At 43.4% G+C, this 55,748-nt stretch overlaps 2 protein-coding genes across 2 annotated transcripts; one reads left to right on the forward strand and one right to left on the reverse strand.

Moving 5' to 3' along the window:
• Positions 1-13,955: 13,955 nt before the first annotated feature.
• LOC131250689 (uncharacterized) lies at positions 13,956-34,723 on the reverse strand. The gene is made up of 3 exons (XM_058250972.1): positions 34,409-34,723; positions 14,280-14,504; positions 13,956-14,141 (listed from the first exon to the last, which is right to left on the reverse strand). Exons 1-3 carry the CDS (start codon positions 34,721-34,723, stop codon positions 13,956-13,958), a joined length of 726 nt encoding a protein of 241 aa, XP_058106955.1.
• Positions 34,724-45,409: 10,686 nt separating this feature from the next.
• Positions 45,410-54,102, forward strand: LOC131250690 (cyclin-SDS-like). The gene is made up of 7 exons (XM_058250973.1): positions 45,410-46,535; positions 46,618-46,785; positions 48,522-48,688; positions 49,404-49,532; positions 51,356-51,536; positions 52,946-52,990; positions 54,070-54,102. The coding sequence occupies exons 1-7, from the start codon at positions 45,459-45,461 to the stop codon at positions 54,100-54,102; spliced, it is 1,800 nt and encodes a 599-aa protein (XP_058106956.1). The 5' UTR covers positions 45,410-45,458.
• The last annotated feature ends 1,646 nt before the right edge of the window (positions 54,103-55,748 follow it).

A 55,748-nucleotide genomic window follows, 5' to 3' on the forward strand; every position in this document is an offset into this window, starting at 1 on the left:
GGCGTATATCCATGATAGATAATCATGTTAGGCACAAATCCAAATTCCATACGTATTCAGACATCACAACATATACATAGAATACACTATATGCCACATAGTTCATATATACTTATAAAACGAAACAGACGACGCATTTTGCATGTAAAATAGCACCCACGTCAGTTATAAATCATTAACCGACATTGAAAGCTTTGAAAACCATAACCTATACGTTTATAGTCCGCACCTTTCGCCAGTAGACTTGTAACGAACTCAGTTTTAAAGCTAAGTCTTTGTCTACGGCAGATTGGCAACCTATAGCATAAATTAGGTTAGCTATTTCATAACTTACACTATCTGAAACTCTAAAACAGATTAGGGTTAGGTTTTCTTATCTAAGAAAGGGATTGGTATCGCCCGTATAGTGACACAGGAGTGGTGGCTAAGCACATGGAGCGTCAGGGAAAGATGCCAACATCTATCTCTCACTCTCTCTCTCTCTCTCTTCCTCACTTTCTTCTTCTCTTTTCTCTCTTCTTTCTCTTAGGGTTTGCAAAATTCGTATGGCATATGAGAGGGAGTGTTTAAGGTTCTTATATAGGCCCAGGTTTGATAGAAATGGCCACAGGGCCAAGGTATACTTAGGTTATATCCAAATACGGACTGTTCCGGTCCAACGGAGCACTTCTGGTGGCCCCTTTTCCACGTGCGGTTGGACTTAAGCTCCCTAACCATGGATCTAGGTCAGGCTGAGTTTTCATTCCGATCGAATTTACAGATCAGCCGTGTCAGACCGGTTTCAATTCAATGGTCACGGTTACTCGATCAGGGCCACAAGTACGTCAACATGTGTGGGACATTTCTCCTAATCCGAGGGTGTATTTGGGTCAGATTCTGACGGTCTGAATCCTTATATTTGGCCCGCAAGCGAAACGACTCAGATTGCTTAAATTCAGATTTTTATTTCTAAATATTTTCACTTTTCTTACACACTTTATTTCGGGCTTAAGTTGTGCATTTCTAGACACAATCAAGACTTGATTTTCGAGGGGGTTGTCAAGTGCAGTAATGCGATCATATCCGTATAGTTTCGGGGTAATCGGACTTTCGACGTGCAGTCAAGGTCCTATACGGAGTTTCGATGTGCTCCCGAGAGCAACCGAGTTTAAAGATGGATTCTAGATTTTAGGGTAATGTAGCGTCAATGATTCTAAATGTTTTAGGTCTTGCAGATCATATTTAAAGTGATTAGTGCTAATTTCACAAACACTATAGTTTATCACTTGCTAATATTAACCTAATTTTCTAAAGGTTTTGGTCCTGAGTAATTTCTGCCAGAGGGGGTACTCGGTCTTTGTACGGATTTTTCCGAGATGTTACAATCTACCCCCCTTAAAAAAATTTCATTCTCGAAATTAGTACCTTTTCGTACTCCTCGAGAATCTGAGGGTAGTTTTTTCGAACTTCGGCTTCTGTCTCCCAAGTAGCCTCTTCTTCCGTGTGATACGTCCACAGCACTTTCACAAGTGGAATGACCTTGTTATGCAATACCTGCTCCTTCCTGTCTAGGATACGCGTTGGTCGCAGTACATACGTAGCGTCCTCGCTCAACTGTACCTGCTCCCATTTGATAATGTGGGAAGGATTGGGAACGTATTTCTTCAGCATAGATACATGAAATACATTATGCACGCCTGCAAGTGGTGTGGGCAAAGCAAGGCGGTACGCTACCGCCCCCACTCGATCAAGTATCTAGAATGGGCCAATGAATCAAGGCGTAAGCTTCCCCTTCTTGTCAAACCGAAGGACTCCCTTCATAGGAAAAACTCTGAGGAACACATGGTCTCCGACCTCGAACTCTAGCCGTCACCGCCTCATATCGGCGTAGCTCTTCTATCTGCTCTGCACTGTCAGAAGTTGGCGCCTGATGATGTCGACTTTCTCTGAAGTCGCCTGAACTAACTCCGGGTCAATCAAGCGTTTCTCGCCAACCTCTGCCAAGCAATGCGGCGCTCTACAAGGGCGCCCATATAGTGCCTCGTAAGGAGCCATGCCAATACTCGCCTGGAAGCTATTGTTATAAGCGAACTCTGCATATGAAAGACAATCATCCCAACTGTCTTTGAAATCCAGTACACAGGCCCGTAACATATCTTCCAGAATCTGATTCACCCATTCTGTCTGCCCATCAGTCTGTGAGTGGAACGCGGTACTGAACTTCAACTTCACACCCATCGCTTCCTGGACACGAGTCCAAAAGATAGATGTGAATCGCGTGTCTCGGTCTGACATGATCTCCAAGGGAACTCCATGCAGACGTACAATCTCCTTGATGTATAACCTAGCCAACTCGTCTGCAGAGTTCGAAACTCTGATAGAGAGGAAATGAGCTGATTTTGTCAACCAGTCCACGATCACCCAAATGGAATCATAACCCTTCCTCGTCTTCGGTAATCCAGAGATAAAGTCCATAGAGATGAAATCCCACTTCCATTCAGCTATGGACATGGGCTGAAGCAAAACAGGAGGTCGGCGATGCTCTGCCTTAACCTGCTGGCACGTGAGACAACGGGACACGTAATCTGCTATGTAAGCCTTCATATTGTCACACCAGTACGACCTCTTCATGTCACGATACATCTTCGTACTGCCTGGATGCATAGCCATCCGAGAATCATGAGCGGCCTCAAGAACTTCTTTCTCAAGTCAGGGAGGTTCGGGACACATAGGCGGCCATGGTAATGTAAGCCCCCATCCATACCAATGCTCCACTCTGAATCCTCATCTACATTAACCTGCCCTCTCATCTTCGCCAACAGCTCATCGTCTGCCTGAGCCGCGATAATCCTATTATCAATGAGGGATTGTACTCCAATATGTGCGATGCCCTCATACGGCTCCTCCACCGTGAGTTTCTGCTTAAAGTCTCGCACGAACTCTACCATGTCACACTCTGCTACCATCAACGGAGTCGTAAATGTCAATGCCTTCTTACGGCTTAGTGCGTCTGCCACAAGGTTGGCCTTACCGGAATGGTAAGAGACCTCAAACTTAAAGTCCTTCAAGGTCTCCATCCATCGCCGCTGCCTCATATTCAGGTCCCGCTGAGTGAATATGTATCTGAGGCTCTTGTGGTTGCAAAAGAGCTCGAACTCCTCTCTGTAGAAGTAATGTCTCCAAAGCTTCAGTGCGAAGATGACGGCTGCTAACTCCAAGTCATACGTCGGGTAATTCTCCTCGTGTTTCCTCAACTGTCTCAAGGCATATGCAATCACCCTATCCTTCTGCATAAGGACACAACCCAAACTGACACAAGATGCGTCTGTATATATAACATACTTGACCCCTTACCCTGGCAATACTAGCACAGGGGCAGATGTCAACCTGTCCTTCAGCTCCTGAAAAGCTGCTTCTGCCTTTTCATTCCAGGCGAACTTTAGATCTTTCCGTGTCAACTGAGACAAAGGTCTAGCTATCTTCGAGAAATCCCGAATGAATCGTCGATAGTAACTTGCCAGACCAAGAAAACTCCTCACCTCGGTAACCGAACCGGGCTACTCCCAGTCCTAAACTGCGGCTACCTTAGTAAGGTCTACAGCTATCCCTTCCTTGGACACCACATGTCCCAGGAACTTGACTGCTTCTTTTCAAAAGTCGCACTTCTTGTACTGTGCAAACAACTGATTCTTCCTCAGAGTATCCAAGACTACTCACAAGTGTTCCTCGTGCTCTTCCCGACTCTTGGAGTATATCAGAATGTCGTTAATAAACACAATGACGAATCGGTAAAGGAACGGCCGAAATACTCTGTTCATCAAGTCCATGAACACAGCCGGAACATTCGTAAGACTGAACAACATCACGAGAAACTCATAGTGCCCAAAACAAATCCTGAAAACCATCTTCTGCACGTCTTAATCCCTAACGCGCAACTGATGATACCCTAACTGCAAGTCGATCTTCGTGAAATACTACGCTCCTCTCAACTGATCAAACAAATCGTCTATCCTGGGCAGAGGATACTTGTTCTTCACCGTCACTTGGCTCAACCTACGATAATCAATACACAATCGCAGTGAACCGTCCTTCTTCTTTACAAATAACACGGGTGCTTTCCAAGGAGACACTCGGCTGTATAAAGCTAGCATTTAACAGATCATCGATCGATTTTCTCAGCTCCTCCATCTCACACGTAGCCATGCGATAAGTCGGTAATGAAATAGGTGTCGCACCAGGCACAAGGTTGATCGTGAAATCGATCTCGCGCCGAGGAGGTAGTCTAGGTATCTTACTGAACACGTCCTCAAACGCTTGAACCACTAGTGTGTCTTCAAGTGCCAGGCCATCAACATTCTTCAGTAAGGAAGCATAATAAAGGACTCAAAAAGGGCAACTGACCTGCACGGGAAATGTAAAGGGCGTGCCCTCAGGCCCGTGAGCCGTCACTAGTCGGGTCTCGCAGTCAATCTCGGCCCTCACTTCAGTCAATCAATCCATACTAAGGATGATGTCCAAATGGTATATCATGGTGACAATCAGGTCAATGCATATTGTCCTGCTCCCTAGATCTATCAAGCAACCCTCACACATTTTGGTGACATCTGTAAAAGTCCCTGGTGCTGTGATAACTCTCACCCCAACCATCGGAGTCGTCTTCAGCCCTAAGCGCTGGACTGCAGAACATGATATCACGGATATAGTAGATCCCGTATCCACCAACAGAAATATAGGAGTACCTTCAATGTGGATGGTGAGCTCGAATGCGAAAGGTATGGTAGCTGTAGTGTCAGGCGCTTCCATTGTAAGTGCGTGAACGTGTGCCTGCTGAGATCTGTTGGGCTGAGGCACCATAGGTCGCTGAGGTGGCCTAAATCGAGGTGCAGGAGACCTGAAGGAAGGATGTGTAGGTGTTGTCCGTAGGGGTGGAGCCGATAGAGCCTGAGGGTGAGGGCAGTCGATTCTCTGTGGCGGCGAAAACCCATTATCTCTCATGCATGCAAAACAACTCTCTACAGCATGACCTGGTCTCCCACAATACTTACATGTCACACCAGGTCACCTCATCGGAACTAGTGGCGCCTCGATCCTGGGAGGAGAGTCGGTACCGGATCTCTTGCCAAGGAATGGCCTGCTCGGCATATCTGGTCGTGGCCTAGGGATCATAGGCCCACGAGAACATGACATTCGATCCCCATCTTGCTCCGCCCGCATAGACATGTGTACTAGCTCAGCATAGGAGGGTATGTTAGCACAGCACATCTTCGAGCGAATATTAAGTCGCAGGCCCTCGAAAAAAATGCCGCATCCGCATCTGCGCGTCAGCAAGTACTGTAGGGACGTACCTGCCCAACTCCGTAAACCGGTGCTCGTACTTTGTCACTGACATGCCCCCTGTCTGAGGTACAAGAACTCATTCTCCTTCTCGTGCCAGTACGTCTAGGGATAGTACTTCTCATGAAAGCGGAACTTAAAAGCTGCCCGTGTCCATACATAGTCAACTGCAACGGTCCGCAGGACACTATCCCACCACAAGCTGGCCTCCTTTTCAAACATAAAGGTGGCCAACTCGACCTGCTCCAACTCTGTACAGTGTAGCATCCTTAGCATCTTAGAGATGCAGTCTAGCCAATATTCGGCCTCCTCGGGTCTATGAGAACCCGCAAAGGTAGGAGGCTACAAGCGCTGGAATCGCTCGAGGAGGCCACCATACCCAAGTTTCCTGTAGGGTATATAGCAGGTGCAAGTGAAGGCACACCCTCATCCTGAGCGGAAGGCCCTACAATCCCAGCAGGGCATTTAGATGGTGAAGGTGGAGTTGCACTCCCACCCTGAGCTAGGGCCCCTGCAATAGTGGCCAAGAGCTACTGGTGCTGCTGGTGCATCATCATCATCAACTGCTCCAACCTATCAGTAGGTGGGGCCAACTGAGGCTCATGCTGCGTCGAAGAAGACGCACGGTTTTGCTCACGAATCGGTGGTGTGTAAGGTGGCGGCCTAACTGTAGGACCAGTAGAAGGCTGAGGCTCAGGCATAGTCTCACGAATCGGGCCCAAACCAGGGTCTGTACGACCTTCACTCTGGGGAGGTGCCCAGTCCATCGAATTAATAAGTGTGAGGCGTGCCATACTCCGTGTGACCTTAGGTGGCATTCCCTATATAAAATAGGGTGCAACTTACGTAAGATGTAGCATAGCAATACACAATCCTTTAAGCATTCCACACAGCTTTATAGCAAAAGAGACCGCATGCATTTTATTTACCAAAATTTGTCACAGCACATGGAATACAGTGTTACACGAATCATGATAGAAAATGCATACAAACGCAAATATCCTAACACAACAACAAAATGAGTTACGGGGTGACAACTTGGATGTCTAGGCATCCGAGTCTAGTGACGGAGGAAGGGCACCCTTATCCAGTAGGCAGCACAAGATGGACCTCAAAGTGCGAGTCACTTTCTTAAACTTGTATTTCATGAGGCCCCAAAGATCCATTATATCCTGTCGTAGGACAGCCTGACCTTCCTCAAGTCGAGCTAAGCAAGCTCGAACAGTGTCATGCTCCAGTGCCGTAGGAGGGGAACTCTCATCTGTATCCTGGGCCTCCTCTTCTTCCTCACTCTGCTCTTCTTCTATTTCAGCTCCCCCTTCTTCCTCACTCTCTTCCTCTTCGCTCTCTGTCTCATCCTCACTCTCATCAAGTCGGGCTTGTCATTGCCATGGCCCGATTCTCATCTGATTGAGAATCGCTTCATTGATGTAATGGATCGGCACTGGCTTTTCCGCCCCAAGTCTATAGCCAAACTCATGAACAATCTTGCATATGAGTCGGCCGAATGGGAGCGAATCCGACCTCCTGTTAGAGCGTGCGGTGAGAACTATCTGTCACAGAACATACGTAAGCACACACAACTTCTCTCCTTGCCCCACTTAATACAGGAAATCTACCATCAGGCGCGTGCACTTGCTGCAGTTGCTCCACTTGGGGTAGACATTGAACATGAAGATGTGGTGAAGTAGATGGAAGTCACCAGTCATATTGGTCGCTAGAAGGCTATCGTTGGGTTGCCACTGAACCAGTTGGCCACAAAGGGTCCGTGTGCGGCGATCTCTTTCACGTGCACTCCTCAGATTTTTCTCACTTGCATGTACCTCTCTAAGAGGCACATTCATAAGCCGAGATACTAAACCAACGACAATTGTGGCTTCCCGATCTCTTCCGCAGGGGATCTTGAACTGCAAGGGCTCCAGCGTAGGCTCTCGAATGTGGGCAAAGAAAGCTTGGACAGTGCCCACATTTGCGCGGTACTCGCCCTCAAATAGGGGACCCCACCTGGCCTCTTCTAGGCGCTCGAGCAAGAGGTATTCCCCAAATAGCCTTGCATCCACATGAGCTTCAAAAAGGACTCTACGGCCCTCATAAACTCCATACGACAGCTCCGCCAACAGAGTCCTTTCGACGGGAGCCTGGGGATCAAGAACCCGTTTAGTCTGAAACTCCCGATTGACACTCGTACTCGCGGCTACACCTCTCGGTCTCCTCGAACGAGTAGGGCGACTAGGCCCAGCTTCTTCCACAAGAGCTCTTTTCTTTCCCATGAGAGAAAGAAGGGCGGAAAGAGAGAAAATAGTCGTCACAAGCTCAAAAAGAGCAATTGAAATGGAAGAAAAAGTGGGAATAAGATGGGTTATGTGCTCACAAGATCGTTGCAGCACACAATGGTATTTGTGTGTTCCAAAAAGAGAAGGAATGAAGAAAGTTGAAGGAATGGGGAAGATTGGAAGAGGGATTGTTGGGTTTTTGGAATCTTAAGCTACAAAAAGGGGATGTGTAGGCTCAAATGAAAGGGGATAAAGAGGAAAAATGATGGAATAGAGTAGGTTAGTGAGTTTACACGAATTTGAGACTCAAATGGAGGGTTTAAGAGCTCAAATGAGATAATGGAAAAGAGTTGGCAGCTGCGGTAGAGGTTTTTGAGGGGGTGGTGCAAGGGTTGCACGAAAATGAGAAAAGGAGTGTTTAAAGGAGAGGTTTGAGTGAAAAATCTAAGATTTTTTTGAGAAAAGAAGAGCTTGAAGTGGTGGTTTGTGAAGGATAGGTAGCATAGGAGGGGTTCTAATCGACCCCACATGCGTCCGTGGGCCACACAGCACCCAGGACCCATCAGCCTGAGTCGTCCTGCCCGGCCAAGCCTATTTGGTGGCCGGGCCTCGCCGGTCTCTGGACTATCCGGTGAGGGTTCGCCCTTTGGGCGAGGTCCTCCTGCCCACTGGGTCCCAAAAAGGTGTGGGTCCCACCCTGGGTCCCCCTGGAGATATACTATTAGGCCCCCAACTCCGTTTTGACTCGTTTCGGGTCATTTCGAATAGATTCTGATGTATATTCATGTTTTCCAATTTTAAACGGCTGGGACGAAATAAAGCATGGTCTAAACCCGTCAATTGACGGTCTAAGGGTGATTTGGGATCGACTCATGCGATCACGGATGGGTACAGACCCAAGCAAGGTGATCGATTTCGATGAACTTTGCCAATTGACGAAATCAAGGAAACCTAAGCTTGTTTCTACATTTCTCTCACACCCAACTATGTTGAAAAGCATCAGCGTACATCGTGTGACCCTAAGCCAGGTCCGGTTTAATCCAAATCATGCTCTGATACCAACTTGTAACGCCCTAAAAATCGGGTGTCAAGTAAAAGTCCAACTCCCGAGGTCCAACGCATCACTTATGCAACATATTTAATGATGATTAAATGTTGTCTGTATTAGTGCATAAAATATAAATTAGATAAGCCAAAGTAGCAAAACATAATCCAGGGACAGTTGTAATACGCAAGTGGAAGACTTACTCAAACACGTATAACGTTATAACACAGCATAGTTCCCCAAAGTATGTATGCATTGTCAGGTCAATAATTACATGTATTGTTTCCAAATATAAAATGTCAAAAATGTGATAGTCCACTATAAGTATAACCCTGAAGCCCCGTCGATGCGGATGGCCTAAGCGAAACCACCGGAGAATTGCATATATAAGAACTCATCCTGATCGTCATAATAATCGGGCTCCGCCTCCTGAGTCGCATCATCATCTACAACTAAGACAGAGTCTGGTTGGTGTTTAATACACCGTCCCAGAACGTGGGAGTGAGTGATCAAATCAATGGGATCATAGAGCAAAGGTTAACATGTTATCAATTCAGTCAAGCAGTAATGATAAAACAGACATATCAGACATTCCTAGATACTCTTATTAATGCAAGCATGAAATGTAAGCATGATGCATGCCCTCGCCTACACTCCCTCGTGCGACATCATCTTACGGTCGCGACATGCTTTCTTCCCTCTGTGCTCTTTAACCTGGGGCACATGCAGTACGATAGAATGAGCGTGATTACCGAGTTATTATTAGTCCCTTTCATACAGAAGGATTGAAAATCTAAGGTACCTCCCTTATATCAATTCCCAAACAATGATCCATTCTAAGGTCGTCAGTCCTAGCAATTCTCATAGGATATTGCAGTTTCTAGGTCACTGTAAAGGGCTCGTCACCTTATCAGTGCAGGCCTAGTGTACTCTTGTTGCTACATAAGGGCTCGTCGCCTCTACGCAGTCTTAGCGTACACTCGAGGTCACTACAAAGGGCTTGTTACCTTATCAGTGTAGGCCGACAGCTCGAATACAGTGTCTCATACCACCGTATTCTGCTCACGAGTCTGGGTTGCTCACTGGTCACTACGGGGAGGCTCGTCACCCCAGCATAGGCCGATAGCTCAACCACGGTGTCTCATACCACCATGCCCGGCTCATGAGTCTTAGCAGATCGAGGTACCAAGGTTAACAGGATTTTCACTGGTGAGTTTGGTACCTTAGGTTCAAGCAGTAGTGTTCATACATGGTGAATATACATCAGGTCAATCGGGTTTCTTGACGAGCTCAACTAGTACGAGCGCACGTTGAGTTAATCGACATGAAGTATGTAAGCACTCCGTGTGGCCTAACCACTGCCAACATCCCAAGTACGGCTCGGATTCATCGATCACGTCCTATGTGGCGAGACAACCTCAACCACCTATTCAATGCCTGTTACTGATTGCCTGGACTATCCTGTAGTCCCAAACAAAATCAACTATAACAGATAATCATACAAGCTTATCAGAATAGTAATGGATCAACAATTCCAATCATACCAGCATGTGAGCATTTGATGGCTTTCAACTTAAACTTGAATTCACACATAGGCAGTGTCTAAGTAATACAGACAAAGAATATAAGTTACATGGAGGAAATCATATACATCGTTAAGGTAGTTGAGAATTTCTTCTCAATACCCATATAAAGTACAATTTATTATACACTTGTTCAATCAGATATTTCTACAAACACTTAGACTACATATTCCAACATACATGATGTATGTTAGTGATGACATGTATTAGGGCAAATCCTTACACCAGGGAGTTGCCCCGTATGCCACATGCATATACCCACGGCAGATAATCATGGCATGCATAAATCCAAGTTCCATATCCATTTAATCATTTGCACAAACACTTGGGCTACACACTTTAACATATATAACTAATATTGGTCGTGGCGTGATTTAGGGCAAGTCCTTTCGCTAAAGAGTTGTCGCATATATAATAGGTGTATATCCATGAAAGATAATCATGTTAGGCACAAATCCAAATTTCATACGTATTCAGACATCACAACATATATATAGAATACACTATATGCCACATATTTCATATATACTTATAAAACGAAACAGACGACGCATTTTGCATGTAAAATAGCACCCACGTGAGTTATAAATTATTAACCGACATTGAAAGCTTTGAAAACCATAACCTATACGTTTATAGTCCGCACCTTTCGCCAGTAGACTCGTAACAAACTCAGTTTTAAAGCTAAGTCTTTGTCTACGGCAGATTGCCAACCTATAGCATAAATTAGGTTAGCTATTTCATAACTTACACTATCTAAAACCCTAAAACAGATTAGGGTTAGGTTTTCTTACCTAAGAACAGGATTGGTATCATCCGAATAGCAACACAGGAGTGGTGGCTAAGCATGTGGAGCGTCGGGGAAAGATCCCAACATCTATCTCTCACTCTCTCTCTCTTTCTTCCTCACTTTCTTCTTCTCTTTTCTCTCTTCTTTCCCTTAGGTTTTGCAAAATTCGTATGGCATATGAGAGGGAGTGTTTAAGGTCCTTATATAGGCCCAGGTTTGATGGAAATGGCCCCATGGCCAAGGTATACTTAGATTATATCCAAATACGAACTATTCCGGTCCAACGGAACACTTCTGATGGCCCCTTTTCTACGTGCGGTCAGACTTAAGCTCCCTGACCATGGATCTAGGTCAGGCTAAGTTTTCATTCCGATCGAATTTACAGATTAGCCGTGGAGGACCGGTTTCAGTTCAACGGTCACGGTCACTTGATCAGGGCCACAAGTACATTGACATGTGTGGGACATTTCTCCTGATTCGAGGGTGTATTTGGGTCAGATTCTGATGGCCTGAATCCTTATATTTGGCCCGCAAGCGACACGACTCAGATTACTTAAATTCAAATTTTTATTTCTAAGTATTTTCACGTTTCTCACACACTTTGTTCCGGGCTCAAGTTGTGCATTTCTAGACAGAATCAAGACTTGATTTCTGAGAGGGTTGTCAAGTCTAGTAATGCAGTCATATCCATATAGTTTCAGGATAATCGGACTTTCGACGTGTGGTCAAGGTCCTATACGGAGTTTCGGTGTGCTCCCAAGAGCAACCGGGTTTAAGGATGGATTCTAGATTTCAGGGTAATGTAGCGTCAATGATTCTGCATGTTTTGGGTCTTGCAGATCATATTTAAAGTGATTAGTGCTAATTTCACAAGCACTCTAGTTTAGCACTTGCTAATATTAACCTAATTTTCTAAGGGTTTTCGTCCTGGGTAATAACTGTCAGAGGGGGTACTCGGTCTTTGTACAGATTTTTCCGAGACGTTACAAAATACCACCACAAACTGATCGAGGAACGGCCGAAAAACCTCGTTCATCAGCTGTATGAATGCGGCGGGTGCATTGGTCAGTCCGAATGACGTGACTAGAAACTAAAAATGACCATAGCGTGTCCGGAAAGCCATCTTTGGAATGTCCTCCTCTCGGACCCGAATCTGATGGCAACCAGAACGTAAGTCTATCTTGGAAAAATACTTTACACCATGCAACTGATCGAACAGATCATCAATACGGGGAAGTGGGTATCGGTTCTTGATGGTGACTCTGTTGAGCTCACGATAGTCCACACATAGTCGCAACGAACCATCCTTCTTCTTCAGGGGCTCTCCAAGGCGAACTACTAGGACGAATAAAACCTAACTCCCAGAGCTCATCCAACTGCTCCTGCAGTTCCCTCAACTCCAACGGTGTCATCCGATAGGGGGCCTTCGAGATGGGCGCAGTACCGGACACCAACTCAATCTAGGACTCCACTTGTTGACGTGGCGGCAAACCCTGGATCTTCTGAAACATATCCAGGTACTCACAAACAACTGGCAACTGCTTGATACTCTCTGCCACAGAATCTTCAACGACCAAAGCCAAGAGACTAGATAACGGCTCCACTCTAGGCTCGGCGACGAACTGGAATACTGGCAAGCCTGGAATATGAAATGTAACTGTCCTCGCCGCACAGTCTAAGACGGCACCATACTCTGCAAGCCAGTTCATACCGAGAATAACATCGAATCCTGTTATCAGCATCACGAACAGATCGGAAAGAAGGAACATCTCGACCACTAACACCAGGCAAGAAGGGCAGTAATGGGTCAATACCACAGACTTCCCCATGGAAGTCGAAACAGCAAAGGCCTCAGACACGGACTCTGATGGAATACCGGTCGATCGGTAAAATTGCTCAGCCACAAAAGAATGGGAAGCGCCAGAATCAAACAAAACATGAGCAATGCAAGCAGAAACGACATGAATACTCTCAACGACTCCACCGGTCGATGACTGCGGGTCCTGGCCTAGCGCCTGCTACGCAGAATAAAAATGGCCCTGAGCTGGTAGGGAAAGAAAACCGGAAGACTGAGGGTCCTAAGTTTGTGCCTACTGGGCTACGATACATACTGGACCTAGGGACCGGACATACGAATATTCCCTCTATAGGTGTTGTGGCTGCTGTTGTCTCTACTGCTATTGTTTCTGCTGAGGAGGTCTGCCTGGCTGCCTCTGCTGCTGAGGAGGAGCCCTAGAAGCGGCAGGTGGAAGCTGCGCTCTCTGCTGTTGCTGAGAAGGACAAGGAGGGGGTAACTGCGGTGGCCTCTACTGCTGCATGGGGAGAGGGCACTCACGCCTCCGATGTCCGGCCTATCCACAGCTGAAGCATACACCAAAAAAGGGGCCGAAAGATGCAGCGGCCGGCGATGCTGATGATGAGAAAAAAGCTACTGTCTGAACCACAGGTTGCTGAAACCTTGATCTGCCCCTCCATCTCTGTTGATGGAGCTGCCTAAAATTGTCGGCTGGTGCTCTCCACTTCCGGTCTCCACTGAAACTCTGCTCTCTCAATCTCTGGGTCATAACCCAGTCCTCCTCATAAACTAGTGCTCGATGAACGTCCTGGTCGAACGTCTCCAAGCAATGCCCTACCATGCGGCTACGAAGGGCAAGGCGCAAACCAGTCACAAAACGACGAGCCCTCATCTTCTCATCGCTAGTGAGATGAGGAGCAAATCTAGACAAAGCCAAGAAACGGGTCTCATACTGAGATACGGTCATATCACCCTACACTAGGGTCTCAAACTCGATAGCCCGCTGGATCTAAACGTGCTCAGGGAAGAACTTTTGGTCGAAACGGGTCACGAACTCCTCCCATGTCCAAACAAACTGAGGCCCAACCATCCTGGATACGGATGACCACTAATGACGGGCCTCACCCTGAAGGAGATAGGTCGCAAGGGATACTCTCTAGCCCGCAAGACACTGTATAGTGTAAAAAATCCTCGCAACCTCAGTGCGCCAAGCCTCGGCGGTAAAAGGGTCAAGGTCACCACTAAACCTCGGGGGATCATGCCGCCGGAACTCTCGGGCTATCGCACTAACACGCGGTAAGTTAGACTGCCCAGAAACCTCAGTGGTAGCAGGCTGACGTGTCTGCAATGCGGTGACAATAAACTACATCAACTGCTAAAAATGCTCGGCTCCTATAGGTACTGTCGGAAAGGCAGGGGCGGAGCAGGAGCCCCAGTAATTGGAACAACAAGCTGAGGAGGAGGAATAGGTGGGGGAAACCGGAGCAACTGGAGCCTCTGTAATCGGAACAGCAGACTGAGGCGGAGGAATAGATGGGGGAACAGGATCAACTGGAGGAACAGGCTGGATCGGAACCTCTGGAATCAGATCCTCAACAACGGGAGAAGGATGTGCTCGAGTAAGATGGGTACCTCGGGCGCCTCGTCCACGGGCCCCACGAACACAGGTGTCATGACTATGGGTATCACGTCCACACATCATCGTCTACAAAATAATGATGACGTAAGGAATTAGGACAATTATAAGCTCAATACGGAGCGAAGGGAAGAATCTTGAAACACTACTTGTCTTATGTTCTTGGCAGACATGCGATGTTATCCTGAATCATTCCAGAATTACTTGCTATGCTCTGATACCAACTCCTGTCATGCCCCAGACTCGGTAACCGGACTTACAAGGAACCCGATGGCCGGTTCTGGCCGTAACAGCCTCCGTAGTACCCCATTCTCAGCTCCTAAGGCAGGTTTCAATCCTGGGATCCCACAAGGAGAATTTTTATAACAGTATAATCATTCCAATATGAGCATACCCAAGATTACAGCAAGTATATCTGAGAATAACAAAGGGCACACATTACAAAATTCACTAAGAATTTGAACATTTACAAGTTTACATTAGGCCTTACAAGTTTACATCAGGCCCAAAAGGACATACATCAGATATTAAGAAAAGAGAGAGAAATCAGCAATACTGGAGTCCTCAAACTCAACTCTACTCCATGCTCTACCTCTACGACGCCTGTCTAGGATCACCTGCACGCATCAATCGTGCATAAGCTTATAAAAACTTAGAGGGTGGTGAAAGTGTGTGTCAATGGTGTATAGAAGAATAGCAGGAGGTACAAGGAAAGAACATGCTCAATGAGAATATCACTAGCCTTACCAAGGCTTATCATGAATACCATGCAATGAGTATTGGATGTCATACCAAGGCAATGCATGAAGGGGCTTACACAGTCAATGTTAATGCGATGCAAGTAATGTCAGTGCTCATATCCAAACCACATATCAAGTATATTTCCAATCATAAGGAAATCACCGGGGTCCAATACACTAATGAATGACTACCACTCTACAGACCCCTCACAGTCAAACGAGCGTAAGAGACCTCACTACCTGCCTGTGGACAGCTAATCACCAGCAAGGCCCGACGGTATCGGACCCATTTACGAGCTAGTTGGACTCAGCCTAGCAATGTCTCCTCACACCAGGCAGGTAAGGCCACACCCCTATCCAACCGACTACACAAAATGGGAGTCGCGGCCTAACGGTATAAGGCCCTCGTGCGCTCATATATTCCACTGAGCCACAGCGTTGGAGCAAATCCTTGGTACCATGAAAGTTTTGGAAATTTCACCCATGGGCATCCTATGCACCCGATATGCTTAAATAATATTTTCGGTGTCTACACATACGGCCAACCATGAACGTCCCTGTGAAGGCAAGGCCCTGATGAAGCAAGGGCGGTATCATCATGAAATGTGATGGCAATGCATGAGTCACAAATAATGCACTAGCCACAGGCACACAATGTGCACAAGGGGAGAAACTTCATCCCTCGATGACCACCACACAATGCAATCAATCCATACAGATGATGCATATGGGTCACAAAATGTAAGTGGGCTTACTTGTGAAAATCATGGAATCCTCCATCCTAAGGAGGGTCAAAGTCTAGGCACGTAGACAGGTATTCTAAGAAGAAGAGAAATCCTTTAGTGGGGGCCCAGTAATTTGGGATGGCCCACATGCTAAGAGAGAGCCATGACCCTAAAGAGGAATGGTCCTAGCCAACCCAAGGTGGGCCTTTAACCACCTATAAAGGCCTCTATGGGCCTACCTTAGGGCCACTAAGGAGGACATCCAGCCTCAACTGGGTCCCAAAAAGGTAGCCCACTACGCATATGATAAGAGATCTAAAGTCTAAGCAATGTATAGTCTAGTGGGCTATACCCCAAGCCCAAATCATAGGCCATGAAGTGGGCCCTCAAGTGAAGTTTGGGCCCAACCATAAGGATCATGGGTTCACTCATTGTGGTGGGCCCAATGGACAGCCCATTTTCCTAACATATGGGAAATACTTATATTTAACACAAGTAAGTTGGGCCTCACATCTCGGCCCAAGTATGGATTTATTATAATAGGCAAGCAAGGGCCCAACTACTTAAGTATTTGGCCCAAAAGACCCATCACAATGGCGAGGTAAATATAGAACTCAAGGGCCCAATGGGCCTATCAAAAGTTCCAGCCCAACCAAGGTTATAAGGCCCATTAACTAGAAGACTAGCCCGAGAAGAATCCAATTGGAATGGGCCTTTAATCATGCACTAATTAAGTCCAAAAATAAAATTAAAATTGTAAGATAACTGACTTAAATCTTCACCAAATCTAGTAGGCTATACTACCTCAAAACGGACATTTATAGGGCGGCAACATTGGGCTCATTGCTGAATTTCCAGCCCACCCGCTTTCTGGGTTTGTTGGAGTCCAGTAAATAAATTGCTTTATAGTATTTATTTTCTGATGACCAACACACATCATTGTGGGTCCCACCAGATGAGAGGGGAATGCATAACACACACTAGAAGTGGGCCATGCTACCGGAATACAGGCCCAGCAACAGCCTAAGGTAGGGGCGTCCCATGGTGGTTAGTCCTACGGGCTTGGGTATTTGGCCCAAAACTGACCTAAATTGCAGGCCGTACCACGGTCAGTACAGGGGCCCGTTGGTCCTAAAAATTTGTAAGGTAGTCCTTCCATGGGTTCTCCACACTTTTACAGAATTTTATAATTTTTGGATAACTATAAGTATTTTAATTAATTTAAATAATACAGTCTGTCCAGAAAATCAGACTGACCTGGACATCCCAACATAGTGGGCCAGCCCGGCCCTTGCCACGGTGTGCATAGGAATCAATTAGCCCCAAAAATTGGTAGATGAGTCCCACCATGTGTTTACCACATTTATGTAAATTTTCATAATTTTAAGATATTCAAAAGTATTTTAATTAATTTAAAGAATACAATCTGTACAGGTAGAATATTACTGGGATATAACTCTGCTGAATTTGGGCCATCCAATGGGTGGGTTCTAGGCCTCCAAAATTCCTGAAATTTGGACCCAAGGTCTCTCATCAAGCCTACAACAAGGTAGGACCCAGAAATATATCCTACCTTCTTAGAAAGTATTTTTAAAACTTTATTTTTCATGGGACTATGCTGCTGGACTGTACAACAGAAATTTCTGGCAGTCCAGTATGTTGGCCCACCCTTTTGGATGCCCAAATGGAGTCCATTGGCTTTAAAATTTTTCAGGTAGGTCTTAAAATGGGTGGGACACTCCCCTGAAAAGGTTTAGAATTTTTGGGATAGTAAAAATATTTTATTTAACTCCTACAATTTATGGACAGATTGGTATTCCTGAAGAAATCTACTGCTAAAAAAATGTTGCTGGAAATTTGACTGTCCCTATGTTTGGGACCACATGGGGTAGGCCTGGCCCAACCCAAACCCTTGGAAAATTGGGGACAAGGTGGCCCTACATCTGGACAACAAGTGGGGTCCACTGGGGTGGCCCACTTATTCCAGAGACTCAGGTAAAAATGCTCATTTCCAACTTATAGTGTTGTTGAACTGTCCAGAAATTTCTGGACAGTTAGCCACTTTGGCCCATCCCATGGGTCTCAATCATGGGGGAAATGGTGTTGGCCCCATTCCACATCAAAGTGGGGTCCATGAATTATAAAATCCCTAAGAAAATTTGAGAGAAAAGGGCATGCAAACAGATCCAAACATTAGCTCAAAAGTCATGTTCCAACTGGGTCTGAATTATGGACAATAACATATATTGTCCATATTTCAGCCCATATAAATAAATCCAAGGGTTTAATACCCTGATCCATCAAGTGGGGTCCACCTTGATGGGTTAGCAAAATTTCAGATCCATTAGTGCATTAAAATCTCCATGAAAAATTAAGTTTGGAGGCCACACAACCCATGCATGCATGGTGGGCCTGGACATCCAACAAGGTGAGCTTGGACGTCCCATCTCCCTGATGGATCTGAGATGTTTCTGACCTTCTTATGGGCCACACCACATCAGAAATAAATAGAAGAAAAGGGAGAGAAGGGGAGAGAGAAGGAGAAAGATCCGGCCATTGGTGGAAGGTCCCGCCACTAATGGACCTTCTATACTACAATCCATGCCGTCTACATATACATATGTTACATGCAAGCTATTATTCATCAAGAAAAGTTGCTGGAGGGTGGGGACATGTTTCCCTACTATGCATGTAAAGACCTAAATGACCTATGAGATACTAGAATGAAGAGAAAGTACATTATGGTGGGTCCATGGAGAATGGCCCACCATAGAAGGAATGAGTAAGATCTAGGCCCATGGCCTCCATCCTAAGAGCCATGTAGGACCTCCACCATAGATTGGTGGGTCCTATATGCTTTCATGTATGTAGCAAAAGGAAAAGGAGAAAGGGAAGAAGAAGAAGCACCCACCTTAATGGATCCTACTCCAAAGTTACATCTACTCTTCATGCTCCAAGGGACATGTTTCAATAGGTGAGATGGATTGTTGAAGGTTAGATGGGAGGGGATTATAGGGAGAAGGGGCTGGATAGAAGGAGAAGGTGGGGACATGTGGAGGTGTTGCTAGGAGAAGAAAGAGAAGAGAGTAAAGAGAAATGAGAGGGAGATAAGGGAAATTGCTACAAGAGAGAGAGAGAGAGAGAGAGAGAGAGAAAGAGTCACCATGAGTTTTCTCTCCTAGGATAGGCAAATCCATCATAAAACTAGGGTGATATAAACAATGCTCATAGACTCATATGCTTGAGGTAGGGATGGGTAGTGTGTGGATAGTGGGTGGGGTAGAGGATGGGGTTTAGATAGTGTGTGGGTGGTGTGTGTTGAAATTTGCACAAAAGTGGGTGGCCATCTTGAAAAATGTGACCTCCACACTAGGTGGGCCACATGATCATGATCAAGGGCTAGAAATGAAAAGCCTATATATTATGATCTACACGTCGGATGGACACATAAGACGCGGCGTTGGAACCGCAACGACGAAACGGACAAGATGGCATAGGTCTCGGCTCAATCCGAGTCGGGTCTACGTGACCGGACTTAAGGATGACCACAAACACAATTCAAGGGTCATGGGTCGTCGAAATTTGACCGGTAGGACCGTAGGACTACAAGAAATGAAATGCATACTCACACACACACATGCACATATGCGAACTCAGGTTGGGTCTTACAGTGGCTTACCAAACAATGGGCCCATGTACTTATTATGAAAATCATATATTTATATGGTCTATTTGGATTTGCGAAAAAATTTAGATATATTTTCCAATAAACAAAATAAACTTGTTTCTGCGAAAGTATGTAGAAAATGAAATACCATTTCTTATGTTTGTTTATTAATAACATTTTCTTGAGAAAATTGAAGTTTGTCTTTAAATTATATGTTTGGCAAAATAATTTTTTTCTCAAAATAAAATTTAATTGCAATTTCAAGTTTCTAAGTATTTATGATACAATATGAGCCCCATTTTAAAACAAACCCTGTTATGATAGTCATTGTATCAATTACATGTAACAAAATATTCCATTATTCTTTGCATGAGCCATGACAAGTTAAAGGAAATGTCTATGTCATTATTGTTTGTGTCACTCCCACTCTATTCATTTGGTGATTATGCATTTGAAGTTTAAGCTGATATAAAACTTGGGAAGGTTAGCATGTTATCGACGATTTGATTAGCCTATGTCTGAGACAATATTGTACCTATGCAGTGGCAATCTCTTGGTCAGTAATGCAAAAAAAAAAAAAAAGAGAGGTGGAAGTCAATGGATGGATCTCTATGAGGGGCTTAGCATGCGCTTAAGCAATACAGGGCATTCATCGAATAATGCACATTATGATTGTGGACTAAAAAATAAAAACCTTATAAGTTTTTCTTCAAATGTAAGAAAAAAATTTATATTACCAATGAAAATAAACAAAACTCGAAAGATTATTGATAATTCAAAATTATAGATAAGCTTCAGGAGGTAAAAAGAAATAAAAGTTTAAAGACTAGAATAACTCATAATATATCTAAAATCATGTAATCTAAAAAATAAAAGAAATAAACCTACACATCTAACAACGGGAAAACGACATGCACCCTAAGCTAAGGAGGAAATTATAGCCCACGCCATCGTCAAGGAGATACAAAAACACTTACATACTAAAAATTTGTACTAATTGCATGTATTTTTTTGGATGCATATTAGGTATTGCCACCATCCATACTCAACATGGATGGGTGGCAATGTACTAAGATTTAATTGGCTTGCAGGCCACTGTAAGATATGGCCCGACTCAAGTACATACTCAACTGAACAACTTTCAAATGTAATTTGCAGGGGCCCATCTATGACACGACCCTACTGTACAATCAAATCCCACCACATCGCCACACGTCTCAATTGGGTCTAGATGGGGGCAGTAACCAATTTAAGTCCATATTTTTTCTACTTCTCTATTTCACACAGTAAGGCCAAAGAGATTTTATCTCATCTCATCATTAGCTTCTTCATCAGATAATCATATAAAAGTGAATGAGATAAGGGAACGTCAGTATGATTCAACACAGAGAAGTAAAAACAACGATCTGAGTGATGAAAGAAGAGACCGATCTCACCACCTACCTTGAGATGCCTCCGTTTCACAAAGTCCATCTTTCGATTTGACCGTATCACATACATGTCATTGCTCGTCCAATTTTGAAAACTCAATTCATATTCTTCATACACATCAAGATCTTGTATAGTAACGTGAACGATCATCGAACCGTCATTAACTCCCTAAAAAAAATCATTGTCCCATAACTGAAAGATATGATCATGCACTTGATATTTCTTTAACACTAACCTGCTTAGATAATCCACGTCACTTTATGTCAGAATTTTCTTTATGGTCCATTGTTTTTCCTTGAATTTATTCGGATAAAGTGCACTCGGAAAATGCATGATCACCATGAAGGAGGAGGGAAAGAGGACACTCGAAGGATGTATGTTCACGGTTGAGTGGATAGAGAAATGGAGTAGAAAAGTTAGAAAAGAGTTAATGGGAGAGATGATACTATATTAGAAGGAAGAGAGAGAAGATGAATGGCAGAGATAAAACATATGCGGCGAATAGAGCTTTTTCAGCATTGTGTCTTACACTACATAATGCGAGTCTTGGACGATCATATATTTCGGTTATGGGACAATCATTATGACATGATTTATTATTAATATATTATGTGATTATAATTAATTATAATATTATTAATATTATATCATAATATTATTAATTATAATTTAATATATGATACAATATATGTTATGAGCTCATATATCACATATAGTTAAATATATATAATATTTAATCATATAATATATTATATGATAAAATATTATTATATTAATATATTTAATAATAGAAATGTAGTAGTCTATCTCTTATTATAATATTGTATACAATCAAAATATCATTAGCTCATATATTTATTCAACTTTAGCCTTAAATTATGTATAACAATTAGGGGTGTACACGAACTGAGCTAGCTTGATTAGCTCGCTCGACTCGACTCAAAAAAGCTCGATTCGACTTGGTTCGAAGTTGAGTTTGGGCTGATTTTTTGAACTCAAGAATGAGTTCGAGCTGAGTTCGAGCAGGCCCCAGCTCAACTCGACTTAGATCGAATCCAGCTCGAATCGAACTTGGATCGAACTAGTTCGGTGACTTAGTTACTTTGCCGTTGATGTTGCTCACCAACTGTTTGATAAAATGACTCAATGAAATGTGGCTAGTGGCAAGGAAGGTTTGGTTGGTGGTAAGGTGGCAAGGAAGGTTTGGCTGGCTGGTGGCAAGGAAGGTTTAGCTAGTGGCAAGGTGGCAAGGAAGGTATGTACATGAAACAAATACCTTTTTTCTCTTTATTTTTTTTTTTAATTTTTTTAAATGTTATTTAGAAGGTGTTTGAAAAAATACCTATAAAACCATTGCCTCTGTTTGTAAAACAGTGGGATTTTGAAGTTGTAGTTAAGCTGTTTGTGGAAATGCCTCAATGGCGAACTCGGCTCGAGTCGACCCGAGCTGCTGGCCGAACCAAGCCGAGCTGGCCAGTCAGGCTCGAGGACCGAGCTGAGCCGAGTTCAAGCTAAGGTCAGCCACTGTTCGAGCCGAGTCGAGCTGAGGCCAGCTCGACTCGGTTCGACTCGATGTACACCCCTAATAACAATTATGTGATATATTGGCCATGCCATTGATTATGATTGTACCATAATAGTTTATGCTCATATATTTTAAATATTATGGTGATATTTAATTAGACCATGTATGGTAATACGTATATAAATAAATTATTACACTCATTTATTATGTATTAATTATAAATCATAAAATTTATAAGTTATAAAATCTTAATATTTGGACATGAAATAATGTAATAATTGATATATATACTATTGCAAATATATTATAATTATCAATAATATCACATATTAATAACTACGAATATGATTAGTATTAAGTATATATTAATATCATAGATATCTGTGAATTACTAGTATTTATATTTATATGGTAGAATAATATAATAATTGTTATGTAATGTATTAATATAACCATATGGTACAATATGTCCATAACAAGTTATTTCCCTTTTTTTAATCAAATTTTGACTACATCCTAATGATATATAGTCATAAAATTTATATTTTTGATAGGTAATAAATTTTCAACATTGTCAACTCATATATTTTTTATGTTTGACCGAAATTAAATTTTCATATACGAATTAATATTACTTTATAATAGTGACGGCTCTACATGTGTGTGGTTGTGTGCGACTCTACATGTTTAGTTCCTACACACAGAGTGATGTTTCATGGATAATATAATTAATGAGCAACATTGATCTTATGTACAGTGGGTGTTTTTCATTCCAAGGCATGTTTCAAGCGCAACAACTAATTGCATCAATGGGCCTGCATCAATTTAAAATTTTGCGTTGCCCCACTTATTAACGAACGAACACAGATGGCCTCTTATACTCGCTGGACCAAGTCCTAGGCAAGGGCTCCATGACGCCTACCGTGATGCATGTGTTTTGCCCATGCCTTCCATCCAATTTTACAAATCAATTTAGTGCATGAGCCAAAAGTTGAAGGAATAATTATATTTGTTTGGGCGTGTTGTAATGACATATATTTGAGACGCATGGGACCCACCCCTCATGTGTGTATAGTGCACCTCGTAATCACCTTTATCTCAAGAATCTTCCTAATCCAAAATTTAGGTGGGAACACTATATAAGACAACACACAACTGCGCCTGAAACAATGTCCCATGGCTCCTGATGTAGAGCGGGTCGCGGACACTTTCATGTCCAATATGGATAAGAGAAGGCCAGATCAGAAGTAGAAGTCATCAAGACCGTCAGAACCTTAAAACAGGCATATCTCGCAAACCGGAATGAGTTACTCGACCTACCATATATGATTTTGGGGTAGGATGAGCTACTTTATCCAACCAACCAGGCTATGCCAAGTTGCCCACGCCGAATTTGCGAGATTCCATCATATCGACGGCCAAATTCCATGTTTAATTCCATTTTTACTATAAATAGTAAGTTTTAATTTGATTATAACCCTTCATCTATTGGGCTTTAGTAGTTGCGCCCAAGATGAAAAGTGTTTAGAAAAATTAGGAGAATAACGTGGTTAAGCCACATAGGACACTTACTATAAATAGAAAATTTACTATTTATAGTAAGTTACGAATTTTAGGGAGTTTTAGTTATATGTTAATTCTTAAACTTCTTCCTAGTCTTAGTCCCTATTTAGAGGGTTGTAAACTCGTTTATTTCATCTATCAATCATTCAACAAGTTTCTTTTATATATCTTAAAATTATTTCTATTTCTTTTCCATGTGGATTCGAGAAGTATCTGTGAGGAGTCCAAAGAAGCTCCGTAGATTCGGAGTAGTTATCCTTAAGGAAGATGGTGATCGACCTCATCACATTCATCCCTACGTCAGCTCCTTTTTGTGTGGCCCGCCTGAGCTATGCACTAAGTTGAAATTCGATGTGTAGGCCTAACATGAGGGAATGCGATTTCACTAGCAACACCGGTTAGTGCTATGTGAGCCCCACCATGATGTATGTGTTTTATCCATGCTGCCCATCTATTTTCTTCGAATCATTTTAAGACTTGATCCATAAAAGAGGCAAATCTAAATCTCAGGTGGACCACACCACGGAAAACAATAATAATTGAATGTCGACCATTAAAAACCTCTTAGAGCCCACTATAATGTTTATTTGACATCATGTTGTGTTTTTATAATAAAAATAAATTTTAAAAATAAAAATTTATTTTTAGTAAGTAAATATATTGATTATTAAATCTTTCTATAAAAAGAGTGTATATCTAGTTGGTAATAGAAGTGGGTTTTACTTCTGCAACCAGGGTTCAAATCTCCTAAAGGACAATGTAGAATAGCATTCGTACTCGTGTGGCGTGGGGTGTAGGGCTGCTTAGGCGCACTTTGCATGGAGCCAAAAGAGCCTTAGTCTTTTTGGCACGTGGTTCAAAATTTTTGACCTATGGTGCATCTTAGATTGAACTAGGGTTTACGAAGTATTATTAACCTTGGTGTTGATTGAGAGTGACTATGATGTGGCTATACATGTTGCACCTATATCACATGTCGCTCATGTGGCAACAGTTAGGATGTTTAAGACACGTGGCTTTTAAACTGTTAGACAACTATTTCTATCTGAAAGTGTACAAAAATAACTACCATAGGACAAATGGTCATGTCATAATCTTGAAGAGGCACATGAGATAAACCATCCATTGTGTAGTACTCTTGAATATGACCTCTTATTATATTTTTTCTCAACATTTTAAAGGCATATCATTGTTAAAACTAAAGATCTGTTAAACACTTAAATGTGCAAATTTTTGTGTTGAAATTCAGATTGAGAGTTCATTATATCCTGAAGACAATTTGTAGATTTCCTTCTTTTGCATTTGCTGGAACTACTAGAAAAATGATAGCAAATCTGCCTTGAGAAATTAACCATTCAAGTCGAGCCTTGAACCCAATAGATCTGATTGTCTCATTATCTTTTTCTTTTCTCCTCCGTTTTATACAAAATTCATGTATTTCTAACACATCCAACTTGTTGATTTGGTCATGCAGGCCTGGATAAAGGGAAAAACCAAATATGAGCTTGATCTAAAACTTTTGTGGCCACTAATAAGTTTTTAATGATGGGCATTCAATCAACACTATTTCCTGCGATGTTGTAGACTTGAGATTTAGATCTACCTCATTTTAGAGTCATGCTATAAATTATATGAAAAAAAATGAATGAGCGACATAGATGAAGCACATACATATTGGTAGGGCCAATAGAGCACATACCACTAGCCACTGGCTAGTGGTAGGGTCACTATCCAATCTGTATCCAACATGAGGGTTTTCATTTTAATGAAAAAGTTGGATGTCACTCATGCATTAAAGTAGGCCCACGAGGAGCACACGTTAATTAATTATCATATATTCTTACATAAATCCTCCACCCTGATTTCTCCTAAATCATTATGAACTACCATAACAACTTATTGCCATGAGTGTTGATGGATTGAAATCATCCACAACAGTTCTTTCATTGATAGCCCATCTATAGGGCATGTTTTGAGATCCTAATAGGACGCCTTGTGGGCTTGGCCTTAGGGCATTACAATCCTCACCTTAGTGTCCTTTGAGGGACCCACTACCATTGTTGGTAGACCCCCACATGTCGCGCCTTCCTAGGCCATTAGGAGCATGTTTGGGTCGAGATTAGGGGCTATGACTAGAACCCATCTTGGACTCTTGATGTGCTCGCATGGCTCGCTACGTGTGCGCCTTTCGACTATAAGCCTACCTATGTAGGAGCATGTGGGGCTCATTAGTGATAAATTCGAGTGGATCCCACATAATCATATCCTTATTAGATTTGTGGAGCCTGTAATGTTTTATTTACAATCCAAATCGGTTGTGGGTCCTCTTTAGTGAATAAATAATGTCACACCATGCTTTGGTTTTTTTGTTCATGTTGTGGCCACCCATTAGGCCTGCCTGGATTTATATGTAGTAGTGGCACCATGGGCTAACCTTGTTGTTTGTGTCGTATTGGCATCATTGTACCACCATTTGGGTTCCACATATATCATGTATTAAGTCCATTATAGGCCCGTGTTTGGTTGGTTGTGGGTTGTGCTCTTTGGCCTTACTTAAGGATATTGTAGGGCCTCCTTTGATGTTTGTCCTGGGCCTACCGTAATTGTTTGTGGACCATAAGATGGATGCCCTAATTGGATGCTGATAGTAGTATTTTTGGCTACTTGTGTGCGAGCTTGATGAGTGAGCTCATTAGCTTGAAAGACCATTCAATAGAGCCTTGTAGGCCTCAATGGACTTGGTTTCCAAGTGGGATCGACCCGTTATGAATGATGAATTTTTCTTATCAGGTGGGGCGATATTTTACATCTGTGTTTGTACGATACTTCTTTGATAATTTATGTAGCATTATCTTAGTGATTTGTGTGATGTTTATGCTTATGATTGCTATAACACTTCCTTTACGTTGATATAATGCTTTCTTTATATTGATGTGATACTTGTTTTATGTTAGATGTAGCATTGATTTTATATTCGAGTTAACATTTCCTTATATTGGTTTAGCCTTATTTTATGCTTGATATGGTATTATACACCTCATGCATAGTAGTTATGATTGTATGTTATCATATCTCATTCACATCACGTGTGTATGACTTAGATGATGGCTCATTCATGGTTTTGACTTGCCTATATATAATAAAGTTGATGTCCCCAAGACTTAGGGCATTTTACGGGACTTGTATGAGATAGGGTCACCTTGCATATATGCACGACTTGCAGGACATGGTTGCATGACTCGAATGATAGAATCATGCATTCATGCATTACATGATGCATTTGTATCCATACCCTAGTGACATCAGGGTTGTGGCCACCATAGGATTATTATGGTTGGCAGCTTGAGTATGGACATCAAAAATCTGGTTACATTTACTGGGCACGTAGGATGCCTATGGGTGAAAGTCCCTAAACCTTATGGGCTAACAGGATACTCCAACGTCAAGATCGAGTGGATAATATGAGCACCCGATTGCCAAATACTAGTAGGTCACATCTCCCACTGTGTTGTGGTTGGTTGGAAAGGGGTGTGACCTTATTCGTCCGGGTGAAGGGGGTTATAGCTAGGTTGAGTCTGACCAGCTCATGAAATGGGTCCGCTATTGGTGAGCTGTGTGGGGATTGACATACCACTAACGAGGCGGATAGTGAGGCGTCTTTCACTCTCTGTGTCATGCGCACGATGGGGCGGCATGCCAATGTCAGAGTGTACTATACCCCAATAATTCTAGATGAGAACCGTACTAAGATGTGGATTAGATATTAGTATGTACATATTGCATTGCATCCTCAACATATGACATTTGACTTAATATGTCTTTGTATTGCATAGCCTGGATAGGGCTGATGATATTTATGGACTTGCCAAGATTTATATATTGCATTGCATCCTCAACATATGACATTTGACCCAGTATGTTTTGCATCGCATAGCCTGGATAGGGCTGATGGTATTTATGGACTTGCCAGTCTGACCTTCATCATTCCACTTACTCTAACAATTGTATACTTGGTACATACATTGCGCACAAACGCATGCACTCTCTAAGATTCGTAGTAAGCTTATGCACGTTCGTTACGTGCAGGTTATGCTAGACCGCATCAGCATTGAGGCAGGAGCATTTGCTTGACCTTTTGGAGTTTTATTATATCATATATTTTCCTTTCAGCATTGTATTTAAATATTATAGTAGTGGATATATGGTGATGATGTTTTTGTGATATGAGTACACTTGTGGTTATGCTCATTTACAATATATATATATATATATATATATATATATATAACTTCATTCTGAAAATCCTCCTTGTAGGATCCTAGGATTGAAACCTAGCGCATGGGAGCTGAGAGCCGATAATGGGGTACTACGGAGGCTGTCGACACCGAATTCGGCGGTAAGGAATTTTGTGAGCCTGATTCCTGAGTTTGGGGCCTGACAACATGTATATCTCGTAGCCCAACTGTCATTATCTCAAGAGGATCAGTTCGAGATAAAAGATGCCCTATCCTAGTTTAAAGGATTGGGTAATGAGTTTGACTATGGATTTAACAACTCAAGCATTGGTTGCACTTGCATTTCCTCCTCTGGTGTAGAAAGTTCATTAACTCCAGAAGTGTTACGAGTAATTCTTCGGCTCATTTTTTAAATTATTGCACTGGTATGTATACTCAAAATGTCGAATCTCATTGGGTTTATCAAAAATTGTTGGCACTTGGTTTATTTTTGGTCACATGTAGTACATGCAGGCTTGCCAGAACCGATTTTACACCTCGATTCAAACTGAACAATTTTGACTACAAATGCCAAGATAGGTAGATACGTTAACTACGATTGTATATCTAGGACTTGAGAAGATCGATCGCTTATTCAATCACTCACAAAATTGGTATAAGATGATTAGACAAAAGTCAGAGGGTGGAGTTCTTCTGTAACGTCTCAAAAAAATTCACACAAAGACCCGAGTATCACCTTAGGTAAAAATCACAAAGGACCAAATCCTTTAAAAATTAGACAAGAATTAACTAAGTGCTAAACTAGGTTACCTATGAAATTAGTACTAATCACTTTAAATATGAACTGCAAGACCCAAAATGTGTAGAATCATTGACGCTACATTACCCTGAAACTTAGAATCAATCTCAAAACTCGGTTACTCTCGGGAGCACATCGAAACTCCGTATCAGACCTGTACCGCACATCGAAAGTCTAAATACTATGAAACCATATGATTATAACTGCCTTGCTAGACTTGACTATCATCTCAGAAATCAAGTCCAGATAGTATCCTGAAATGCACAATTTGAGCTCGGAGCGAAGTGTGTGAGAAACGCAAATATCTTTAAGAAATGAACTAAAACTTAAGTGAATTGAGTCATTCACTTGCAAGCCAAATCTAAGGATTCAGACCGTCGGAATCTGACCCAATTACACCCTCAGATCAGAAAAAATTTTCAACACATGTCAGTGTACTTGTGGCCTTGATTGAGTACCGGTGACCATCGAACTGAAACTGGCCCGCTGTGCTCGATCTGTAAATCCGATCGGACCAAAAACTTAACCTAGCCTAGATCCAATGTTAGGGAGCTTAAGTCTGACCACACGCAGAAAATGAGCCTCCAAATGTGCTACGTTGGACCGAAACGGCCAGTCTTTAGCTATAACCTAAGTAAACCATGACCCTAGGGCCATTCCCATCAGTTCTAGGCCTATATAAGGGCCTAAACCTACCCATCTCTCATTCCATACGAATTTCTAACCTAGGAGAGAGAGAAAAAAGAGAAGGAAAGAGAGAGAAAGTGGGAGACCGTCCCTGGGATCCTTCCTTATCCCTCCACGGGCTGAATCAACCCTTCTGCATCGCTATTCCAGCGATTCTGACTCCGTTCTTAGGTAACCCTTGTTGTTTAGAATCTCACAACTTTGATTAGAAAACTGTACACTATGGTTATTATCACAAATTTGAGATATGCTTAGAAGATTATGTTTCAGTCCTTCAACATACAAAACATTTTTAAACAAAGGAAGGTTATAGAGTTGAACCGTACCGTGGCTAATTATCTTGTAATTGCTTCCATCACCAAAAGTAACTGACCCATCAGTCATATCTTTAAGATCAGTGAATAAAGCCTTATCACCTGTCATATGTCTGGAGAATCCACTATCTAGGTACCACTTTGAATGGCTTGTAGGTTTGAAAGCGGTGTGGGCAACCAAGTAGGCAACCTTAGGAACCCATTTCAGAACTGTTTTGGGTTTGGGAATATAGTTGGTCTTCTTTTGTCTGATGTTATAAGGATGACCTACTGAGTTAGATTTTAAGAGCTCCTTGAGTAAATCAATTATCTTTTCAGCTAGTGGGTTTCTGTTCTGAATTTTAAAGTTAACATAGCTGCTTTTAGGATTTTGAAAAGCTTTTGTATTTTTAGAAAAACCTTGACTAGTATTTTTACCTTTTGAGGACTCTCCTTTCACAAACTTAGGAGGAGTATACTTTTGTTTAGGAGGAACATTTTTATCATAACTCAACCCAGATCTGTCGAAACCTAACCTTAATCTGTTTTAGGGTTTCAAATAGTGTAGGTGGTGAAATAGCTAACCTATTTCATGCTATAGGTGGTTGTCATGCCGTAGACGAAGACTTAACATACAAACTGAGTTCGATACTTGTTTATCGACGAAAGGTGCAAACTATAAATATTTAGGTTATGGTTTTCAAGGCTTTTAATGTCAGCAATGATTTATGTCTGACTTGATTGCTATCACAGATGCTAGATACAATATTTTTCGTAAACTACACATATATGTAAACTATGTTGGTTTTAAATGCATTCCATCTATTTGTTGAAATGCATGAATGAATGTGGAATTATGATTCGTGTTTGATACGATTGTCATTAGAGAATACATGATTATTGTTGATATGGCAACTCCTATGTAGAAGGAATTACTATGATATGCATTTTAAACTAATTAAGTGCATGTGTGTAATATGTGTAGTCTAAGTGTTTGATAAAATGCCTGAATGAGAAAATGCTTGTTTAAATGTATGTATGAAGGGTGTTGAGATAGGATTCTCAATCCCCTTAACTATGGATATAGAACCCTTTCTATAACCTATCTTACTATTATGTGCTTTATAAATGAAATGTTTGTGTATGATAATATGTGAAGTATGTGTGTGATTTAATTGCTCAAGTAAGATTTGTATCTGATTTTGGTTGGCACATGCAGTTTTGGACTGGTACATATGAATGCCTAATGTATATGAAATGTGTTTGGGGCTAAGACGTAGTCCAGGTGATTGGTAATGATTTCTGAGTTAGTGGCCGAGGTTGTTTCGCCACACCAGACACGTTTGAGGAATCTGAGTCATACGCTGCTAGTCAACAGTGGTTAGGCCACATGGAGTGCTTATGCGCTCCATGTCGATCGGCTCAATATATGCTTATACCAGTCGACCTTGTCAAGTAACCCGATTGGTCTGATGAATGTTCACTATGTATGGACGCTATTACTTGAATCTAAGGTACCAAACTCACCTGTGGAAAATTCGTTTAACCTTAGTACCTCGATCTACTAAGACTTATGAGCTAGGCATGGTGGTATGAGACACTGTGGTCGTGTTGTCGACCTATGCTGGGGTGACGAGTCTCCCCATAGTGACCAGTGAACAACCCAAACTCGTGAGCTGAATACGGTGGTATGGGAGACTATATTCGAGCTGTCGGCGTATGATCAGGTGACGAGCCCATAGTGACCTCGAGTGTACGCTAGAAACTATGTTGAGGTTACGAGCCTTTCCATAGTAAACTAGAGTATAAACCAGGCCTCTGCTGAGGTGACGAGCCTCTCCGTGGTAACCTGGAAACTGCCTATCGTATGTGACTGCTAGGATTGACGGCCCTAGATGGATCAATGTTGGGTATATGACATATAGGGAGGTGCCTTAGCTTCCCAATCCTGCTGTATTAAAAGGTCTGATAAGAACTCGGTAATCATGCTCATACACCGCATTGCATGTGCCTTTGGTGTTAGTGTTAAGCACAGAAGAAGGGGTGCATGCCGTGACCGTAAGAGGAAGATCACAGAGGGAGTGCAGGTGAGGGCATGCATCATTAATACATATCATTTTTGCATTAACCAGAGTACTTAGGGATGTTTGATTATATTACTTTATCATTACTGCTTGATTGAATTGATAATATGTTAACCTTTGCCTTATAGCCCTACTGAGTTGATCACTCACTCCCACGTTCTGGGACGGTGTTTTAAACACCAAGCAGACTCTATCTTAGCTGCAGATGATGGCGATGCTTATGAGGCAAAGCGAGACTATTACGATGACAAAGAGTTCTCCTATATGCAACTCTCTAGCGGGTCTATGTAGACCTGGAGTTGCGCTGACAGGGCTACAAGGTTTTGGATAGAGAACATTACACTTTTTGATTTTTGTATATTTTTGAATTAAACTTGTAATTGTTTAACCTAGTGACAGTCATACTCTGAGGGCTTACTATTATTTTTGTACAGTTTATATACATATCACAGTCTTCCGCTAGCATACTTTAATTGCCTCTGAAGTATGATATGTTGTTTTGGTATAATCTCATTCATGTTTAAGTCACTAATACGGACAACATTTAATCATCATTATCTATGTTGCATAAGCGATGTGTTGGAACTCGGGAGTGAGTCTATGCTCGACCCCCGATTTTCATGGTGTTACAAGTTGGTATCAGAGCATGATTTGGATTAAACTGGACCTGGGTTATGGTTTCACAATGCACACTGACATACTTTGATTTAGGAGGAAGCGTTGAAATGTAGAAACTAGCACAAGATTCCCAGTTTCGCTAATTGGTGAAACCGATCGAGATTGACCGTTGAATTCGGGCCCATAGGCCTCTGTGACCATGTGAGAGGGCCCCCATTTGTTTCTAGACTGTCAATCGACGGGTTTAGACCCTAATTCAACCTATTCCACACTCAAACAAACCAAAAGGTGTGAGCGTACGCAAAATGGGACCCGAAACGACTCAAACGGAGTCGGGGGCCTACACGGTGCAATACGGGGGGACCCAAAGTGGACCCTGCATATTTTTGGCACCCCAGGGGGGATGGCATCGCCTAAGGGGCGAGCCATCGCCGGAGAGTCCAGGGACCGACGATGGCATCGCCAGATAGGCGAGGCCTCGCCAGTCGGGCGGACCGGGCCTACACGGGCCGACGCCAGTGGGACGCTGTGGGGCCCACGAAATCACATGGGACCCCCTCTATTTCTTCCATTTTCTCCCCACTCCTCTCTTATATACGCCCAAACTCTCCCTTTTCTCTAAAAACCCTTTTTCCCCTCTCAAATATCCCTTCCATTCTCAAAAACTTCTCTTCTTCCTTCTTTTCATACACCCCTCTACCGTTTTCATCAAGACCCACCTCCTATCTCTCTCTTTTCCTTTCATTTGAAGGCACAAACCCTTCTTTATGTCCCAAAAACCTCAAGTCTAATGATCCTTTTTATCTCCCCTTTCCATTTCACTCTCATGGCTCTTTTTGAGTTTGTGGCGGCGATTTTCTTAATTTCCACACTTCTTTCTCATGGGGAAGAAGAGGACTTCCACGAATGAAGCTAGGCCTAGCCGCCCTACTCGTTCAAGGAGACCGAAAAGCATCGCCGCGGGTACAAGCATCGATCGAGAGATAAGGACAAAGCGGGACCTCGATCCTAAGGCTCCCCTCGAGAGAGTTCTACTGGCGGATCTGTCCCATGGAAGATTTCAGGGCCGTAGGGTCCTTTTTGAAGCACAAGTGGACGAGAAGCTCTTTGGAAAATATCTGGTGATGGACCACCTAGTGGATGCTGGGTGGGGTCCTATATTTGAGGGCAAGTTCAATGCGAATGCGAGCACTGTCCGAGCCTTCTACGCTCATACACGGGAGCCAACGCTGGAGCTCTTGCAATTCAAAATTCTCGTGAGAAGGCGGGAGGCCACAGTTGATGTTGGCTTAATAGCCCGACTCATGGGGATGTCGCTTGGCGAAGTCCATGCTAGTGAGAAAAGTCTTAGGAGTGCACGTGAAAGGGATCGCCGCACACGATTCCTTTGTGGCCAACTGGCCCATTGGAATCCAAACAATAGTCTCCCGGCATCCAATATGACCGACGACTTTCGCATGCTCCACCACATCTTCACGTACAACGTGTACCCCAGGTGGAGCAATTGCAGTGAGTGCAGGCACCTGATGGTAGACTTTCTATACTGAGCTGGGCAGGGAGAGAAGTTGTGCCTGCCTACGTATGTACTGCTACAGATAATGCAAACTGAGCGCTCTTCTAGGACATCTGTTTCGCTCTCCTTCACCGACTTATATGCAAGCTTACAGGTGAATTCGCCTACAAACTTGGTGCAGAACTTCCTGTGCCAATCCATTTCATCAATGACACCACTCTCAATAACATGGATATTGGGCCATGACAGCATCAAGCCCGACTTGATGAGAGTGAGGATGAGACGGAAAGCGAAGAAGAGGAGAGTGATGAAGAGGGCAGAGATGAGATAAGGGAGGAAGGAGAGCAGGGAGAAGAAGAGTAGGCCTAGGACACTGATGAGGGTTCTCCTCCTGCTATGCATGAGCATGACAGTGATCGGACTACATCAGAAGCCCGCTGGGCTCAAATCGAGGAGGGCCAAGTCGCCCTGCAACAAGAGATCGGGTAGGTCCGGGCCGAACTTGGAGAGACCCGAGCCAAGCTTGAAGAGAACGAGGCCTTAATGAAGTAAAAATTCAAGAAGGTATCTCGCACCTTAAAGGCTATCCTGTGCTGCATGCAGGATAAGGGTGCACCTCCTCCATCACCTGATTCAGACGACTAGTTGTGCATATAGTCGCCCTATTTGTTTGCTTTATTGCTTGTTTGCTTGTTTTTATATGTAGCCTTGATAGGCTTAATGGTGTGGTAGACTGGTTAGTATGTTTCAGTGTTGAAGCCTTGCTTAGGTTAGCTCACATGCATCTTCTGTCATGATTCATGTAATACTACATCTCATGTACCGTGATAATTTTTTTAAATAAAATACATAAAGTTTCTTTGAGTTATGATGCAAATGCTGTGTTGTTGAGTTTGTGAGCATGTGCTGAATCTGACATGGGTTGCACCCTATGTTGTATTTAGGGAATGCAACCTAAGAGCACGCGGACCTCGGCCCGTCTCACCCTTGGTGACTCGATTGACGGGGCTCCTCCCCTAAACGATAGCCACATGGACCCCAGTTCGGGCCCACCTCACGAGACTATGCCGAACTCTCAGCCGGCCACTGGCCCCACTAATGGGCCTACACCTGTTGCACTACCGGTTCCTGAGCAGAACCGTGCGTCCTCTTCGATGCAACATATGCCTCAGACCGCCCCTCCCCCAGATAGGTTAGAGTAGATGATGTTATTGATGCAACAGTAGTAGCAGCAGCTCTTGGCCACCCTTGGGGGAATCTTTGCTTAGAGCATAGGTGTGTCTCCACCTGCTCCATTTGTGCCCCCTGCTAGGAATACGAGTGCTAGCGGCCATTTCGAGCGATTCTAGTGCTTGCGACCTCCTACTTTTGCGGGTACTCACCGACCCAAGGAGGCCGAGTATTAGCTTGACCGCATCTCTAAGATGCTGAAGTCGTTGCACTGCACTGAGGCAGAGCAGGTGGAGTTGGTCACCTTCATGTTTGAGGAGGCCAGCTTATGGTGGGACAGTGTTCTCTACACTGTTACTGTCGGACACGTGTCGACGTGAGAGGCCTTCGAGACGCTCTTTCACGAGAAATATTTCCCCCTCACATACTGTCATGAGAAGGAGAGACAGTTCCTTCACCTCCGACAAGGAGGCATGACAGTGGCAGAGTACGAGAATAGATTCACGGAGCTGGCTAGGTATGCTCCTTTGATTCTCCCCCATCAGCCGATGAGGATGCGGTGCTTCTCTGAGGGCCTGCGACTCGAGATACGCTCGAAGATGTGCTGCGTTAGCATATCTACCTATGCTGAGCTGGTGGGCATGTTTCTGCGAGCGAAGCAGGATGGGAATAGATTGTCCTGCATGTGCATGCCTATGGTTCCTAGACCGTGATCAGATTTGTCGAGCAGGCCGTTCCTGGAAAGAGGTCCCGTATAGACTCGCCTCCTAGACTTGCAACTCCACCAGTCCCTATGAGGCGACCAGACATGTGGTGCACCTACTGTAGGAGGTCTGGCCACATTGATGCCCATTGTTTCACCAAGATGAGGGACAACGGCTTCTCGCCGCCTTAGAGGATCAACCGCTAGCTTCCTCTGACGATTGCAACTCCACCTCTACGGTCAGCACCAACACATCCATCTTTTCGGCCCCCTGCACCCCGATTTAGGCCGCCTCAATGGCCTATGGTACCACAACTGAACCGATCTCAGTAGGCTCGCGTGCACTCACTTGCAACTGAGGCATCCGAGACAGCAGTTGCAACACTGTTGGCTTTTGAAGTCACGACGCATGTTCAAGGTACACCAGTCTTCTTATCAGTGGACACCGGGTCCACTATCTCTATAATATCGTGTGCAGTAGTCAAGCAACTGGGGTTGAAAACTAGTCCTATGGGTGGGGTGAGAATCCTTACCGCCACAGGGACTTTCTCGGACGCTACCAGGATGTGTAAGGGTTGTTCAATAGACTTAGAGAGTAGAATAGTGCGCATTGACCTGATTGTCTCTCCGTTGCACCATTATGATGTCATTCTTGGTATGGATTGGCTCACGGAAGTGAAGGCAGAGATCGAATGCTATACTAGAGTGGTGACAGCCCATAGACCAGAGGGCACGACCTTTATATTCCTAGTGCAGGTCAGTTGGCCCTATCGCATTAGTTGTTACGCTTCATTACTAGAGGACATTAATGGTCCAGCACTTGAGGACACCCCTGTAGTCCAAGAATTCTCAGACGTATTCATAAAGATACCTGGATTACCCTCTCAGTGCGAGATTGATTTTACCATCGATCTAGTGCCTAGTACAACACCTATATCTCTTCCGACTTATCGCATGCCTCCATGTGAGATGGAGGAGCTGAGGAAACAGATCGATGATCTGTTGGATGCAAGCTTCATACGACCTAGCGTGTCTCCGTGGGGAGCACCTGTGTTGTTTGTGAAGAAGAAGGATGGATCTCTGCAATTGTGTATTGATTACCGCAGATGGAACCAAGTGATGGTGAAGAACAAGTATCCTCTGCCCAGGATAGATGATCTGTTCGATCAGTTGAGAGGGGCACAGTATTTTTTGAAGATCAATTTGCAGTTAGGGTATCATCAGTTGCGCGTCAAAGATGAGGACGTGCAGAAGACAGCATTTAGGACCAGCTTTGGGCATTACGAGTTCCTAGTGATGTCGTTTGGACTCACGAATGCACCGGCCGTGTTCATGAACCTGATGAACAGGGTGTTTCGGCTGTATCTATATCGATTAGTCATCGTATTTATAGATGACATCCTCATATACTCCAAGAGTCGGAAGGAGCACGAGGAGCACCTGCGAGCAGTCTTCGATACGCTCAAAAAGAACCAGTTGTTTGCACAGTACAAGAAGTGCGACTTCTGGAAAGAAGAAGTTAAATTCCTAGAACATGTGGTGTCCAAGGAAGGAATAGCTGTGGACCTTGCTAAGGTAGTCGCAGTTCAGGACTGGGAGCAGCCTGGTTCGGTTACTAAAGTAAGAAATTTTCTTGGCCTGGCAGGTTAGTATTGTCGATTCATTAGAGATTTCTCCAAGATAACCAGACCATTGTCTCAGCTAACTCAGAAGGATCTCAAGTTTACATGGAATGAGAAGACAGAAGCAGCTTTTCAAAAATTAAAGGACAAGTTGACGTCCACCCCTGTGTTAGTATTGTCAGAACAAGGGGTCAAGTATACAATATACACCGACGCTTCTCGTGTTGGTTCGGGTGGTATTTTGATGCAGAAGACAGGGTTATTGCCTATCTATCACGACAGTTGAGGAAACACGAGGAAAACTACCATACGCACGACTTAGAGTTAGCGGTCGTCATCTTTGCTTTGAAGATCTGGAGACATTACCTCTACGGAGAGGAGTTCGAGCTCTTTTGCGACCATAAGAGCCTCAGATGCATATTCACGCAGAGGACTTGAATATGAGACAGCGGCGGTGGATCGAAACCTTGAAGGACTTCAAGCTCGAGGTCTCCTACTATCTTGGCAAGGCTAACCTTATGGGAGACGCGTTGAGCCGCAAGAAGACGATAATATTTGCGGCTTCACTGATGATAGCGGAATGGGATATGGTAGAGTTTGTGCAAGACTTTGAGCAGAAACTTACGATAGAAGAGCCGTTCGAGAGCATCGCACATATTCGGGTTCAGCCACTTATTGATGACAGGATCATCGTGGCTCAGATAGATGAGGAGCTATTGGCGAGAAGAGTCTGATTGGCCCAGAGTTAGTTTAGGCGACCTTAGAAAAGATCGACATTATCAGACGTCAACTTCTAGAAGCACAGAGCAGATAGAAGAGCTACGCCGATACGAGGCGGCGACAGCTAGAATTCGAGGTTGGGGACCATGTATTCCTGAAGGTTTCCCCGATGAAAGGATTCCTCCGGTTTGGAAAGAAGGGGAAGCTCACACCGAGATTTATTGGCCCATTCTAGATACTGGACCGAGTGGGTGTGGTGGCATACCGCCTTACTTTGCCCACACTACTCGTAGGCGTGCACAACATATTTCATGTATCTATGTTAAAGAAGTATGTTCCTGATCCTTACCACATTATCAGATGGGAGAAGGTACAGTTGAGCGAAGACGCTACTTATGTACTGCGACCGACGCGTATTCTGAATAGGAAGGAGCAGGTGTTACACAGTAAGGTGATTCCACTTGTGAAGGTTTTGTGGACACACCACACTGAAGAGGAGGCTACTTGGGAAACAAAAGCTGAAATTTGTAAGAACTACCCTCAAATTCTCGACGAGTATGAAAAGGTACTAATTTTTATAATGAAATTCTTCTTTAAGGGGGGTAGATTGTAATGTCTCGGAAAAATCTGCACAAAGACCCGAGTATCACCTCAGGTAGAAATCACAAAGGACCAAATTCTTTAAAAATTAGACGAGAATTAACTAAGTGCTAAACTAGGTTACCTGTGAAATTAGCACTAATCACTTTAAATACGAACTACAAAACCCAAAACGTGTAGAATCGTTGACGCTACTTTACTCTGAAACTTAGAATCAATCTCAAAACTCGGTCGGGAGCACACCGAAACTCTGTATCGGACCTGTACCGCACGTCAACAGTCCGAATACTATGAAACCATACGGTTATGACCACCTTGTTAGGCTTAACTACCATCTCAGAAATCAAGTCCAGATAGTATCTCGAAATGCACAACTTGAGCCCGGAGCGAAGTGTGTGAGAAACGCAAATATCTTTAGGAAATGAACTAAAACTTAAGTGAATTGAGTCGTTCACTTACAGGCCAAATCTAAGGATTCAGACCGTCGAAATCTGAGCTAATTACACCCTCGGATCAGGAAAAATTTTCAACACATGTCAGTGTACTTGTGGCCCTGATCGTGTACTAGTGACCGTCGAACTGAAACTGGTCCTCCGCGGTTGATCTGTAAATCCGATCGGACCGAAAACTTAGCCTGGCCTAGATCCAATGTCAAAGAGCTTAAGTCCGACTACACGCAGAAAAGGAGCCTCCAGATGTGCTCCGTTGGACCGAAACGGCCAGTCTTTGACTATAACCTAAGTATACCATGGCCCTGGGGCCATTCCCATCGGCTTTAGGCCTATATAAGGGCCTAAACTCACCCCTCTCTCATTCTATCCGAATTCTTAACCCTAGGAGAGAAGAGAGAGAAAAGAGAAGGAAAGAGAGAGAAAGTGGAAGACCGTCCCTGGGATCCTTCCCTATCGCTCCACGGGCTGAATCAACCCTTCTGCATCGCTATTCTAGTGATTCTGACTCCGTTCTTAGGTAAGAAAACCTAACCCTAATCTATTTTAGGATTTCAAATAGCGTAAGTGATGAAATAGCTAACCTATTTCATGCTATAGGTGGCTGTCATGTTGTAGACGAAGACTTGACATACAAACTGAGTTCGATACCTGTTTGTTGACGAAAGGTGCGGACTATAAACTTTTAGGTTATGGTTTTCAAGGCTTTCAATGTCAGCAATGATTTATATCTGACTTGATTGCTATCATGTATGTTAGATACGATATTTTCCGTAAACTACACATATATGTAAACTATGTTGGTTTTAAATGCATTTCATGTGTTTGTTAAAATGTCTGAATGCATGTGGAATTATGATTTGTGTTTGATACGATTGTCGTTAGAGAATACATGATTGTTGTTGATATGGCAACTCCTATGTAGAAGGAATTGCTATGATATGCGTTTTAAACTAATTAAGTGCATGTGTGTAATATGTGTAGTCTAAGTGTTTAATAAAATGCCTGAATGAGAAAATGTTTGTTTAAATGCATGTATGGAGGGTGTTGAGATAGGATTCTCAATCCCCTTAATTATGGATATAGACCCCTCTCTATAACCTATCTTACTATTAGGTGCTGTGTGAATGAAATGTCTGTGTATGATAATATGTGTAGCATGTGTGTGATTAAATTGCTCAAGTAAGATTTGTATCTGATTTTGGTTGGCACATGCGGTTTTGGACTGGTAAATATGAATGCCTAATGTACATGAAATGTGTTGGGGCTCCGACGTAGTCCAGGCAATCGGTAATGATTTCCAAGTTAGTGACCGAGGTTGTTTCGCCACACTAGACACGTTCGAGGAATCCGAGTCGTATGCTGTTAGTCGATAGTGGTTAGGCCATGCGGAGTGCTTATGCACTCCATGTCGATCGGCTCGACGTATACTCGTACCAGTCGAGCTTGTCAAGTAACCCAATTGGCCCGATGAATGTTCACCATGTATGGACGTTACTGCTTGAATCTAAGGTACCAAACTCACCTGTGGAAAACCCGTTTAACCTTGGTACCTCGATCCGCTAAGAGTCATGAGTCGGGCATGGTGGTATGGGATACCATGGTCATTCTGTCGACCTACACTGGGGTGACGAGCCTCCCCGTAGTGACCAGTGAGCAACCCAAACTCGTGAGCCGAATACGGTGGTATGGGACACTGTATTCGAGCTGTCGGCTTATGATCAGGTGACGAGCCCGTAGTGACCTCGAGTGTACGCTAGAAACTACATTGAGTGATGAGCATTTCCATAGTAAACTAGAGTATAAACCAGACCTACGCTAAGGTGACAAGCCTCTCCGTGGTAGCTTGGAAACTGCCTATTGTATGTGACTGCTAGGATTGACGACCCTAGATGGATTAATGTTGGTTATATGACATAAAGGGAGGTGTCTTAGCTTCTCAATCCTGTTGTATGAAAAGGTCTAATAAGAACTCGGTAATCATGCTCATGCACCGCATTGCATGTGCCTTTGGCGTTAGTGTTGAGCACAGAGAAATAGGTGCATGCCGCGACCGTAAGAGGAATATCGCAGAGAGAGTACAGGTGAGGGCATGCATCATTAATACATATCATTTTTGCATTAACCAGAGTACTTAGGGATGTTTGATTGTATTGTTTTATCATTACTGCTTGATTGAATTAATAACATGTTAACCTTTGCCTTATAGTTCCACTGAGTTGATCACTCACTCACACGTTCTAAGACAGTGTTTTAAACACCAACCAGACTCTGTCTTAGCTGCAGGTGATGACAATGCTTATGAGGCAAAGCTGGACTATTATGATGACAAGGAGGAGTGCTCCTATATGCAACTCTCTGGCGGGTCTATGTAGACCTGGAGTTGTGCTGACTGGGCTACAGGGTTTTAGATAGAGAATATTACACTTTCTGATTTTTGTATATTTTTGAATTAAACTTGTAATTGTTTAACCTAGTGACAGTCATAATCTGAGGGCTTACTATTATTTTTGTACAGTTTATATACATATCACAATCTTCCGCTAATGTACTTTAATTGCCTCTGGAGTATAATATGCTGTTTTGGTATAATCTTATTCATGTTTAAGACACTAATACGGACAACATTTAATCATCATTATCTATGTTGCTTAAGTGATGCGTTGGAACTTAAGAGTGAATCTATGCTCAACTCCCGATTTTCAAGGCGTTACATCTTCCTCCGAAGATAAGTTACACCTGACCTTCCATATGAAATGACTTTTATACGCGAGAATAGTCAAATAAAAGGGAAATACTTACCGCTTATCACAAAGGGCAATTGCAAGTCACATTTCTAAAGAAGAACTGGATATATTGAAATCGAGAATAGTCTATCGCATGAGCGTATACTTGGATTACAGCTAAAGATTACCGTTACTGAATTACAACTCGGGATTACTGCTACTCCTAGGATATAGCTATACTATGATAAGGAAAGATAATTTGATTAGTTTGATTGGATTAGGACAAGATGACTTACTTTGTTGTATTCTTTGCTATTTATAAATTTCTCTTACGGTTATCTTCATCGGCTATGGTAGTTGGTTCGTCACCATGTTGGTCTGTCAGATTATTCTGTCTCTTCTTACCACGTATCCTTTTAACAACTCTTTATACTTGATCTTTTTTTGCCTTTTGGACTTCTTGGCGTGCCCTGTCATTAGATGACATATATCATTTTGATCAACGCTAGATATAATTTCATGAAAAGCACTCCAAATACCTTTAAAAATCTTACGCATGCTATACATTTCCTGTAATGACATGTCCTTTTCTAAGTGGCTATTTCTACGAATGGTAAATATATATATATATATATATATATATATATATATATATATATATATATATATATATATATATATATATATATATATATATATAGGGTAAAGGCACTATGCACACTTTTAACTATTAAAGGTTTGGGATGTTAAAATCACTCGGGACTACAATCCTTACAAAGTTTTTGGAATTTGGATAGTTTGGATTAAGTGAGATAAGTGATCCATTCAGTGGCCGTATGCATGAGTACCGACTTTCATACTTTGGCATTATCAATTTTGGAAGCGGATTAGCTTGTGTACAACACGCCACCGGCATGGCGAGCACAGATTAGCTACTGAACTTGACGGTGGCAAAACTCAAGCCTTAGGCCAAGCTCGCCAAATGGATGGATGGTTTTTATATAACACAACCTCGAGACGGGATGCATGTCAACACACCAGCCAGGTCAGCCAACCCGCTTCCATCAATTTTCCGAAAGCGGATTGGTTTGTGTACCACACCACCGGAGAGGCTGGTGTGTTTACGTCACTAAGTTCTATGGATCCTATCATAAGGTACGTGTTATATCCAAACTGTCTATCCATTTGGCAAGCTCTTTATAAGGCTTAAGTTAAAAAATACACGACAAGTTCAAAGATCAAGTGAACCAAATTGCAAAAAGGCAACAGAGGATTGAACATCTACCATTGAAACCTTTTCGAAGGTCACGGGAGTTTTTGATCAATATAATATTTGTTTTTCATCTTCATCCCAATTTGTGTGACCTTATAAACAAATTAGATGGTAAATAAATGTTATCATGGGCCTTGCTAATGTTTGAACAGTGAGAATCATTGTCATCGCCACTATTTGTGGTGTGGTCCACTTAAGATTTGGATAGGACTCATTTTTGGGCTCATGGTCTAAAACGATCTCACCAAATGGATTAACGGTGTGGATATAATAAATACAACATTGTGTAGCCATGTAACTTTGATGTCCTTTGAATAGTTCGTATGGCTTCAAGCTCCAGGAGAGTCCCGTCGGTCTTCGCACGATACGTAGCGGATCTGCTGGTGTCTCACACACCCCGTTGGTGTACCATACACGAGGCCGGTGTGTGTAGTGTCGTGTGATGACGAGCACTGGCACTCCTTAGCTCCGAGCTGTATGTTCAAAGGATATCAGAGTTACAGTGGCCTCGTAATGATGTATTTATTATATCCACGCTATTCTTCCATTTGGCAAGATCATTTAAAGCATGATCCCAATAATAATTTGTATCCAAAGCTCATGTGTGCCACACTACAAGTAGGAGGGGAGAATAATTCTCACAGATAAAATATTCATAGAGTATGCCATAATATTTATTTTCCATCCAAACGACCATAAGGTCACACAGACCTAGATGAAGAGTAAAAACAAATATAATAGAACTTCTGTGACCCTCAAAAAGCTTTCAATGGTAGACATTTAATCCCCAATTGTTCCACTTAATTTTTGGATCTGTCTTATTTTTCTGCTCAACCTTTACAACCAGCTCCCCAAATGGACATATAGCTTGAATATAACACATAACTCATGGTGGGACCTACAAAACTTGGTAACATCAACACACCAGTTTATTTGGTGGTGTGATGTACACCAACCAATCCGCTTCCCCGGGGGCGTGCCATGAACGGACGCACATTTCCTACGAAAGCATTTGCAAGAAGTTACTGTGCACCGGAATGCAAGGTGGAGTCCAACAAGATGTTTACGGGAAATTCAATCCGTCCAATCATTTTTTGAGCTGATTTGAGGACATGACCAAACCGAGGAGTGGCTCGTTTTAATGTTGGATCTACCTTATTATTGGTCGCATGTCCAATGGACAGATTAGATTTCTCACACACATCACATAAGCCCACCTGAATTCTTATGCAACCCCAACGAAATGCTTTAGCAAAAAATCCGTGTATTCCACGCTTATTTTAGGACATGCACGGGAGGAAATAATATGAATTTTGTGATCACAGTTGAAATATTCACATGGACACGAAAGTTTTATATCAGTAAGTTTTTAGTGTTTTTACTTAATCGCAGTGAAAACAACCTTTTAAACGGTTTGGATGTTTGAGTCTAAGAAGGTTTCAACGGCCAACATTCCTTTCACCGCTATTTCATCTCGTATGGCCCACTTGAAATTTGTATCCTATTTAGTTTCGGTTGCATGTCTTAAAATGAGCTCTAAAAATGGATGGACGGTTAGATTTCTCATGAACATTGCAGTGGACCCCACCTTGCATCCCTCAGCAGTAACTTCGTGCGAAAGGCTTTAGAAGGAAATCCGCGTCCCCACGAAGGCGCGTGGCTGGGAAAATGGAGCTGACGTGGCATTCGTGGAGCACTGCCGGCTATAAAAGGACGTTCCGACGTGCCCAAGCCAGTTACGTCAGTTGAAGCTCGAAGCAGAGCTCCGAAAGGAAAACAGAGCGAAATTGCGTTTTACATCTGCAACTGTCAAAATCCCCGAGCTCCGAAAGGAAAACAGATCGAAATCGCGTTTAACTTCTGCAATTCGATCCTATACAATGCCTAGAAACGTCAATTCCGTCCTCCACGCCAGCAATCCACGCAAGAAACGACAAATGCAGCCCGTTTCTCACTCGAAGAAGCTCCGTTCCAAGATCCCTCGCCGGAAACGCATCCCTCACTTCCCAATTCTCAGCAGATCTTCGAACGAGCTGTTTTCATCAAAAGAGTCAGAATTATCGGCGTTTCCAGCACCTTCCTGCTCTTCCTCCTGCTTTACGGGCGATGTCTCCTGCGATTCGAGCATGATCTCTGTCGGTTCTGTGAACCCGAAGAAACGGCAGAGATCGAAGGAAAGCGACGCAATCGAACGCTCCGGAGTCGCATTTTTCGGCAAGGATTCGCGGCCGATAACCAGATCTTACTACCGGCTGAAAGAAAATGTCAGGTCTGAAGAAAACAAAGGATCTCCAACCGTAGGATCGTTTTCTCCACCGAAGGGTAGAGACGTCATTAGATCGGCTGAGGTTTCTGAGAGAAATTTGAAGCAGACGATCGGATCTGTCAAAAGAGCTCCAAAATCAGAGAAGAGCGAAGAAATCTCTTGCATTGAACCGTTTTTACCGGAGAATCCCAATCTGAAAGCTGGATCCTGTAAAGGAGACGAAAATTCGTTGCAATCTCTTGCAATTGCAGCATCTGCAGCCTCCGGAGCTGAGTTCTCCGAAATTTCCTGCATAGAATCGCTTTCGGCTGCGAACACTCGAAATGCAGCGAAAACTGAGCCAAGTGTCGTTGTTTCAGAACAGACTGTGGATCTCACTTGCTCAGAGCAGCTATCGGACGGAGACGACAGCTCGGATTATTCGAGCTGTCAGGAAATGACGCTTTCGCAGCTGGAAGCAGAGATTTTCCCTAAAAATTCGGACGGTGAGTGTGTCGAGTTTTCTCAGCCGTCGCTTTCGTCGATCCTAGGAGAGTCGTCGGTTGATTCCGAAACATCCGGCTGTAATTCCACTCCGTCGGTCTGTTTTTCGCTGTTTTTACAATACACGAAGCAGTTGTCGAGGTCGAGATCGCGTCTGAAATTTGGAACGTCTGATGGAATCGAAGACGAATACTCTGACAAATTTACGGTCAGATATTCAATTTGCATAAGATGTCTTCTTTAAAGTTGTTTTGTATTTATATTGTCTAAATTGATGTTGTAATTTTTAGCTTTTGAGGTTCGAAAATGAAGAGCATGAAGAGAGCTACAAAAAGCTCAGGATCAGGGAGAGGAGACATGAGTATCGGCACAACTATATCGAGGTATACGGCCTGACGACGGAGTATGGAGATGTCGTGCTCCAGCAGCGGCTGCTGATGGTAAACTGGATAATCGAGGTGAGGGACTCTCAAATCACATTTTCTTAACAATCGCGCTTCTTTAAAGCTTTCTTGTTTCAAATAATCGGCGATTTTTTGCGGGAGTAGTTGAGCACATACTACGCAGTGTTCTACCATTTGAGATCGTTCCGCGTTTTGCTGTCTGCTGGAACCCGGACCGGGATTGTTTACAAGCTTGTCTTACAAAGCACCAAATATGTGTGGGGCACAATGCACTTTATATGTCAATCCACTCGGTCCATAATGCGAGAACCATTATTTTAACCGTTCCTGCAAAGAATCATCTCCATATAAATCTCAAATAGGTCATGCCAATGGAAACCATGTAAAAGCTTCTCCTAAAACCTTCAAGTTCACACGCTGCCGCCTTGCGGCCCGATAGGCTGATTTTGGTATTTTCCCTTTGTCCTGGTGATTTACACCTGATAACGGGTACGATGAAAGATACACACCATGCTGGCCCCACACAAACTTATGGTTGGGATAGCATCCGATTGCTCCTTGTGGTCTGGCCATTTGAGCCGTTGATCTCGATTATTTTTTACCTGTATCTTAGGATCGATGATTGAACCTGATGTACTGATTGGATTCTATATATATACAATATGGTGGACCCACAAGCTTGGGCGTTTTACGCGCTGAGTAAAACACAACGCGGAAAACAGGCGTTGTGAAGGATCCCCGTCCCTGAACGGATGCATGTGCATCCTCGTATCGTATCGTATCTGGCTGTTTCTTTACTCTGTTTCTATGATACGCTGGACTAGGTAAGATTGTAGACCACAGGACGTCGAACCCGAAGCCTAGGTCTTCCATTGTGCATGGACCATGTGATCTTAACCGCTCATCTGGTGGACCATAATGTGGATATCCTGCGGTGAAAATTCATTTTTCTGCGGTCCAAGCATTTCAATTTAAGCATGCCACCGGCCCTTTCAATCTTAAACACCCAATCTAAGTCCAACTTGTGGCCACCAGTATCTAGATCCTGCGAATTCTGCACTCTGGACGGTCCATTGGAAATCACACCAGAGGAGAGGCTCCAAATCGGGTGGGCACTCTTGCGAGTCACGGGAGTTTGATTTCCTCCAGTTCTTTCGTTTGGGTTTTGACAGAGTACGGTGCTCCCGGCCGTGGTGTACCGTACGTGGGTTCTCAACTACGATTTCATCTTAAATGATGATCTTAACCGTTCATATTCTCTTTACTGCTTTATAGAAGATACGATCAAATATTGATTATACTAAGCTTTACATATTGGATTTGGATATGGTCCATTCAAGCTTTACTTTCAATGTTTTAAAACCATCTTCACACACAATCATCCTTTCATCGAATCCTCCTTAGAATGGATCTTCTAGCATAGAATCTAAAATATGAACGGTTCAGATCATCATCTAAGATGCAAACTGGGGGACCCACCCCCGCAGGTAGCTGTGGAATGGGGGCACCTTAACCTATCAAAACCGTCGTCAAGGAACCTTGTTCGGTTTCGAGTTGTTTCAGATTCGGAGCATTCCCACGAACTATAATTAGTTTCCAGGACACTCGGACCCACTAAGTTAGTTGCGATACGTGCTGAACTGAACCCAGGCGGGGCCCGCCATGTCCATCTACGTTAGAATGCTTTTTTCCCACGTGCAAAACCATGTTCCTATGGCGATTTCTCTTCCCATTCTTTTTCCCTACCGGATGTCTCCCTCTCTTTTGACATGGATTCTTCTTTGGAGCAGCACGCGGACGAGCACGAGCTGCACTACGAGACATTGTTCTTGAGCGTGAGCCTGTTCGACAGATTTCTAGGCAAAGGGTTCTTCAAAAGCAAAAGAAAACTTCAACTTCTCGGAATCGCTTGCTGCACCCTCGCTACGAGGATCGAAGAAAACCAGCCACTTAACTGGTATCTATCTACTCTCTCCTTTATTATCGTCACCGACTCCATCCGATTTTTTTCGCCCTATCTCGACTTTTTGAATTTTCTTAAGTGGCACCGTCTATCTTTCGCAAAGCTCTCCGACACAAATACCTCGCGAATGAAGTAACATTCACGAACTCGCGATCGTGTGCTCGGAGTGTAGGACAGACGAACCACCTAACTAGCTTAGACTGGCAGTCTTGTAATTTCGGGGCAATTAAAGGGCAGTTTCAGGATCAGTCTTTTTATTACAGCTGATAGCTGGGAATACCCTCATTGGGGTAACAATTTACAGATTTGACAACTCCTGGTTATGAATCGGGAATTCCCACGTGTCAAAGTTGCACATGTGCGAGATCCAAGCCGCTCACATGACGGGCCTCATTCTGGTGATAGATGCTTTGGCTAAAATAAATCAGGAAATTCTGAATATCAGGTGAGCCCTAACTGGACAAGCAAACCGATAGTCAAGTGAAATTTAATGGTGTTCCAGAGTCACGATACTACTAGGGCTACCTGATGACCAATCAGCCTGATTTTCAAGACAAGCATCTACCGAGAGCGGTTTTGATCTTGAGTGAGAGACCAGCGCCAACTCGTCCCAGTTCATTTTAGCATTTCTCATGTGTGGCAAGTCATGGACATAATATAATGGAAGTACTTTTCTTCTTCTTCTTCTTCTTCTTCTTCTTCTTTTCAGTATCCGACGGAAAGAATTCCTAGTGGGAACCAACGTGTTCAGCAGATGTGAAGTGGTGGCCATGGAATGGCTAGTGCAGGAGGTCCTCAGCTTCCAATGTTACCTGCCAACGATCTACAACTTCCTATGGTATTATATATATTCTTTGATCCCTTTTGATAAAATAGAAATAATTCATTTTGGAACATCTACACCATAAGTTCGCTATAGGTGAATCTCATCGCCATTTTGGTACATATAATTTGACTCTGATTGTAAGTATACCAGATCGTAATACTTTTCATTAACTGATGGGACTCACTTTTTTATCCGTCTGATGAGATTTGCCCATAGCGAACTTTCACAGCGAGCGTTTCTTGCTTGGATCAGATTTAAGAGAATTTATCAGCCACACGTTATGGTACCATAACTCGTGGTTTGGCACTATATCTGTTCTACTAAAATGCTACTTGTGCAGGGATTCCATACCATGAAAACGGTAGGTGCCACTATGAAGATTATTCTTCTCTCAGCCACACCTGTATTTTCAATCAGATCATCGGTGGTTGTCCATTGATTCCAGCAGTGTGGCCATCTGATGAGTGAACCAATCTGATTTTTATGCAAGATGATCTTCATGTCGGGATGTATTGTTTTCATGGCGGATTTCCTACACATGAGGCATGAAGCTGGGGTGCGGTTGCCTGTTACTAATCCATTCTCAAGATTTAAACGAGGCCTAGCCCTGGGTCCACGGACCATTATCGCACCCTGTTGTTGGACCAATGGCATGGATGATCGGAACTGTTCAAGAGTTAGGTTCTATAATGATATTCAACGGGTGGAGTGCGAGTTGCCACAAACAGATCCTAGCCATGTTGTCTGTGTATGGATATAATCATACAATGAGATTACATTAATGGGATAGTTTACATCGAGCCCTTTCTTTCGAATTCTAGGATCATTTAAGAAAGAAAGGGACGCCCATCTACTATTTCCGCTAGTTCCCACCTCAAGTAGTCCATGGACCCTATCTTTCAAAAAAAAAAAAAGAAGTCCATGGGCCCACTGCCTTTTACACTTCAAATAATAAAAAAACAGGTCAGATGTAAACGACCCGAATGCATAGCATGAAGAACGGTAATTTCATGTGCCGGTATAGATGTCAATATAGAATAGTGTGAGATATCTGATATCCCAGCTTTCCATCAGGTGAGGTACAGTGTTTAGATCCTCTCGCCTAAAGTCAGGTTGTTACACACCTCAGGCAGCCCACAGCATTTTTATTTTATTTTTAAAAAAAAGCAAATTGATGGCTGAGAAATGTTTTAATGGTCATCTTACGTTGTATATTGTGGACCACCCGATGAGTGAAATGGCCTCATTTTGGAGCAGAAGCATTATTTCCAAGCAGATGGTAAGATCCAATCAAGCACCCTTCGCATATGAGCGCTTGCGGCTGCATGTGGATGACCAGTGCGCGACCTGCACGTGAAATCAGTAAACCTTTGCGTGGGATTGCCTATCAAGAAAATGTCTAGAATTGCATTCGTTTCCATGATGCCGGGTCTCGCTTTAGCCCAACACCCTTCCTTAAACTGGCCAAACCAACATTGAAAAGCCTATAGTGTTAAACGTAAGAGAAATGCTTTGATACTCTGGCAGAGTGGACCGATTGATATGTAGGCACTTAGAAATTGCACAAATTACTAATAACTGATAATTAAACTCAGTTGATTATATTACTATCTGATTGGTGGACATTTATCAGACAGTTAGAAATGAAAAATATCGAAGGGGCCAATTCCCATGAACAATTCTCCACTCTCCACAATCTAGTCAGTTTCATTCGAGTTAATATATGCTGTGGGTACAAGATCAGGGTGCCAGCATATCAAGCGTCATGAGTATCATATGATATGACTCGTCTTAAACATTATTCATCTTTTTTCTGTTGAAAATCGAAAATGCAGGTTCTACCTTAGTGCCGCAAAGGCAGATGCGGAGGTGGAGGGCCGCGCCAAATATCTGGCCGTGCTGTCGCTCCTCGACCATGAGAGCCTGTGCTTCTGGCCTTCAACCGTCGCAGCCAGTTTGGTCATTCTCGCTTCCCTCGCTGCCAATCGCGACTCCTCGTGCCAGTGGGTGATGGAGGTAACACACATCTCTAACTACTTCAATTTCCACGACAAGAATGGAAGGTGAGGATCTCATTAGATTTTCTGTGACTGAGTCATTAACTTGCGTCAGGTGAGGACAGTCATCGATCTGGCTCCACGTATGGACTGAGCTGTTTGCTGATTCTACACTCGTGTGGAAGCCCTTTACATCCACACGGAGGCAAATTTGTCCCAATTTGACACGTCTGACGGAATTGATATTCCATCATGTGAGCATCTCTACGCTGTTAGGATCCTGTGCCCGAAAATCCGGCCATTTTACACCTCGAGTGGGCCATAACATTCAAATCGTAAGAACAGCTAGAAAGAAAATTTTAACCTTCAATTTACTTTGTACCTTATGGCCCACTTCAAAGGTGAAATCATCTGCTTTTTCGGAAGAAGATCCAACCATGATTTCCAAGCTTATGGAAAGCTCATATCTCAGATGTGTTTATATATATATATATATATATATATATATATATATATAATTCCTACAAGTGGATGTATACGGCTCCACGCCTGAGTAGAATTAGCATTCTTGAATTGACTGTGTCACTAAAAATGGGGACTGTTATCCTCTGCAACACATGTTGTACAAGGCCACACAACAATGGAGTTCTGTGGGCCCACCATATTGTAAGCGTGAAATCCACTCTGGACATCAGGTGTACCGGTCCATTGCAGTCCCTTTTGCCAACATTCATCCTGATCCACAACTGAGGTGGGCCAGACTACAGGGAAGAATGGAGAGGAGTTGTATGCGGGGAACATTATATATATTTAAACTAATCTGCTCATCAACTTTGCCCACAGGATGAACTACTACTCCAAAAATCAGCTGGATTAAAAAACTCAGGCGTGATTTTACATTATTGCTTGTGGTGTAGCTCACTTGAGTTTTTACAGGGCTGATTTTTGTATTGTGTGGTAGAGATGAAATGCTTACCTGCTGGACGGAGAGGATGTCACACGCAGAATATGGTGGTATAGCAAGTGCTGTCGAGAATTCCGTTCCACACAGGGTTAAGGTGATCTGCATATTAATCAATACGGAGATCACCTCGGAAAGACCCACGTCACCCACCAATGGAATGATGGGACCTAGAAGAGTGCAAATAGGTCCCATCATTCTGGACCTTACTCTTGCCCCGGTGGTAGACTTACAACACTAGGTAAGGGTTCGACTACCCATAGGTGGTGAAATCCCCCTACGGCGTGAGTGTGTGGGCATATGTGCGCGTGAAAATCCCATTGGAGCACGCGTAGCAACTGGCCATGGCAGTCCGTAGAATACCAACCAGAAAGCTTTGGCTTTCCGGCAAAAAGTGAACTTTTACAATAGTTAGATGAGAGATGAGGCTATCTGTCAAGCGTTAACGGTGTCTTGCGGTTTTGCAGACACACGTCCGAACCGGAAACGACGATCTACCAGAATGCATACGGGTACGAATCTCGACGAGCCAAGCTCGTCCCTAGGGCTATTTTGTAATTTCATTTGTCGTAGAGGGGTGTTTCTTTCCGATTCCTTTGCTTTCCCTTCTTAAACTGCCACATTTTCAGTTATAACTGGTGCAAACGATGGGACCCACCCGTCTACGTCCCTCATTTATTGGGTGGGACCCATTGGTTTGGCAATCCGGGAGCGGCTTCGGTGGATCCCTGACTGTGAGGCCTGCCGTGATGTATGTTCCTTACATCCACGCCGTCCATCCATTTTGACAGTTGATTTTAGAGCAGCATGACCACATGTTAGGTGGATCACACCGTAGGAAAATGTGGTGACTCAATACCCATCATTGATCACTTCTTGAGGGCCACCGGAATGTTTATTGCCATACTACATGTTGATTAGGGCTATCAACGGGCCGGGCCTGGAGTTGGTCTCGGCCTGGATTTTGAACTGTTTCCAGCTGGGCCGTTGGGCCAGCCATATTCAAAATTCTGCTTTTAATAGGCCAGAGCCCGGCCCATTGACACCCCTACCGTTGTAAAGGTCGCAAAGACCTGGACGAAGGAACAATACAAATATCAGTTGGATACAAAACTTTTGAGGACTATAAAAAGTTTTAATGGTCAATCACCACTGTTTCCTGTAGTGTGGTCCACCTAAAATTTAAATCTGCTTCATTTTTTGCATTACGTAGAAAAAAAAAAAAAACTATTAAAATGGATGGACGACGTGGATATAAGGCGGATACATGGTGGGCGCTGCACTCAGGATCCAAGCCGCGCCCCCGTGGATTACCATAACTATGAAAGGCAATGGGAGGGCTGGGCCAGGTTCTTGGGCTTCGAATGGCCCCATTTCTATTTGGGCATACAAATACGGCTTTCAATTTCATGACCAAGGCCCATCAAAGTCTAAATTAAACATGCACGATCCCGGTCTCAGGACTCAGATCCACCCATAAACCTATATCGGGCTGAGACCGTAAACCCGAGAGCCTGTGGGTCCATTTCTACCTTTTAAACATAAAACCTCGTTGGATCGTATAATTGAGCCTGATGTCGTACCCTTGCAGGGCCTGGAGTGGTTGGTGAAGTACGTTTGCTAGAGAAAAACCGTCAATCGTCGCATCAGAGCCGTCCAATTTCAAGCCAAGATGAGGTGAGATAACAGATTACACCGGTAGGACCTTTATTCTTTCTCGTATGAATTTTAGCAATTTGTAACATGTTCCTCTCAATTCTTCAAATGTATTAAAAAAATAATAAAAATGATAGGATAGAACAATGCGTAGTTGTTGTACAAGTGGGAAGATAGTCCCAGCTAACAGCATCTCTCTTCTTTAACAATTTGTTGTAATCACCAAACTAGTCGGACTAAAACTTGGCCTATGGCCTTGAATACAGAATCCTCACTGTTTAAAAATCCCATTCATTGTTGATGGTTGATCTTGCATGTCCCACATTGATTAAGCTCAGCAGACTGATGATGCAGCACAGCCCATTGACAGCCCTAGATATGGCTGCATTCTCGGTAAGAGGATGAGCGCCAAAAGCAATGAGTATTTGAGGATGTAACCTGTTATTACAGGCTTTGGCAGAAGGCCCCACGCGTGAATTGATGATACATGTCATGCCAGTGCAACACATCGATCCATCCTCCGTGGGAATTGATGACACGTATCATGCCAGTTAAAAAAATCGATCCATACTACACCCACTGTAACTTAAAATTGGTTGCCATACCTTGAATTCTAACACGTGTCTGGCTCCTGTCAGCATCTCAACAACACCGCCAACCCCAAACCTCATCATTTGTGTGGCCCACCTGTGGACCTCTGTCGCCTCAGCTGCCTTCCCATAGTGGATTTGCTACTGCTGAGATGCAGTTAGATTGGTACCGTTGTTGGAAACTTAAAGCAGAGCCTTTAGAGCATTTGGGTCCTTACTCTTGCTCGGGTGGTGGACTCCCACGAGTTTCAACTCCCGGTCAAGGGTTCGAGTACCCATAGGTGGTGAAATTCCACTAGGGTGAGCGTGTGGGGTGTGTGTGCGTGTGTTAAAAAAAAGAAGAAAAAAGAAGAAAAAAAAAAAGAAAAAGAGCAGTACTTAATCTAGCATGTAACACAGCAGGCTCAAACCCTAGCCCTGTAGAAATTGGTTCGGATAGGGACCTGACCTGTCCTGGCCTGAAAATTGATCAAATCCTTGTTTCCCACAGTAAATATTCCTAATCCATCCTTGATCAGGTGAGCTGCACATGCAAGCATAAATGGGCCACGGTCGACATTCGAGATGCATGTTTCTTTCCTAATGGCATATTTGTAGAATAGAACGCATGCACACATGAAGTCCGGTCCGGTGAGGCTGGGCCTATCCGGGCGAAAATGACATAAGCCTAAGCTCAGCCCAAAATTTTATTTGTCCATACTTGCGATGCTCAAGCCCAGCCGATTAGGCCATCGTTGATCCAGAGTACGCCCGTTCGGGCGCTGGGGCTTTCAAGAGGCTGGGCCTGGATTTGAAACTGTTGGAACTCGGCCTATTCAAAAAATTAATTTTTCCTGGCCCCTATGACGTGCCGCCTGCCATTGCCACCCCTATTATGAACGGACATAGATTTTATCCACACCGTTCATCCATTTTGATACGTCATATTTTAAACTATGAGCCCAAAAATGAAACAGATCCAAAATTCAAGTGGACCACACCACAGGAAGAAACCTTCCCACCGTGAGTTTTATTTGCCGTCCAA

Source organism: Magnolia sinica, chromosome 7 (assembly GCF_029962835.1).
Source record: "Magnolia sinica isolate HGM2019 chromosome 7, MsV1, whole genome shotgun sequence".
NCBI classification, from domain to species: domain Eukaryota; kingdom Viridiplantae; phylum Streptophyta; class Magnoliopsida; order Magnoliales; family Magnoliaceae; genus Magnolia; species Magnolia sinica.

Bases quoted from the DNA above. Each gene is read 5' to 3' on its own strand.
- LOC131250689 (XM_058250972.1), bottom strand. From the start codon at position 34,723: ATGCTCATGCATAGCAGGAGGAGAACCCTCATCAGTGTCCTAGGCCTA. The intron at 14,505-34,408 runs GTTTGCATTATC...ATTATTTTGTAG, and splicing joins ATGTCCTAGAAGAGCGCTCA to ACGATGATGTGTGGACGTGA. The intron at 14,142-14,279 runs GTTTCCCCCACC...ACCGCATTGCAG, and splicing joins CAGAGGCTCCAGTTGCTCCG to ACACGTCAGCCTGCTACCAC.
- LOC131250690 (XM_058250973.1), top strand. From the start codon at position 45,459: ATGCCTAGAAACGTCAATTCCGTCCTCCACGCCAGCAATCCACGCAAG. The intron at 49,533-51,355 runs GTATTATATATA...TCGAAAATGCAG, and splicing joins ACGATCTACAACTTCCTATG to GTTCTACCTTAGTGCCGCAA. The intron at 52,991-54,069 runs GTACGAATCTCG...GTACCCTTGCAG, and splicing joins ATCTACCAGAATGCATACGG to GGCCTGGAGTGGTTGGTGAA.